The 72,089-nt window shown below is 39.8% G+C and overlaps 2 protein-coding genes across 8 annotated transcripts in view; one reads left to right on the top strand and one right to left on the bottom strand.

Annotated features, from left to right (window-relative positions):
* LOC146547195 (DNA repair protein RAD50-like) overlaps window positions 1–10,622 on the bottom strand; it is a 21,605-nt gene extending 10,983 nt beyond the window's left edge. The window contains exons 1-8 of one of the 6 annotated variants that reach the window (XM_085264518.1): window positions 7,976–8,714; window positions 7,355–7,439; window positions 6,293–6,430; window positions 6,056–6,139; window positions 5,225–5,376; window positions 4,548–4,733; window positions 4,211–4,415; window positions 281–409 (exon numbers count right to left, since the gene is read on the bottom strand). In XM_085264518.1, coding sequence (XP_085120644.1) covers window positions 281–409; window positions 4,211–4,415; window positions 4,548–4,733; window positions 5,225–5,376; window positions 6,056–6,139; window positions 6,293–6,421 — 885 coding nt within the window. In that variant the 5' untranslated portion in view covers window positions 6,422–6,430; window positions 7,355–7,439; window positions 7,976–8,714. Of the gene's footprint in view, window positions 1–280; window positions 410–4,210; window positions 4,416–4,547; window positions 4,734–5,224; window positions 5,377–6,055; window positions 6,140–6,292; window positions 6,431–7,354; window positions 7,440–7,975; window positions 8,723–10,492 lie in introns of those variants that run through there. The other 5 variants (XR_014890700.1, XR_014890699.1, XM_085264519.1 and 2 more) reach the window with 5 other exon arrangements.
* Window positions 10,623–15,498: 4,876 nt separating this feature from the next.
* LOC146547194 (uncharacterized) lies at window positions 15,499–69,994 on the top strand. Of its 2 annotated transcripts, XM_085264516.1 has the most exons (26): window positions 15,499–15,627; window positions 18,148–18,339; window positions 20,106–20,170; window positions 25,454–25,882; window positions 26,015–27,653; window positions 27,770–28,030; window positions 33,237–33,659; window positions 33,761–34,168; window positions 34,312–34,719; window positions 36,200–36,631; window positions 40,697–41,128; window positions 42,609–43,040; window positions 47,128–47,559; window positions 48,124–48,573; window positions 50,138–50,566; window positions 52,030–52,467; window positions 53,923–54,330; window positions 58,807–59,238; window positions 60,229–60,492; window positions 60,609–60,863; window positions 60,948–61,196; window positions 61,338–61,595; window positions 64,664–64,966; window positions 66,467–66,736; window positions 66,858–66,941; window positions 67,088–69,994. In XM_085264516.1, exons 4-26 carry the CDS (start codon window positions 25,492–25,494, stop codon window positions 67,149–67,151), a joined length of 9,162 nt encoding a protein of 3,053 aa, XP_085120642.1. In that variant the 5' UTR covers window positions 15,499–15,627; window positions 18,148–18,339; window positions 20,106–20,170; window positions 25,454–25,491; the 3' UTR covers window positions 67,152–69,994. The 2 variants fall into 2 exon arrangements, with proteins under 2 accessions (XP_085120642.1, XP_085120641.1); XM_085264515.1 differs by lacking the exon at window positions 20,106–20,170 and having other exon boundaries at window positions 67,088–69,993.
* Window positions 69,995–72,089: the final 2,095 nt, after the last annotated feature.

Genomic DNA, 72,089 nt, shown 5'->3' with positions numbered 1-72,089 from the left:
GGCTCTGTCATGTATTTTGGATCTCTTCCGTTGTGTCATCTTATTTTCCCTTTCAGGAGGTGGAGGAAGTCACAGGGAAGAAAAACCAACGAGTACATCAGGTACTGAGCAAAGATTTTGGACCTGACAGAAAATCACAAAGATCTAACACTCATGAATCTTTGATCGATTAGTTTCAAGATCATGAAACTTCATCCAAAGTGCAGTATCTTTCGAAGTTTTGTAACTAAAAAATAAAACATCTCATATTTGTTCAGACATTTTTCACACATTGTGTTACCTCTTCCATAGTTTCCTCCAGCTCCTTGTTGTGCTCCTCCATCTGTTTCCTCAAGCTGTCCAGAGCTTTGGTTTCATTTTCTAGCTTCGTCACATTTTCAAGTTTCATTTTTATGTCGCTCAGCAGTGTCTGCAAAAAATTATAAAACATTAAATAATAAAATACATTTCTTTAACCCCCATTGTTTTTATATTTGTGCTCTCCTGGTATCACTTGTTTACAACATACATATTAATAAGCTCTGCTGCAACTTTTAGATCAGCATGACCCTCAAACTTGTGCCAAGAACAAACATGAACGTTGCTCTGCTGTAATTATCTAAAGGCATTTGAATGAGAAAATTCAGCAGAAACCACCTAATCTGTGCCACTGTGCACTTTCAGCTCATTTAAGCTTCCTGTCACGTTCGGGTCAAATCTGACTGATTTACAACTTAAAACACTCATAAATATTGTGTTTTACATCTGATTGCCTCAAGGTCTTAGCATGTCCTCCACACTATGCACTTGAACATATAAAAGTGATGAATTTGTTGAATTGTGAGTGTTTTAATCAACCTTGTGACATGTGTTTGGTGTTCCTGTTCAAAAGTGTCCGCCATAGGAAATGAATGGGAACCCACTCACTCACTGAACAACCGACTGAACTGAATTTGGTGGTGAAAAATGTTTGTTATGCTAATTTAAGAGCTGTTAAAACAGACCCCAGGTACACTAAAGTAAGGGGGTGGGAGGTAAACGCAACAGGAGGGATAGGTTAAGAGTTATTGTTTGCTGTCAGCTCTGTTCTCCAGATTTGGTTCCCTGAAAATTCAACTTCTTCCCCAAAATAAAACCATTATTTTGATGGGAGTAATTTAAAGGTAGAACCAGTGTGGAAGTGTCCAGAAGTGCAGAAGGAGATGACCGTGAAATGCATAGTGGCCACATTAATCAGGTATTGTTTTTGCTTTCTGTGGGCAGAGTTGGCTAACCTTTCACGAATCAAGAGGAGCGTCAGTTTTCATCAGCATTTGTCCGGGAGGGAGACAGGCCGAGGACGAGCCCCTCAACCCCGGACCTGGGCCCGCTGAAGGTTGCCAGGGATTAGTAGATGCAAGTGGACTTGGATCAGAGGCTAATTTTTCCGACAGAGATTGTAACAACTACTCTGCGACCAGACCTCGTCCTTTGGTCTAACTCCACAAAACTTGCGTATGTCATTAAGTTGACGGTACCATGTGAGGAAGCGTTGAGGAGGGATTTGAGCGTAAGAAGCTGCGGTATGCCAACTTGGCAGCTGAGGCAGAGGACAGAGGCTGGAAGATCAAGGTACGCCCGGTGGAAGTGGGGTGCAGGGGCTTTGTTGTCCTGCTCTAAGTAGTTTTACAACAGCAAAACTGCTGAGAGAGATTGGGATCAGAGGACAGGCACAACGGCAGGCTATAAGAGAATTGGCTAACACTGCTGAGAGGACCAGTCACTGGCTATGGATAAAAAGGGCTGACATCACTTGGGCAGCTAAGGCAGTCAGCTAACCGCAATACACATGCCCAGGATTGATCAACCCGTGGTGGGCCTGCCTCAACAGGGGGCGCCAAAAGGGTAAAACATAACATTAGAAGTTTTGCTGGTTGACTGATACAGCTGTCTCAGGGCCTCCTGGGGACTGTGCAGTTAATCTCATGGTAGTGAAACTAAAAGGAGGAATGAAAGAATAGGAAAGAAAAATATTCCACTCTTCTCCCCTCTGCTCTTCTTCCCTTTTCTGGGAGGCAGTGGGGAGGTAGAGCGTACAGCCCGATCCGGCAGGGAGGTGTGGGAGCCAGATCGGGCGCCCCCCTTCCTGCTCTCTTCTCTGCTCTCTCCTATCTTATCTTACTTACTTGCCTTACTTCTCTCTATCACCTTTTCTGTTCCTTTGAAGAAATTAGGCTCCATAAATGTTAAAGAGGTAAGTATTTCTTAGTTGCAGTGAATAGATAGAATAAACTGTAGAAAACTAAAAGAAGAAGAGAAAAACTATTTTAACATAAACCAGTGACACACTCCGGGGCCTGATCAACCCTGGCAGGGCCTCCTTGGATGAGGGCGTCTAGTGATAATAGCCGAAACACCCGATGAATCCAAGGTCCACTACTGATGATCAATGTTCCCTCTAAGCTGCGCGCGTGCGCAATTGCGCACTGCTGGCACGGTCTCTGCACACAAAAAAATCTAACCTGAATTGAAATTAAAATTAAAACTTTAACAATTCTGTTTTGCAGTGTTAGTCAGTAAGTGACTGGCTGCTCCAGTATGGGATTAGAACGATGCCACCTTATCCCATAGTCCAGCCAATGATGCGATTGACATTCGTATACAGGCAGCTAATCAACGTCGTTGACAGGCTATGACAGCGTCCTTATGTGCCGACACCGGTGTTTTAGCTAGCAAAGCGGCATGGCTGATGTGGAGTGAAGCCACGTTAATGACAACGTGTAAACCATTGGAGATGTGAGCAGGACAGACGGAACAATTGACGGGAAAAGTGTTGACTTTATACCAGTTTTTAAATTGTGTTGATAGGCCACGTAAAACCAGAGTTATGATAAAAATATCTGCAATGTTTGGGTTTCTTCCTGAATACTATCATAGTTTATATCTTATATAAAAACAGTGTTTTGTAAGGAAAAACGCTCTCCGCCTGTGAGAAAAGCCAAAACCAAAAAAAAAAACCCAGCCTTTCCTATTGGTCGAAAAATGTACCATGTCGACCAATCAAAAAATGATATGGCAACATGGCATTTAGTTTCGTTTAGGAAGGGGGAAGTTTTAGGAGTGATGGCGGTGTTTTGAGATGTGAGAGATTTGCGACATTTAGTGCAAATCTTGTGTAGTCAGTGTGTAGTGTTGTCAATAGTTTTGTTGTGTGTGTCAGAGCAATGAGGCGACTGCTGAATGTTACAGGAGTGATACATCTCCTGTTGTCAGGCCTGCAGGTATCAGGCTGTTGTTCTCCTTTATCTCATAGTGGACGGAAATTATTTTTGGAGTGGCACAAATGATTTGTGTGGCATCAAATTTGATGCAGAACAGCTGATTGTTCTGTAAATATTGTGAAATGTTTGTTTAGAAAAAGTCTTGGCTGCATTTTAAGTAAACAGCTGCAAAAACCTTTGTTCACAAAACTCAGTAACTTTTTTGAAAAAGTAACTATAAAATGAATTGCCCAGCATTGGTCATTATATACTGTATTTTGCAGACAGAGAGTTAAAGGACTCTCTCCCAGACCACAGACTCAGACTCATAGTACAAGTCAGAGCTTTATATTTTTATATATATGTAAAAGAAAGTTGTGTTTTCAAAATTGGAGTTCAAGTTATTTTTACTTCCAATAGTGCTAACATACTACACAGGTCATGAACAAGACTTTTTAAAATTTTCACTGTAAGTGGGCTAAAGCACTTAATTAAAAGTAGTCTAACATAAATGTAAATGCTGTAATTTGATTATTTTAATTAACCATGTAACTTGGATGGATTCGATGCTGGCGTGACCACAGTGCACACGTCTGCTGTTGCTCACAGTGGTCCAAGGGACCGCTCAGGGGGTTTGTGCGTTCGCTCAGACACATGAAAAATTAGAGGGAACATTGCTGACGATGTGTCCCAAATTTTAATATGAGAATTTAGATCAGATCTCTAATCCCTAAACCTAACCAAGGAAAAATGGCAGATTAGCTTGGGTAAAACAACGAAAGTTGAGGCACACAACGATGTGTGCCGCTGGTAAAGTTTCTGGGGTACTTTTCCTCATAAGAGCCATCCCCCAAGATTTTCTCCATTTAAAGCAATGCATTGTCAGGAACTGTAACATCTAGTCCTTTACTGAATCAGAATTGATTACACTTCATGTGAACGGTTTACAGAAAAGTAGTACCAGAATTTTCTTGCCTGTTTCATGAACCCACCTCAAGTGGATCGATCTGGTTCTCTATGTGCAGGATCAGATTTTGTGAGGCCCTCAGATCAGCCTGTTTTTGGGCTACATTGTCTCTAAGATGCTGGGCCTTCTCCTTGTTTTTCTCCAGGTAAAACAGCTCTGCCTGACACTGTTCCACTCTCCGACTTTGCTTCAAACGCAGCTCATGCATCTTTGACCTCGCTTTGTTATACCTGTAAGAAAGACAGGACATTCTTTACTTTGTAATATCTGAAAGGAGCATACTGGTCAATATTTTTTTAAATCTTTAGTTGGGTTTGAAGTGATTTAATGTGAAAAAAGACACAAATAAGTGTTGGATTTACTTGGTTACATTGAAGATGGAGTCAAACTTTTCTTTGAGAACTCTGTCTTCACTAAGTGGCCAGTTAGACTCTTCCTGGTGACAGAAGATGACGTCGTTCAACACTGACTTTGATACACCCAGCGCAGAAGTTATCTCCTGGTGCAGGTCGCCACACTTAACAGACCTGCTCACCCTCCTTCCATCCCTACAAGAACATGAAGACAGGCACCATATCACCTCAATCCAAATTATACATTTTTAAACATCAGTTAAAACAACTCAAATTCAAATTTTATTTGTCACGTACACAGTCATACACAGTACGATATGTAGTGAAATGCTTAGACAACTGCTCGTGACCTAAAGAAAACAAAAAAGGAAAAGGCTATGAATAAGATAGGAAATAAATGTGAAAAATTAAAAAGGGTAAATTTAACTAAGAAGGAATAAAATATAAATTAAGGTTAAAAATGAAATAACTGTACAACACAAATTAGAATGAAGGGTAAATTTAACTGGGAAGGAATAAGATAAAATATATAAATTAAAGTTGAAAATAAAATAACTGTACAACAAAATACACAATATAGAACTATATAAGAATGTATGAAGAAATATAAATATAAATAAATATATACACAATAACAGCAGCTGTACAAGTATTAACCGGAAATGAAGAATATCTCAGGTTCTTACTTTGTTCTTTTAATGTTCTGCTCTTCACTTTTAAAGGAGTATTTATTTTCTATCAGAGAGCAGGACACGAAGCGTTGGATCTCGATTTCCTCTCCCTTGATGTCTGAGAGTGAGAGCTCAATCTGGGCTCGTACAACTGTCCTCTGGGCGTCCTGCAACATTTATAAAAATGATAAGATTTGTAACTACAGAGGTTGGAGTTTTACTGACATCAGTGACAATAGATGAAAAACAGAATCTAGGGTAGGGTGGGTTGCAAATCGGCTTGCAGACTCAGCAACTGTAGACAGGCTACAATAAGTCAAGTACAACACCAAATCTCAGATTTTCCGATATGATGTGCCCACACTACAAAATCTACATTCATTATATTGATAAAGATTTTGCCTACAGGTACAAAAGAGGCAGGAGTCTCATGTTCTCAGTCTAACATTTGATTATGGTTTTTTAGATGAACACATTTCTGACAAGACTTTTGTGCTCTTTGGATCTAGTATGAACAACTGAAGCCATAAGGCCGGTAGCTTTGGGAATACATTCAACTTAAGTCAGCATTTTAAAAATAAATATATCTTTTCTATGGTGTCAATATATATATAAACCACGTGTTAATTCTGTTGTATTCAAATAATAAAATGTGGTCAACACTTGGAGGTTTGCCTTTCAGTACACAATTTAGGAACCAATGCGTTAAAACAAATAAGTAAGTCATGATGTAAACTGGCCCATCCAACCTCATAATTGCTGTAAAAAAATTCTTTGTACTCTTTGTTTAAGGACATTTTTAAATTCAGAGTCTAATCAGCTAAAAGGAGAGAACTGAAGACAAACCTTTGGATCATGAACAAAAGCACTTCCTTTAGATCCAGGTGGAAGTTCTCCTGAAGTCGCAAACTTGAGACATTCAATAATCGTCTAAAAAAATGAAACAGGAAACACAAGTCCTGGTGCACATGGATAAAAACACAAACAACACTAATCATTTAAAAAAAATTAAATATTAAAATCTAAATGATGTATTGTTTGACTTCACAGTCAACTTTTGATCTCATCTGAATGTCCTCGTACCGTTTTTCCTGCTCCGTTGGGTCCAACCAGCACAGTCACAGGAGTGAAGAAAGAGATGACCTGTTTGTCTTTGTCTTCAATCCCGAAGCTCCTCACCCCCAGAATGCTCATCTCATTTATCTTTGACATTTTGGCTTTCTGAAAAGAGGAAAACAAACTAAAAGCTGAAGGATTTTGATCAGCAGTGAGACTTTAAATATCAGTGATTTATGAGCATGATTGCTCTTGCTGTATGTTGCCTCTGATGAGCAGCTATTATTGCAGTAAACAGCGTCAGATGCTCTGATGAATGTAGCATTTACTTTTCTTGATTTCCATACCAATCTATGTTACCAAATCTCTTAGTGTATAATAGCATGTATCAAACAGCTGTGTGCTAAAAAGTGAACAAAACTTTCAGCTGTAGTGGCATCAAAAGACTGCAGCAGGAACAGAAAACTCATTTTTGGGAACGCCCACTAAGTAACATAGAAAACAATCAGTTTGTACACAGAACAGCTCTTTTCCCCACTGTGTCAGAATTTTCTGTTGTCTCTGATGCTCGCTCTGTTCTGTCTCAAAATGGGGCTTTTGTTGTTTAACCCTGCCTTGGACTTGTCATGTCATGTGTAACGCGGTTAAAGGACCAGGGCGCCTGACTGCAGCCTCATAGACAATGAGCTATCAGATTAAGATTCGACTATGGAGCCTGAGGGTGTGAATAAAACACAGGAAACAAAAGTAGAGCTCATATATATATATATATATATATATATATATATATATATATATATATATATATATATATATATATATATATATATATATATATATATATATATATATATATATATATATTATGTTTGTTATGAGAAGTGTATAGACGGATGTACAAAAGAAATAAAAACATATGCATATATATCACAAACAAAAATAATGTTGACAATACAAAACAGCTTAGTAGGTTCCAAAAGGAGGTGGGATGAGGTGTAGTCCAGTATGTGATTTAGTTTAGTTCCATGGACCTGTGATAGGTCATGTGTCAACAATTTGTGATTCAGTCCATAGGTTCACAATTCCTACCGCAACGTAGCGGTGGTCGGGTGGCTCGCCATCTCGCGCTGATCAGGGCTGATCGCGGGAGAACAAAAAAAAAAAAAAACCTGACCTAAACAAGGTCAAAAAACAGAAATTATCATTCACAGAAGAAAATGAAACAGCATTCTACTGCTGTGACAAAATAAATACATAAATCCATAAATAACAAAGTCAAGTAATCAATGCCACGTTTCATACAACAATCAATAAACCATCATCTCTTATAATGAATGTCATTCTAAATACTATTATAGAAAGACATTCTCATGGGTCCCATCAAAGTATATCAGCGTTAAAGCTAATAAATATTATCCAAAGTTAATCAAATATATTTAAAAAACTCATTTAATCACAGGTGTTGCGCAACAGATTCAATAATGTAAATGGAATTTAACTCAATGCAAAATCTCATAGGCCGTTTCGGCATTTCATCAGAAAAGTAACAAAAAACATCCAAAACGGACAAAACTACAAAAATCAAATCACTCGTTCAACTCTAGATACATTAAGTCAACATTCGGCCATAATGGAATAAACAAAAACAACAATATTCAATAGATGACACTAGTAATTGCACTTACTGTCGCTAGCCTAGCATTAGCTTACCGGCATTGTAGGATGCGCGATCGCGGCTCCGCATGTACATTAATTGTGACAAAACAAAACAAACAAATAACTCATCGTTGAGTCGAGTGTGAGGTAGTGTAAAGATGAATGAATCGGCCGGGTTATTGCACGCTGTCAACTGGCCTGTAGTGCAAAATTTGTCGTGATCTGACAAGTACGCCAACCACAGGGACAACAGCAGCCAGAGGAGCAGGGACATGCAGCTGATTGACCCGGAACTTATACAGGATTCATTCCCGCCACAATAAAGGGACTGGCGGAAGTGGGGTCAGAAGTTACCGTGGTTACACATGTGATCACATAGAAATTCCAACACAGAGAACACAGGATAGAAATAGATATTTTTTAACCCTTTCATGCAGGAATTATGACAACCTCAATCAGGATTTTTTTTCTTAAGTATTTTTATTCATCTTTAGGCATGACAAAAAGATTTCTGAACTATGTGCATGCAACATGTGCATTTTGAACTTCATTTTTTTAAACATGTACTTTTTTTAAACGTGTTTTTTTTTTTGTTTGTTTTTTTTTTTTTTAAATGGCAGGGTATGGAGTGACACATCAGTGTCCAATGTAGTGGTTTAAGTGCAAGTATACCATCAACACTGACGCAAATACAAGAAAACAGCCTTTGAATAGCTGTCAACTGTAGTGACCACTATGCGTAACAGGGTTAATCTAGCTAAATGTTTCTTAGCTGAAAGTTGGACATCCTGTCATTTAAAGTTAACAAATTTAAGGAAAATCTGATGAGTGGTAATACAGACTATGCTGAAAATGGTGACACTTATTTACATGCAGTAGCATTGTGATTAAAATATGCAGTCAGCATTTTGTAGCCCTGATTTGCAGTTATTACACAGAAAATATCACAAATGTATCCAGTTACCTTTTTTTCTTTTAGTATTGCTGTAACTTTAAAAGAAATGCTGCGTTGTGCTTTTACTTTGGTAATCATGTGCTAATCAGTAATACCTCTTCTGCTGTTGTTAAACTGAGTGGAGCGGTAGTAAATCTAAAGGTCATAGGGGATGATTCATACACAGTGCTTAACAAATTTACCACTCAGTGTAAAGTTTATGCCTTGGTTGCCCTAAATTAACAGCTCTGGTAATTAATTACTTAAATATTTTCTTATGTTTCTTATGGTTAATCCACCAGCATGCATAAGCTCTTGATCTAAATGTTATTTTTAACTCTAACATATAATTATTGTAAGCCATGAATTTTCAAATATATTGTTTTGACAAAATTCTGAAATCATTAGTAAAACACATTATTATCATGATTTTTTTGATTAAGACGTCAGATCACAGATATGTACTTAGATTCCTGAACAGAAAAAATAGTTTTACTGGTTTAATTATATATTTGATTCATTTCTGACTTTACCTTCTCATCAAAACGTTAATATGCCACACACTGTCACATTTGTGGAGAACATATAGACTAACTTTTTTCCCTCACATCTGTAGTTCAGAGCTTATGTTTTTGTTTGTTTGCACCACTGATCTCAACCATTCATAAATTCATGAAATAAAAGCAAAGATGTTTTAGCAGCAAAGGGAAGTTAAAGTATAGACAGTAAAAGCACAGGTGAAACTTAAATATGCAACGGAATAGTTATTATTCTTGCATTCATGTATATTTTAATGTCCTTCTTCATCTTTAAGTGATTGAGTTGGAAACAGGATATCTTAAATTATTTGGGAAAATGTTTTTAGAAGTGCCTTCAGCTTTGAGATGAATAGGAACTCAGAGATGAGTGCCATGAATGCAAATACCAGACAGTGTCGGACATAACAGGAGAACTTAAACACTGAAATAAATAGATAAGTTTAGATTAGGCGTCGTTATTGTTTAGCAATAAATCAATAAACTGAAAAAGAAAACAAACAACAGCAAGTTTGATCCAAACACAGCAGAGCTCAGAGGATGGCAGATGTTCCAGTGGAAATAATGACACTGTGGGTTAGTTTGTGCAGCTCTTTCAGACTCTGGCAGCTTGCAGGCTGCAGGTTTTCTGGTGTCATGGTTGGGATTTGAAGTGTTGGTGAAGCAGGTTTGTGTGAGTTACAGCTGTATACAGTGCTGATAGTGATTCAAAGGTAATCATTTGACTTTAGGTCCCAGTCTTTGTGACTGAAGCCATCACTGATTCATAGAAACTGTGCACTATTATCAGCTCCCTTCTATTTGGTTTCACTTTTGGTTTGTAACACAGAGAAAAAAAAACCTCATGCTCCCTTAATGCAAAAGTAAACTGGAGAAAAATAATCACCTGGTGAGCAGTTATGGAAAAGTCTTCAACCCTCAGGATGATAACAAAAACACATATACCTTAACATATCGTATATATTATGGTGTACCTCCATAAAGCAATCAAGTTTACATAAGCAAATCTGAAATCTGAAACTTTGCCCTACAGTCACACAGGAAAAAACATTTTTCTGGTCCTTAGTTTCTGTGTAGTTAACAGTCTCATGCATCACTTACCGTCTATATAAACTGTCTACACAATCCTACTGGCTTCTTTAAAACAGTCAGTTGAAATAATCCGATTAATCAAAAAATCATGGTCCTCCAGTCTCCTAGCTCATATTCTCCTCTCTCACTCTTTCTCTCTCTGTGTTTCTCTACCCCTCTGTATCTGTTGTCACTAGCCACACCTTGCTTTGTAAAGGCGTGTCTCAGCCTATTTGCACCTGGGTCGATTACCACACCTATGAGAGATTTGGTCATCAGACTGTTGCTTTGCTGTGTGATCATGTGTCACTGTAAATAAACACACTGTACTGAAATCTGCATTTTGAGTACTTCCGACCACTAGCCATGACAAAAATCATCGGGATTTGACAAAAGAATAAAAGAAAGAATTCAAACTCGTACTTAGAGAAGTCATTCACATGAATATCACCTCTCTGTCCAGCAGCTCATGTGTATCTCATGTAACTCTATATGTTCTGTTTCTATATCCCTCCCAGTAAATTCATCAGTAGTTAATCGCTCTCCTGTCACAGTTCTATTTGTTTAAACACACCTCTCTGTAATTTGAAACGATGCCAGAAAGTGGTAAAAGTCAGAGGTCAAAGTTCAACCACTGCTAATGGATTTTATTTACCGCCACGGATCCTCCTTATGCTCTCAGGGGCTGACCCACCTTCTCTCTAATCCAGCCACAATTTGTGTCCAAATCATGGAAAAACATGTTTTTTTTAATGTTCAACTTTCTATGAATCAAGTTCACACAGACATGATTATCCTCTTTTTCAGCAAAACGTCCTCAGTTTGTTGAAATAGTCGACACCATGTGAGAACAATAAATGTATCACTTTATGTTGTAACCCACAAGTTGAACGGTAATGAAATGACTCTCAAAGTAAAACATCACTGCTTCCACGTCCAGTTGGTTGGACTGTGAAGGCGGAGTCAACTGGACCCAATCTCACTGCCCAGTGCGCGCTCCCGAGCAAAGGGGTCAGGTGCCGCTTCTTCTGCACTAAATGACAGCTGCACATCAGAATCAGAAACTTTAAACTGCATACATTTAAACATTTAAGGCCACTGTGCCAGTCTAATAAAAGATCTCTTAGCTTGTATGCAGATCAAACTAAATTAATTTGACTGATTGAAGAACTATTCTGCAGTTCCTGCAGCTACCAGAGTTTTCCTAGTTTTACAGCTTCCTGACTGTTTAAACAGGGGCGGATCTAGAGAAATTAGGGTGTCAACGGAATCAAATGGGGTGGAAAAATCAAAGGCTTTTTTTTTTCAAACACATATACAGGTGGTTACATATGGTTAAAATTATTCAAATTCAGTAAGTATACACGCTTTTCATATAAATATAATCTTAATTATTAATAAACTTAATTATTTTCTGTAGCCCACATAATTAAACATGCGAATTTTAATACTATGTACTGTAGCCTGTATAATAAATAAATATGTAGCCCACTAAGTATACAATCCAGAAAGCTACACAACGTGGGGCGGTTCATTTACAAACACAAGTCTAACTTAAGTGTCACACTTTTTTGTTAGAAAAAAAAAATCGAATTGTTACACGATTAAATTACACAAAATGTCAGAAATCTGCACTGTCATGAGCAAAAATTTAAACCAAATTTTTCATGATTTGTTGGATTAACCCACTGAGGTCTAAAATATAACCGTCCATGTTTGACTCCTTTTGATTTCACATTTGTATTTCACCATTTTTTTGTCTTGCCTTGCTTGGTATCATTCTTTTCAGCTCAACCTCACGAGTTTACAGTTGTTTTTTCATTGACATACTGTATTAACACAACTCATCTGAAATCACACAAAAAACATAAAATCCTAGTCATAGCTTTTTTTTACTGTACAAATCACAGACATGTTGAGTAAATTATTTTATAAGTTGAAATGTAAATATAAATGTACATTTTGAAAACGTATGCACACATTTTGTAAACATGTACAACTATTTATCTAAAAATGCAGCCAGTACACCTGCCGTTTTTTAATTTTGTGCAACCAATTAAAAAAACTACTATAACTAAAATGAGAGAACAATCAGGTGTTGCAATAAGATGCCCCACAAATTATTTGTTCCAGTAAAAAAAAAAAATGTTTGTCCGCCACAAGACAAAGGAGAACACCACAGGGATAAACCTGCAGGCCTAACAACAGGAGGTGTATCACTCCTCTTTTCCACCTAGAGACGGTGTTTACATTGTAATCTGCATTTGTGACAGTCATTAGTGCCCTCATTGACACAAAAACAACATAAAAGACTAACTACACAACGCACACTATGCACTCCAAGCTAAACGTCACAAATCTCGCCCATCTCAAAACTCGCTCTCTCTCTGTCACTCGCTTGCTCTGTCTCTCTGCCCCCTCTTCCTAAACAACCAAATCCCACATGTTGACTTTTAAAAAATTGGTCGACATGGTACATTTTACTTTACTGTTTTCACGCTGACCTTAGAAAATGCTTTTAAAACAAACAACAACAAAAAAACTGTGACAATAGTATTTAGAAAAAAGCATGGCTTATATATATTTTTATCATAACTCTGGATTTAGTGGCCTGTCATTAGCTCTGTTCTGGTGGCTAAGCTGTCATCCCTGTTGGACAACATCTCCCACCCCATGCATGACACTCTGACAGCACTGAGCAGCTCCTTCAGTGGGAGACTGCGGCACCCACGGTGTGGGACGGAGAGATTTCGCAGGTCTTTCCTCCCCACTGCTGTCAGACTCCACAATAAAGACTTTTGCAGCTGATCAAACACACAAACCCACACATGTGCAATAAGACTGCTATATGTGCAATTCTTGTACAATTCTTCTTCTGACGAAGTTGTATTTTTGTATTTTCCTACTCAGTTGTATATAGTATTTGTATTTTATTGCATTCCAGTGTTTTCTAATTTCTGCTATATAACTTTGCACTTTTGCTGTAACAAAACAAATTTCCCACCTGTGGGACTAATAAAGGTCATCTTATCTTATCTTATTAAAATGTAAAAACCAGTGCATACTTTGAAGTCCAAACCTTCAACACTGACTGAGACTGCAGCAGTTGCAGCTTAAATCAGTCATGTGATTTGGAGGTGGTGTCTGTGGACCCCAGAGGGTTAATAACACTCACCTTCATTCCATTTCCAGAGTGTAACAACCAGCCACCTGTGTGAACTCTGAAATTCCCATGGTGTTTTTCAAAATGTGCTCTGGCACAATCATAGGCATCGCTTGCTCCAAAGAAGCCGGTCTGCACTATGGTCTCAACCATTTGTTATTGGTGGACTGGGGGAACACTATGCAATATATTCAGTTTTAGCATTTATATTCACTGTTAACTGTAACTATGCTAAAAGTGTTAATGCTATCTTATTTTAATAAACAACACTGTCATATGCAAAATTAGGGTGGCACTTGGGGTGGCAAGAGATCATTTTAGGGTGGCACAAGCCCCTCTATGCCACCCTTTTAGATGTGCCCCTGTATTTAAAAAGCAATTTTTACATAATTTTTTAACCAGACGGGTTTGAAACGTGGTGATTTATGGCCAAGTTTTTCATACAATGGCGGCATCTAGTGAATCCTACAAGTACTTCCTACTTCCCAATCAAGCAAAGTGAAAGGAAAAACAGCAGCCGGCATTTTTTTTGTTTCTTTTTTAACTATCCACAGCTAATGGATGCAGACAAAGAGGAACGATCCTAAAAGATGTGGTCTCTGTGATGTTTGGACACACTGAACTAGTAACATACTGGTAAAATTCATGAGGAAGAGGCGGACAGTTTTTAAGCTTTACTTTTCGGCTGTTTCTCTGATTCATGAGTAAAGAAAGCACACAGCCCTACCCTCTGGTTCCCATAAACTGCCTCCCCTCTATGGACTAAAACTCTAATGTTATATAACTCAGTGAAGTATTCAGAATCTAGACTTTTAATCTCCAGTGTTTCACCTTCCTGTTATTTTTGCACTAGATATCTGAAGGAATGGAAATGAATTGTAGATAAATTGTGGCAAAGTGGGTCACTGGGTCCTAGTCCTATGTCCTTGTGTTTAGTATCTCTTTTCTGTCATGTGCCTCCATGTTTGTTCCTTTCCTTGTTTCAAGGGTGAAGTGTTTTCACTTCTCTCATCGCCCTTCTCTGTATATATTCTGTCTGGTTTCCCTTTGTCCCTTGTCAGACTTTCTGTTCTTCTCATGTCACGCTCCAGGTTGTTCAGGTTTTAAGATCTATGTCTCTACTGTTTAGTATTTTAGTTCTCCCAGTTTAGTTCTAGTTAGTTTCATCTGAGTTTCCTTCTACTAATTGTTTTGTATTCTTCACCAGCCTTAAATAAACAGCTGGCTCTTGGTTAAGATTTAGTTTTGCTTCCATGCAGAATCTGCAGACTATGTGTGTGTGTGTGTGTGTGTGTGGGGGGGGGGGGGGGGGGGGGGGGGGTGTCTTCGAGAGCTCTATAGATTCTGATTAAACTTCAGCACAGCAGAGCCAAATTAAATAATATTGTACAGCTTAATAACTTGTACATGTATAAACTTGAAAATGATCTAAATTATTTTATATCAATATGGCACCGCTGAAGATCATTCATGCGAGTCCAAGCTGGTGAAAAATAGAGAATACAATCTAGTTTCTCTCCCAAGGATTGGCTTCTTACCTCATCTTCTTCTGGTATCATTTTCAAAGCATATAAATAAATAAATAAATAAATACTTAAGCACAAACTATGACAAAAAGAAAGAAAAAAAATCTAAATTACATTGTTTAACTTGAAAGTTTTGAAAGTTTTTATTTACTGAAAATGTTTTCAGATATGTAAAACTATATGTCCAGCAATGTTATTTATTCCCTTCACTCTTCTTACAGTAGTGTTTATTTCCTCATCATTTCCAGTACTCCACACTGTGGCATATTTTTACAGGGCTGATTGTCAGCTGTATGTGTACTAATGGTGACATCTAGTGGATCCTAAAAGCTTTAACAGAAAGTGAAAGTAAAAGCAGCTCAGCCTGAACACACCCAGAGTGAACCGGTATCAGAGATTAAAAGAACAAGTTTTGAGAGACTGCCAAAGGAAAACAGTTTCTATGATATCTGGAGGCAGAGAGCAGCATCACACAGGTAAGATTATAAGGAAAAGATGAACAGTTTTCAAACTGCAGGAACTTCGTTTTAAGGTTGTTTCTAAATGTGACACGAAACAGACTTTTTACAGCCCTTTGGTTTCCACATCGCCTCCGCACAGAGGTGACCAGCTGTTGAGGTGAACTGGAAATTTGAGATAACATCATAAATATTTATAAATAACTCACTGCGTTATCTCTAACTCTTTAAACTTCAGGTTTAAACTTTCTGTCTGTCCGTTTGGAGATCCGCGTTTTATGTTCTTTATGGTAAATGACCCGCATGTGTAGGCTAACCCGAGGAGCTCAGTGTTAAAGGTCAAGGGTTTTTTTTTTTCCGTTTCGACGAAAAACAAACCGGATTTTTCGTACGTCATATAAACCCTTTGTTTACATTATTTTGAAACAAAGGGCTTCCTGTAACTTTGTGATGTTGTTGGTAAATAAGGAAGTTTTATTCGGATCAACAGCCTTGTACTTTGTCAAATTCCAAATGCTACAAATTAAAATCTCCGGGATCATAAACACAGACAGTGTTAGAGACGGTCAGAGAGAAAAACGGAGATCTGTGGTTAGACCGCGTAGACATGTTTTGGGATCAAGCCTATAAACGCAGCTTTCTGTAAAAGAGCCTCTCATGCTCAGTCATTTGGGAGCTAACCACGCTAACCGCTGCTAGCTCGGGAATGCCTCTGTGTCCACCCGGAAGAACTGGAGGCAGCCTCCACAACTGCCAGCTTATGGAAGTCGGTCACGTGGTGGTGACAGTTATCCTCGTTTGTGTACAGCTGAACTGTTATAATGAAGTTTAAATTCAGATTTATAAGTGCAAAGTTTATCATTATCATTACTATTATTAGTAGTATTAATTGGAGATGCAACAAGCATTTACAGATGAAACCTAACTAAAACGAAACTAAAACCTAACTAAACTTTTAGTTTGGGAGTAAAAATATAGCTCACACTTTTCAGTGCTGAAGACTTGCTGCTGATTCAGTGTCCTGATGCTGCAGACTTGCATTTTAATAGCAGCTTCATTTCTCTCATTTATTTTCTAACATGCAAGTTCTCTTTCTTTCAAACGTGAAAGTATAAATAAAAACTCAAAAACATCAATAAAGTTCTGTCTGTATTCCAAATGTTTTATAAATATGTGACATAAATGTTCTAATGCGGTCTAAATTAATGTTAAATTATATCACCATAAAAAGCTGATAAAAAGCTGATGATTTTTGACATATTTGAACAAGCAAACATGTGATCTTTTTCAAAACATTGTCTACCAGAGGTGTGGACTCGAGTCACATGACTTGGGCTCGAGTCAGACTCGAGTCATTAATTTTATGACTTTAGACTTGACTTGAAAAAGTGTTCTAAGACTTGTGACTTGACTTGGACTTTTACACCAATGACCTGGGACTTGAATTGGACTTGAACCGGTTTACTTGAAGAGACTTGATATTTCACCCCAAATATAAAATTTAACATGCATATTATGTAGAAAGTGTTATTCATTTGTTCAATTCATTCAATTCAAACCACACTCCGTATGTATGTCTGCGTGAGCACAGCCAATCAAATTAACTCAAAAATGCTGCAAGGAGTTATTTTTTTCTCATACATAAACTATGAAGTATTCAACAAAAAACCGAAATGCAATATGCAAAACATGCAAGAAGAGAATCACAGACAGAGATGGAACAACTTCCAACTTTGTCCGACAGTTGAAGTTCCATAAAGAACAGGAGGTGGTCCTTCTCTTTTGCTACGATGAGATAGCTGACTTCATCTAACTAGCAAATGTTGTCCAGGCTCCGTTGGTGATGCAGTTTTTTTTAATGTGTATGATATTTTTGTCATGCGATTTTAAAGCCGGTCCAACAAGCGCATCCAAGAATAACATGCAGCTTATCTCAGAACTGTCGGTGAAAATTATTCTTGGAGTTAAGTTTAATTGAGCTGCATTCTAAAGAGGTGCAATTTCACAATTTGTGTATATTTTCTAAGTTCACTATTTTGTCATGTGTTGAGAAAAACACAGATTTAAAAATCACATGGTCTAATATTTACATTTAGCATAACTGCAACATTCTTTTAATTTTTTTTTTTTTTTGTAAGACTCGAAAGGACTTGAAATTCAAAGTTTCAGACTTGTGACTTTACTTGGACTTTTACACCAGTGACTTGAGACTCGACTCTGACTTGCCTGACATTACTTGAGACTTTACTTGTGACTTGAGGATAAAGACTTGAGACTTACTTGAGACTTGCAAAACAATGACTTGGTCCCACCTCTGTTGTCTACAAATAAAGTTGCACATTACACAGAAACTACAGTTAACTAAATGCAACAAATAATTTGTTCAACATCAAGTATTACGTTATTATGTGGAAAACAAAACAAAACATCAAACCGTAGTATCTTCCCTTTTAGATGCTTTTTCACTCTTTATAATTGCTGGACAACATATGAGTATTTAAGAGTAATCCTGTTGTGGATTTTTCTCAATTTTTTCAGGTTATTAATTCTGCTGCTGCTGCTATCTGGACGAAGTTTAAACCATGACAACACCAAACCAATGAAGTCCACCTGGTCTGCAACTCGTCATACTTACCATAACACCAGCCAGGATGTGAACCCCCTAGCTTTGGTGTATTAAACATCCACTTACTGGCAAGGGGCATCTTGTCCAGGATCTCCTCTCTGACTGTAAGTTAGACTTCTTGACTGAAACATTGCAACAGACTGGAGACTTTTTCTCACTCAATGAAGCCACTCCATCTGAGTCTTTTTGAACCTGTCATACACTCAACAAAAATATAAACGCAACACCTTTGTTACTGCTCCCATTCCCCATGGGATGGACGTAGAGACCTAAAATTCATTCCAGATACACAATATAACCATCCCTCCCAAACAGTGGTCACAAATCAGTCCAAATGTGTGGTAGTGGGCACATCTGCTATATTGAGATAATCCATCCCACCTCACAGGTGTGCCACATCAGGATGCTGATCTGACATCATGAGTAGTGCACAGGTGTACCTCAGACTGCCCACAACAAAAGGCCACCCTGGAATGTGCAGTTTTTTGCGCTATTGGGGGTCTGGGGACCCAGAACCGGTCAGTATCTGGTGTGACCACCATTTGCCTCATGCAGTGCAACACATCGTCGCATGGAGTCTATCAGATTGTCAATTGTGGCCTGTGGAATGTTGGTCCACTCCACTTCAATGGCTGTGCGAGGTTGTTGGATATTCGTGGGAACTGGTACACACTGTCGTATACGCCGGTCAAGCACATCCCGAACATGCTCAATGGGTGACATGTCCGGTGAGCATGCTGGGCATGCAAGAACTGGGACATTCTCAGCTGCCATCTGCCCTGAACAATGTGAACCATGATCCATCCGTGAAGCGCACACCTCTCCAACGTGCCAGACGCCATCGAATGTGAGCATTTGCCCACACAAGTCTGTTACGGCGACGAGCTGGAGTCAGGTCAAGACCCCGATGAGGACGACGGGCATGCAGTTGAGCGTCCCTGAGACGGTTTCTGACAGTTTGTGCAGAAATTGTTTGGTTGTGCAAACCAATTGTTCCAGCAGCTGTCTGGGTGGCTGGTCTCAGACGATCTTGGAGGTGAACCTGCTGGATGTGGAGGTCCTGGGCTGGTGTGGTTACACGAGGTCTGCGGTTGTGAGGCCGGTTGGATGTGCTGCCATATTCTCTGAAACGCCTGTGGAGACGGCTTATGGTTGAGAAATGAACATTCAATGCACGGGCGACAGATCTGGTTGACATTCCTGCTGTCAGCATGCCAATTGCACGCTCCCTCATTGCTTGTGGCATCTGTGGCATTTTGCTGTGAGACAAAACTGCACATTCCAGGGTGGCCTTTTGTTGTGGGCAGTCTGAGGTACACCTGTGCACTACTCATGATGTCAGATCAGCATCCTGATGTGGCACACCTGTGAGGTGGGATGGATTATCTCAATATAGCAGATGTGCCCACTACCACACATTTGGACTGATTTGTGACCACTGTTTGGGAGGGATGGTTATATTGTGTATCTGGAATGAATTTTAGGTCTCTACGTCCATCCCATGGGGAATGGGAGAAGTAACAAAGGTGTTGCGTTTCTATTTTTGTTGAGTGTACTTGAGGCTTAGGGAAGAACAGGGGTCTTGCGATGATCCATTGCAAGCACTGGAAAGTTCTTCCTGTCTCTGTTCCCATCTTTCACTCATTGAAATTCACCACTTTAAAGGTCCCTCTACATACTCTTAAAATCATATAACCTGTTTACCGACCACCTAAGCCAAAGAAGTATTTTTTTTAATGACTTTGCTGCTCTTCTTACTCATTTCTCTGTACTTTCTTCTAACATGATGATCTTTGCTAACATTAATTTGGACAGTGATAATAACTCCCATTCCAGACAATTCACATTCTCCTCTCCCTTAATGCATTAGGTGGTATACAAGTGGATTGCTATGGGCCTTAACAAAGTAGACTGGGATTAACACTGGGGAAGCAGGTATGTAAGCAGGGTGCCAAGCTTGTTAGCATTGGAGCTGAACTGCATCTGTAAGACTGTATGCAGTCTCTGGGTGTCCTCCAAAATGACAGATGTTGCATCAGGTGTTAAATCACTGGGAAATGAGGAGTAATCTGGTACTGGGTCTGAGTGGCTCATCAGGCAAAAGCTGTAGTGTAAAAGAAAAAGCAGACAAACAGAGTAACACGCTCCAATGCATTTATTTACTTAAAAGAAGCCAATAGCATGCACAATAAATGTCTATGCAAGAGCTCACCAGGGCACTCCGGCGAGTTTCATTTATATACTCCCTCCAACGTTATCCTATAACAAAAACTCAAAAGTTATAACAGGGGTCGGCAACCCTGGGCACGTGAAGGGTTAACTAATGGCACAACACGCAGTGAATTAATGTGAGAAGGTGCATTAAAAAATGAATGCCTGGGCCAGCAGTGCACATCGCAAAATAGCCGCTTCTTAATGACAGTATCATAGCTAACAACCCCAACTACCAGATTCAACTTATAATTGGCTAAAATAAACTTAGCCTACCAGTGAGAGGGATGTTGCTAGCTGGCAGTTTTTTCAAGCGATGTTGAAATTTCCACATTCCGACCTTCAAATGCTTCAGGAGCTGTCCACTCAGCACAGCATCAGCACCGCAGAAATACACGGATACATCTGTAGACTCGAGACAGAATTCGCAATGTGTTTTCAGGACTTTCAGGTGTATGGACCAATGTTTTCTTTTCTGATCAAACCAGAAAGCTTTATATATATATATATATATATATATATATATATATATATATATATATATATAAAAATAAAAAAAACACCCAGCACGCCCCTGCGGGCGGTTTATCCTTCAAGCTCGGGTCCTCTACCAGAGGCCTGGGAGCTTGAGGGTCCTGCGCAGTATCTTAGCTGTTCCCAGGACTGCGCTCTTCTGGACAGAGATTTCCGATGTTGTTCCCGGGATCTGCTGGAGCCACTCGCCTAGCTTGGGAGTCACCGCACCTAGTGCTCCGATTACCACGGGGACCACCGTTACCTTCACCCTCCACATCCTCTCGAGCTCTTCTCTGAGCCCTTGGTATTTCTCCAGCTTCTCGTGTTCCTTCTTCCTGATATTGCTGTCATTCGGAACCGCTACATCGATCACTACGGCCGCCTTCTTCTGTTTGTCTACCACCACTATGTCCGGTTGGTTAGCCACCACCATTTTGTCCGTCTGTATCTGGAAGTCCCACAGGATCTTAGCTCGGTCATTCTCCACCACCCTTGGGGGCATCTCCCATTTTGACCTCGGGACTTCCAGGTTGTACTCAGCACAGATGTTCCTGTACACTATGCCGGCCACTTGGTTATGGCGTTCCATGTATGCCTTGCCTGCTAGCATCTTGCACCCTGCTGTTATGTGCTGGATTGTCTCTGGGGCATCTTTACACAGCCTGCACCTGGGGTCTTGCCTGGTGTGATAGACCCCAGCCTCTATGGATCTTGTGCTCAGAGCTTGTTCTTGTGCTGCCATGATTAGTGCCTCTGTGCTGTCTTTCAGTCCAGCTTTGTCCAGCCACTGGTAGGATTTCTGGATATCAGCCACCTCCTCTATCTGCCGGTGGTACATACCGTGCAGGGGCCTGTCCTTCCATGATGGTTCCTCGTCTCCCTCCTCTTTCTTGGGTTTCTGCTGCCTGAGGTATTCACTGAGCACTCGGTCAGTTGGGGCCATCTTCCCAATGTATTCTTGGATGTTCCTTGTCTCATCCTGGACTGTGGTGCTGACACTCACCAGTCCCCAGCCCCCTTCCTTCCGCTTATCGTACAGCCTCAGGGTGCTGGACTTGGGGTGAAACCCTCCATGCATGGTAAGGAGCTTTCTTGTCTTTATGTCAGTGGTTTCTATCTCCTCCTTTGGCCAGCTTATTACCCCAGCAGGGTATCTGATCACGGGCAGGGCGTATGTGTTGATGGCCCGGATCTTGTTCTTACCATTCAGCTGACTCCTCAGGACTTGCCTGACCCTCTGCAGGTACTTGGTGGTTGCAGCCTTTCTAGCGGCCTCTTCATGGTTCCCATTTGCCTGCGGGATCCCCAGGTACTTGTAACTGTCCTCTATGTCTGCAATGTTGCCTTCTGGTAGTTCAATCCCCTCAGTTCTGACTACCTTCCCTCTCTTTGTTACCATCCGACTACACTTCTCCAGTCCGAACGACATTCCAATGTCATTGCTGTATAGCCTGGTAGTGTGGATCAGTGAATCGATGTCTCGTTCACTCTTGGCATACAGCTTGATGTCATCCATGTACAGGAGGTGGCTGACAACTGCTCCGTTCCGTAGTCGGTATCCGTAGCCAGTCTTGTTAATGATCTCACTGAGGGGGTTCAGGCCTATGCAGAACAGCAGTGGGGACAGAGCATCTCCTTGGTAGATCCCGCACTTGATGGTAACTTGTGCTATGGGCTTGGAGTTGGCCTCTAGTGTTGTACGCCACATCCCCATTGAGTTCCTGATGAAGGCTCTTAGGGTCCCATTGATCTTGTACAATTCTAGGCATTCCAGTATCCAGCTGTGGGGCATTGAGTCATAGGCCTTCTTGTAATCAATCCAGGCAGTGCACAGGTTGGTCAGTCTGGTCTTGCAGTCTCGGCTGATTGTTCTGTCTACCAGTAGCTGGTGTTTTGCACCTCTGGTATTCTTGCCAATTCCTTTCTGTGTCCCGCTCATGTATTGACCCATGTGCCTGTTCATCTTAGCCGATATGATACCTGACAGGAGCTTCCATGTAGTACTGAGGCAGGTTATTGGTCGGTAGTTGGAGGGGACCGGTCCCTTCTTGGGGTCCTTGGGGATCAGGACCGTCCGGCCTTCAGTTAGCCATTCCGGGTGTCTTTCGTTAACTAGCAGCTGGTTCATTTGTGCTGCCAGACGCTCGTGGAGTGCAGTCAGCTTCTTCAGCCAGTAGGTGTGAACCATGTCGGGCCCTGGTGCTGTCCAACTCTTCATACTGGAGACCCTTTCTTGGATATCTGCCACTGTGATGGTTACTGGCCCCTGTTCAGGGAGGTCGCTGTGGTCTGCCCTCAGATCCTCTAGCCACTGAGCATTGCCGTTATGGGTTGCATCCTTCTCCCATATGCTCTTCCAGTATTGTTCTGTCTCCAGCCTTGGTGGTGCTGTTCTCTTATTGTTCCCTTGCCACTGAGAGTACACCTTTGCTGGTTCTGTGGAGAACAGCTGGTTTATTCTCCTGCCTTCTATCTCTCTGGTGTACCTCCTCAAGCGGCTGGCCAAGGCTGTGAGTCTTTGCTTGGCAGTTTCCAAGGCCTCAGGTATGGACAGCTTGCTGTATTTCTTAGGCACCTTATTTGTCGCACCTTTCTGCAACTCCGTTAGTTGGCTAACCTCCCTCCGTGCTACTTTGATCTTGCCCTCTAGCCTCCTTCTCCATGGAGGGTACTGCCCCTTGTGGCTGTTCAACTTGTAGCCAAGCATCTCACTGATCACTGCTGCCGTATTGTAGATCAGCTTGTTAGTGTCGGTAACCGTGGTTGTAGGTATTGTCCGTAGTGCTGCATTAACATCATCTAGCAGACCTTCTGAGGGTACTTCACGTAATCTTGGTAACCGGCTACGGGGGATCCAGGTTTCAAGCTTGGCCATGATCCTATTTTTCAGGTCAGTTCCTCTCGCACTCAACGATCCTTCTCCTATCGCACTTGGGGCTATGTACCCAATCTCGGGTGGGGGTGATGATATCTCCCCCCTGACCTGGCGTCCTGACTCCTCCTTGCCGTAGCATTTGTGTTGTACCTCGTCAATCTCTAGCTGTGAGAGCAGTCCCTTCTTTCGAATGTTGGAACACTGAGCTACTAGTTGTTTCGCCGTCATTGTGGATGTTGGGTATCGAAGAATCCATAGGTCCCTCATCCTATTCATGTAGCCCCTTCCGCCGGGGTTACTTGCGTAGTAGCATTCCAACAACGCCCTGTTTTCGTCCCTTGCCCACCGATGCCTTCTTGTTCCAGTAGCCCACTTTTCGTCAGGGTGCCCTGGTTCCTCAACACCTGACGCGGACCTTGTTGATCCGGGCGACGTCCGAGCCGGCATGCCTTCATATTTATCTGTCTCGCTCATGTCTGCGGTAGGCTTGCTTAGCATAGGGGGTCTAGCCTTAGGACCCTTACTGGATACAGACGCCCCAGGCAGGAATCGAACTTGCGATCCTCTGTTCCAAAGGCGTGTAGTTTAACCACTACGCTATCCAGCTGCTAAAGCTATATATATATAGCTTTCTGGTATATATATATATATATATATATATATATATATATATATATATATATATATATATATATATATATATATATATATATATATATATATATATATATATATATATATATATATATACACCAGAAAGCTATATATATAGCTTCATATATATATATATATATATATATATAAAGCTTTCTGGTTTGATCTATTATCACTGTATATTATTGCAGCATTATTCTCAGTATTATCGGATTGCTAATTTTATTGAATTGCAAGTCATTGTTAAGCTGTAAATATTAATTGGGTTTAAATTATATATTGTTAGATTATAATATTATTTTATGCCATGTTATACCCCTAATTAAAGATTGTGAATTAATATGTAGTTTTAGTTTGCATTATTCTCCTGAATTAGAAGAAGCTGATAACTATTGCATTAGTTAAACTGATTTGCATTACATTAAACTGCTGACTTGTTGTGAATGAATGATATTGTTTTATGATGCATTATACTGCTGAGTTATAAGAAATCTAATTTGTCTGAGTAGAAGAGAACAGAGTGTGCTGGAGTTTTCTGCCCCATTTCAGCAGGAGCAGATAAACAGGGAGCCAAGGTCGTAGCTTAGGCGCTGTGTGAGAGAAAGCATGTGAATGTCTAGGCTTTGTATGATAAGGTGGAGGCACCAGAGGCTATAAAAGTTTGAGCAATGCTCCACCATTTTGAGATTTTGAGGCTGTCTGCATCAGTGTCCATCTCCCACGTGTGTGATCATTAAATCATCGTTTGACTCAACCCGACCGGACCAGTGTTGTTATTGTGGTTTTTCTCTTGTCTCCATCCCCAATATTTTTGAACCATAACAATATATATATATATATATATATATATATATATATATATATATATAACCTAATACATCAATAATATAATAACTATAAACAGTTCAAATATAGTTAAACTGTTTAAATGAACATTTTTAAATTGGTATTTTGATCTGCAGGTCAGTGAAGTTGGGTCAGCATGTACACATAAGGAAACATGGCCTGCACATCACAGTCCGCATTAGACTATGTCAAGCATGCCAAACCCCATCTTATAAGCGGATTAAAGGATCTCTCTGTGATTTTGGAGAACTTGAATCAGAAAGGAGTTCTTGGTGATGAAGAAGTCAGCAATATAAAGGCAGAGAAAACTGATAAAGACAAAAGAAGAACAACACTGATCTCAGTCATAAAAAAAGGGGAAGCAGCCTGCTATGAGTTACTCAAGATTATCGACATGACAAGGAAGAGGACTTTAGAGAAACTGCTTCTTCCTCCTGAGAAAAACAGCGATGCTTCCACTGAGAAAAACAAGTTTGATCTGCATCATTGGATCAGCTGCTATTCCTTCAAGGAGGAGACACAAGTCGATACAAACTACTTACAAGGTATTTTGTAGTAAAATCTTGATAAAAATAAAATCTTTGATGTATTGACGAACTGCACTTTAATGCATTGGATAAATGTATCTGTTACAACTGCTTTAATTCATAGTGAATTTGTTTTCTCACTGCTTTTAGGGCCAAGGTCATGCCACAAATATCAGGAAATGTTAAAGTCAAATGCAAAAGAGAAGTCAAATGAGTTTTGGGCAGCAAGTAAAAATTGGTTTGAAGGAAACAAGACGCCTGATCTGTCATACTCATCACTTATATTAGACACAGAGCAAAGTGTTTGTCCATCTAAAATAAAAAAATTTAAAAAAAGGAAAAGCAAGCTGAGTCGCCCTAAAAAACTGAGGACATACATCCCCGAAGAGAAACCCACCATTTCTCCCAGTGAGCTGCTGAAAACGGATAAAAACATTCTCTTGGTTGGAAAACCTGGAATTGGAAAGACAGCACTGACTCGTGAAATGCTGAGACTCTGGGCAGAAAGAGAAAGCAAAGAGCTTGATTACATGTTTTACTTTGACATGAGGGAAACAGCACAGATCGTGAACGCCAAAAATTTGGAGGAACTTCTTTTCAGCTTTTTTTGTGATCTAGATGAAGACAAAGATGAAGTCTTACAGGACATACAGAGTCACTCTGACAATGTTACAATTATTTTTGATGGACTCACAGATCTCTCTTCACCAGTGGTTACAAAGATTTTAAAGAACAAATTACTACCTCTCGCAAAGATCATCATAACATGCAGACCAGATGATGAGGATACAAAGTTGTTTTCTGGAGACTTTATCAGAGTGGAGGTGAAAGGCTTTAGTGAGCAGACTATTAAAACATACTTATCTGCAACACTCGGTGAAGATCAGACGAAGGTTTTGAGTAGCGTGGAACTGATAACTCTTTGTCATGTCCCCATGTATGCACTGATGATGGCTGTTTGCTTTTCATCAAAAGATGCTCCACAGCCATGTACAATAACTGAGATCTACATCAATATTGTTCGATTCTGCCTTCAGATAAACAGCAAAACAAAGAACCAAAAGCTGAATTTCTTCATCAAAACCAAGAGAGAAGAAATTCTGTCTCTAGCTGAAGCTGCTTTTCTTGCAACCCAACAAAAATCTGTGAATCTGACAGACCTGACCTGTGAAGACATCTGTGTCCTGTCCTTCCTGAAACCACTTCTCATCAAGGTGGCCCCGACTGAAACAATAACCACATATGCATTCCTCCATTACACAGTGCAGGAGTTTTTTGCAGCACTGTGGCTCTTGAAGAATCCTGATAAAGTCAGAGATGTTTTTCAGCAGTGCCTCACAGAGGAGAAGAAACACATGAAACATCTGATCCCCTTCATGTGTCGACTGTTGAATGAGAAGAGCCCAAGTTTGATGAAGCATCTGATTCCAGATCAGGACCTGAAGAATACATCTAACTGGTTCTTCAAGGAGCTGATAAACACATTTCTTCCTCATCTGTGTGAGCAAGAAGAGGCTGATACTGAGGGCAGTGGGCTCCATGTCGACATACTGTTCGTATGCCAGTGCTTGTATGAGTCCCAGAGTCCTGAAGCATGCGTCTACCTTCTAGACAAACTGGACTACCATCTTGACCTCAGTGGAGACAGTCTGGATCCTTACCCTTGCTGTGCTGTGGCCTATGTGGTCACTCAGTCAAAAGAAAGGAAAATAAGGCTGAACCTCGAGGACGTGACGATATCAGAACAAGGAATGAGACAGCTGTTTGGATGCTTTGAAAATGTCCAATGGTAAGAATGAACATGTAGATTTAGGGTTATATTACTGCTTAGGTTACAACCTGTAATAAGACTCATATTCTTGGTTAGTTTTACAATGAGATAATGATCTCTTCTTTCAATTATAGGTCTGACTCTCTGGCTCGACAGCTGTGGGAGCTTTTTCTTATCAGTGAAGAGCAGATGGACTTTGAAACCTTACTCAGCCTAGATGGAAACCTTCACCTTCCAGTTGATAGTGAAAAGCAGCTTTATGAAAGAGCTGTGGAAGTCATGCAGAGGATGCCTACAAAGGTTAATGTCTGCCTCTACTGGGACAATGAAACTCCTCCCTGTCACAGTCAGTGTGAGTCTCTGCTAAAGACTTTCCCGTTCATCAGCTCAGTCAGGTATGTAGCTTTTCCTTTCAAATAATTATGTACCTGCTTATTTTTATAGTCTGTGACTGTTAAAAAAAGAGACTTATTTTGTGGTGGCATTTTAAAAAATAGAAAAGGAGCTTTAAATTTTGAACTGAAAGCTGGATAATGTGATTACCGTAAATCCCGGACTACAGAGCGCACCTGATTAAAAGCCGCATGCTCTAATTTTAGAAAGAAAATCAATTTTGTACTTGTACAGGCCGCACCGGATTTAAAGCCGTATGCGTTTCACTTGTAATATGAGATATTTACACAGAAATATTACACGTGAGGATTTTTAACGTTTAATTTAATCCGTAAGCTAACGTAAACGTTATGGTAACATACAAAAATACATACTGCAAATGCTTTTTTTCCTTGAACAGCGCCTGTAACACGGCTACCTTTAAGTATACGTACGTATCGGTAACACACAAATTACGATGCTTATGGTTTTTTTACGGAACAGTGCACAAACAACATTACAACGTCTCTTAACAACCGGTAAAAAATATATACCATATATATACTACTTATCAATTTATTAGTCTACTGTTACCAGGCAAAATATTTTTGGCCGTATGAAAAAAAATATGCATTAGCCGCACGTCAGTATAAGTTCACAGTGTGGGAAAAATGTAACGGCTTATGACCCGAAAACTACGGTAAATCTGAGGCCTTACATTTCATAGAATCCGAGAGGCCTCAGGCTGGTCTCATGGTGCTTGATGAATCTGAATGTCTAATTTGTTAGTTTTCATTTCATTCATGAAACCCCAATTCAGAAAAAGTTCAGAATTCGGGGATACTATTTAAAATTTACATAAAAAACAAATAGGAAATCTCATAAACCCATATTTTATTCACAATAGAACACAAAACCTATTAAATATCAAAACCTGTTGTGAACCAAAGAAAATTTAACATTTTAGGGAAAATATTAGGATACTTTGCATTTATTGGCTGCAACACATTTCAAAAATTTGGGATGAGGCCAACAAAAGGCTGGCACTAAAAAGAAAAAGCTGAAGGGACGTTTTGCAACTACTTAAGAGCATTTACCATTCAGAATAATGTAGTGTAAAAAAAAAGACTTTGAAGATCTAATTATCTACAGTACATAATATCATCATTAGATTCAGATAATCTGAAAAAAATCTCTGTGTGCAAAGGACAAGGATGAAAAACAATATTGAATACTTATGACCTTTGAGCCCTTGGGCAGCAAACCAGCATGATTATGTCATGAAAATAATAATAATAATAATAATAATAACAATAATGGATTGCATTTATATAGCGCTTTTCTAGACACTCAAAGCGCTTTACAATTCCACTATTCATTCACTCTCACATTCACACACTGGTGGAGGCAAACCACAGTTGTAGCCACAGCTGCCCTGGGGCAGACTGACAGAAGCGAGGCTGCCATATCGCGCCATCGGCCCCTCTGGCCAACACCAGTAGGCGGTAGGGTGAAGTGTCTTGCCCAGGGACACAACGACCAGGACAGACAGAGCATCACTGCATGAACTTGGGAATATTTCCAGAAATCACTGTCTGTTTACACAGTTCACTGTATTATACCAACCCAGTATCATGGCAAAGCCTGTTATAGACATGCTGGCCCACAATGTCCCTTCCATGCTTTCCCACACCAAAGCATGGACAGCATGCAAAGGTGAGGGTATGGACATACACCGACTGGTGAATTGAGAGCTTGACTTTTACACTCAGGTCTCTCTTCACCATGACAGACTGGGAGCGTTCGGATTACTGCAGCCACAGCACCACTCTCTCTGTTGATCTCCCGCTCCTCGCTCACGAACAAGACCCTGAGCTACTTACTTTTCTGACAGAGGATCATGAGCTCAGACTTGGATTTGCTAATTCTCATACCTGCCGCTACACACTCAGCTCCGAACCACTCCAGTTTGAGCTGGAGGCTACCACCTGATGAAGCCAACAGAACCATATCATCTGCAAAAAGCAGAGATGAGATTCTGAGACCATCCAAGTGGAAGTCTTCTGCCACTTGGCTACACCTAGAAATTCTGTCCATAAAAATTATGAACAGAATCAGTGACAAAGGACAGCCACTGCTTGCCAGAATCTCTTTGAGGCACTCCCAAAGTCTTTTTCCGTGGCCTCACTGAACTCCTCCCACATCCCAGTTTTTGCTTCAGGCACTGTTAAAGCCATGCTCAGCTTAGCCTGTCAATGCCTCTGAAGTTCTTCAGGCTACCCAAGTCAGATAGGACTCCTTCTTCAGCCTGATGGTTCCCTTCAGCACTGGTGTCCACTGTCTGGTTTGGTGGTTACCACAACAACAGGCATCAACATGCTAGCATAGATCTGATAACATGATTATCTAATTGATCATTGACCTGTGGCCTAGAGTATCCTGGTCCCACGTGCACTTATGGACACCCTTATGTTCGAACATGGTGTTTGTTATGGACAAACTGTGGTCTGCACAGAAGTCCACTAGGAGAACACCGCTTGTGTTCAGAACTGGCAGGTCATTTCCCCCAGTCACACACCTTCATGTCTCACTGTTGTTGCCTGCATGAATGTTGAAGTATCACACTAGGACGACAGAGTCCCCAGGTGGAGCACCCTCAAAGACCCCACATAGGGACTCCAAGAAGGCTGGGTACTCTGAACTGTACGTGCAGACCATAATCGGGACCTGTTTCCCGAGCAAAGGTGTAGGGAACCAGACCCTCTCATCCATTAGGAAAAACTCCAATGTACAGGCAGCACGCAGAGAACATACTAACCCACCCCAGTCTGCCACCTCTCATTAAAGGCAACTCCAGATTGAGACAGTCCAGCCCCTCTCCAGATGACTGGCTCTGGAGCCCAAGGCATGTGTTGAGGTGAACCCAACTATATCTGGCCGGTAGCTCTCAGCCTCATGCACTTATTCAGCATCCTTACGCCACCAGAGACGTGACTTTTCATGTCCCACTGGCTAGCCTTGGTAGCTGGGGATCGGTTTGCCAATGTCTCCACGCCTTCAGTGATGTAGATGGTGGCCCTACAGAAGGGTGTTCTTTTTGTGAGCTTTGTATGGCCAGACCCCATGGATTCAACTTTCGCCCTTATGCATATTCCCTGTGCCTTGCAGCAGGGTGGGGCCCCTTTGACCCTATCCCAGGCAGGGTCAGCTGTTGCCTAGGTCTTTCACTCATAGGGGTTTTGCATCTGGGTCCTTTTCTCCCCATCACTAATTGTTTCCATCCGCCCGCTCAATCACATGACTGCCTGTGTTCTACTTTTCTTTTCTTTTCAACAGGTGCAGATTATCAGTGTTTTCTCTCTCTCTTTCTCTCTCTATCCATCTTTTTCTCCTCTATTTTTCTCTCCCTCTCTTTCTATTAATTTTCTCCCCAGTGTTTCTTTCTTGTTTTTCTTTTCCATCCCCCTGTCTTGTCCATTATGGTTGTAATAACTCAAAATAAAAAAATCCTAGTAAAGTTCTAATAAAATATGACTACCAAGTGGACCATTATAGCAAATGTTGAAATGCTTCAGTAGTGAAAATAAATCTGCTTGACATTTTTTAGGCTTCAGACAACAATTGTGATTGCTACACTGTCAGAGAGTATAGGGGGGAAAAGTTTCAGCCTTGGCCGATAAGGACCTGTGTGTGTGTGAAACTGGTTGCAGAAATTCAAAATGAAAAGAAATGTGTCACCAGCCCATCATTATACATGATTCTGAATGAGAGAAATTGTATAAAGTATTTTGTAATTGTTAAACACAAAATCATAATTTATACATGGTTTTACTGATATTTAACCACACTTAATTAAAATACATTAAAATAAAAATATAATCAGGTCTAAATTTAACCAATATAATGAAAAAGAAAATATCATCTACGAAATGATTCTAATAACAGGCATCTCACTGACATTTCATATGGAGCGGCTTGTTTAAGCTACAAGATGGCCTCAGAGGCTGTGTGTTGATGTGAGAGAGAAGGATGGGAGGGGGAGTGAGTGAGTCAGACACTAAGGAGCTGTAATCTAAAGGAATGTCTGACTTTAACATGTATGATTTAAAAATAAGTTATATTTAATATATTGTGACCGACAAAATAAGATTATATATAAGGTATAAATAGAAAAATGTTTTTTTTATATATATACATATGTATTATTTCCCCCTGCTGGTACTGGAACTTCTGCATGTGTGCCCACTTCACACTTTGGAGAGGGAAAATGTGAAATGGCCACAGTGTCTATTACACACTTTACCATGATATCAGGTTGAACTCCACATGTTAAAGCTCATATAAGATCGTGTAAAGAAGACATATGAGAACTCCAGAAACATTGCTGTCTTCTCTAGAAAATTTGGACCCTCATCCTCAGGACTAAAGTACTAAGTCCTCTGTTCAAAAGCCTGCATCTCTGACAGTATAGAGCTTCATGGAATCTGCAGCTTGCTCAAACAGAAAGGCATCATCACTGCTAAAACTTATAAACAGGTTTTAGAGCAATATATATATATTATATATATTAAGTATTAAGTTTAAAGGCATATTATATATGCCTTTAAACTAAAGACAATGACCTTTTTTAGGGAAGGCCCTACATATTTCAGTCAGATAATGCTAAACCAGATACTGCATCATAGTAGAATAGTTCAGGTGGTGAACTGGCCTGCTGGCTGTACAGACCTTTCACCAGTTGACACATGACAAAATGAAAAGAACCATTGAGTAGCTTGAATCCTCTATCAGGCAGGACTGGGACCACACTCCTCAGATCCCAGGTGTTTAGTGATTGTTGATAAAAGAAGAGAGGGTGCTACAGAGTGGTAAACATGGCCTCATCCCAACTTTTTGGAGACATTTTGCTCCCATCAAATTCATTTTCAACATTTGATATGTTTTTTTTTAATGTTCTATGATGACCAAAATACTGCTTCATGAGATTCACAAATCATTTTATTCTGTTTGTATTTATATGTCACACAGCATCATAGCTTTATTAGAATTCGGTTTGTACAAGCACTGACATTCTGCACAAAATATCCATCATAAATGTTGTGGTTACCTATTTGTACTACAGCATGGCACGGACCCTGTGTCTCTTCCCTGCTGTAAATTGTATTTTTTTTTTTTTTAAGATTAAGATTAACACAAATGTGTTTGTACATGTGAAATTCTCTTGTTCAGCTTCAGAGGTCCAGTTTCATGGAGCCAGGAGAAGTACCATGGGACACTGGAGAGGGAGCAGAAGAGGCTGTTCATGGATTTATGCCTGAAAGCAGCACTTCATGATGAACCAAACTTCTACAATGTAGTGAAGATGCTCCTCCCATTGTTTCCTGTTAAAACTGACTTAGACAACATCTTTCTTGATTTGTTTCAATATGTGAATAGCAAAGAGGTTTTAGGTGACTTTCAGGGTTTGAGGCCATTTTTCCAGTCAGCTCCTGCAGTCTGGTCCATAAACCTCTCAGAGAGAAAGACCTCCATCCTCCTGGAAGTGCTGAAACTCCAACCAGAGAAGAAACAAGTGGAGCTGACAGGCTGCTCACATGAAGAGAGTGAAGTGAGGAGTTTCCTGCAGTGTCTGCCTTATATCTCACAGCTCAGGTAAATATGTTGGATATCTATTTAAGATAGCAGCTGCTCAATCAAATTATTGTATGCCTTCAAAATATTATGTATTATATTTAGAATCTGTATGATTTCAGATTCATTTCTCAGTTATCAGAACCTTCAGAGGAAATCAGATTCTTGGGAAATTTGATCTGTGCAGCAGCAGAAAGAGATCAGCAGGCAGGAGAGAAAATACTGGAGCTGTTATCATCAGTGTGCAGATACAAAGGATTCCCTCTTAAAGACATATGGTGTGATTTACTGCTTGATCTGTACTGTTATAAGACTAAAACAGGCTTGAGTGTCCTTCCATCATTACAGTCAGTTTTCCAGTCAGCTCCTGCAGTCTGGTTCATAAACCTCTCAGAGAGAAAGACCTCCATCCTCCTGGAAGTGCTGAAACTCCAACCAGAGAAGAAACACGTGGAGCTGACAGGCTGCTCACATGAAGAGAGTGAAGTGAGGAGTTTCCTGCAGTGTCTGCCTTATATCTCACAGCTCAGGTAAATTTTCAGCATTTTTTTTATTTGTGTTTCTCTTTGATGTTTTTTTCCTTATGCAGATTTAAATATTCCAAGAACATTAACATCATCTAAAGAAGCTATCAGATTGTCATTGAAAACATATATATATTGCTTAATTTCAGTTTCAAGCCTCAGGCTTCACAACCTTCAGAAGAAACCAGGTTCTTTGTGAATCTGTTCTGTGAAGCAGCAGAGAGAGAACAGCAGACAGGAGAGAAGATACTGGAGCTGTTATCATCAATGTGCAGTTATCAAACATTCACTCTTAAACAGAAGTGGTGTGATCTTCTACTTGACCTCTACCCCAGTGCGCTTGAAAGGGGCTTGAGTGTCCTTCCACCCTTGTGGTCAGTTTTCAAATCAACTCCTGCAGTCTGGTCCATAAACCTCTCAGAGAGAAAGACCTCCATCCTCCTGGAAGTGCTGAAACTCCAACCAGAGAAGAAACAAGTGAAGCTGACAGGCTGCTCACATGAAGAGAGTGACGTGAGGAGTTTCCTTCAGTGTCTGCCTTATATCTCACAGCTCAGGTAAATGAATTCTACTTCATACAATTCACACTGCGTCAGAACAGATAACATCTTAAACAAAGAAAGTTACAACAGTTTTTTTCATCATTTTCATTGTTTCGCTGCTGCGGTAAATCAACTCAAACAGTACAAAAAAAAATTTAATTCCAGAAGGTTTACTGTTATTGTATGATTTAAAATTAATATTCTTGTCTTTGAGTTTGTTTAGTTTTTAGATATTGTGATTTTTGTTTTTTTCACACATCAGGTAATTTTTCAGTTATATTTGTACTCTGTCTAATTTCAGAAGGAAACATTGTTCTCTGTACACTACTGTGTTTGTTTTATTATTTTTAGTTCTGTGCTCCCCTGAAGGCTGATATCTTAAACATGTGTGATCACTTCATAAAAATTAAGGCTTGTTATCAATTCATCATGTTCATATAAAAAAGTAATTTGTTAGTTTCCAGATGCTCACATTGATTAATATATTTTCAAAGTTTAAAATCAGTTGTGTTTCAGTGAGTCGTTAGCAGCTGATCCAAGTTAATGAAAGTCACTGTGTGACTGAACAAATGAATCACAGAAGAGTGTGGAGAACACAGATGTTATTATTTGGCTATTTGTCCGAAAGAGCCTGAAAATATGTCATAATCTTCTCCCTGTATGAAAATGATGACATCATGTGATTACTAGAAAAACTGTAGCTTAGTAACAACAACACAGTCATGTTGAAACATCTTCATGAAAGATCAAATTAATACTAAATACTAGTTTTGAAAAACTGTAAATCAACACTGCTGTTGGGTTTTTGAATAGCATGTCAGATTTAAGTTCATAAAAAAGAAAACAGCTGTTACTATATGTGAACTATTTATATCTTTAAATTTTTTCAGTGACATATTTCTATGTTATAAAAATATATTTCACAGTTTATTTGATCAGAAATTGTAAATTAAATTGGTGTGTCACAGTGCAATGTATCAAATCATGTTACTATAATCATTGTATCATGTTTGTATGGGTCCTGTTTGCTAGCAAATATTAATACTTCTTAGAAGTACTGACAAACTGAAGGACAAAACTGGTATTGCTTTGTAGAATATCTCACCAGCTTCAAGTAAAAAAATTAAACAAATTGTTACTATACAGATGAACTAGCATCCGTTTCAGTTTACTCTAATAACACATGAACATGTGTAGAATAATTATGATTTCCAGGTGTGTGATCTGAGCAGCAGGTGAAGCTGCTGTTGTACAAGATATGAAGTGTAGATGTTGTTGTTCCACTCTGTGTTTCTATATTGTTGATATTTAGTGTTTTACTCTCTAAAGTCAGACAGTAAATAAATGACAGTTACAGTTCAGCACGCAGTGATTTCACACACAGGATTAATGTTTGTGTTGTGAGTCAGTAAGATGGAGTCCATCAATTGTGTGTGGTTGTTTTTATGCAGCTCACATCAAATCATCACTAAATGTTTCCTTCTTATTGTTCCAGTGTTGATTTTGAGGATCGTGATGAAGAAATCAGGTTCTTTGGGAATCTGTTCTGTGCAGCAGCAGAGAGAGAACAGCAGACAGGAGAGAAGATACTGGAGCTGTTATCATCAGTGTGCAGCTATCAAACATTCCCTTTTAATGACACATACATGGATGATTCTTATGTGTCTGATTTCCTGCTGGATCTGTACTCTCATGTGAAGGACTATGAGACTAAAACAGGCTTGAGTGTCCTTCCATCATTACAGTCAGTTTTCCAGTCAGCTCCTGCAGTCTGGTCCATAAACCTCTCAGAGAGAAAGACCTCCATCCTCCTGGAAGTGCTGAAACTCCAACCAGAGAAGAAACAAGTGGAGCTGACAGGCTGCTCACATGAAGAGAGTGAAGTGAGGAGTTTCCTTCAGTGTCTGCCTTACATCTCACAGCTCAGGTAAATATGTTTTCCTTTAAAAACATATCTGCATTTGTAACACAGTATACTTCACTACTACAGAATGTAGAGTAAGTTAGGATCTTTGGGGTTATGTTCTCTAGGTACCAACTAAGGAGCGATTGATACACAGCTAAAAGAAAAGTTATAACAATAATTAAAACAACCCCATAAAGTGTTGGGTCGCAAATTTTGAAGCCAATATGATAACCTTATCCCACCAACGCTGTGGAGGACCAGCTTTTCAGATCTAAACAAAATCAAGTCACTCAAAAAGATCCTCTGGAAAAGAGTATAATTCTTAGAAGACAGAGTTTTATTAAACAGTGTCATTTGGGGTGGCTGTAGCTCAGGTGGTAGAGTAGGTCATCTACTGATTGGAGGGTTGGTGGTTCAATTTCTGGCTTCCCCTTGTCTGCATGCCAAATATCCTTGGGCAGGATACTAACCTCAAATTGCTCTCCGATGCATCCATCGGAGTATGAATGTGTGTGAATGTTAGCAAGGAAAGCACTTAGAAAAATGGGTGTGAATGGGTGTATAATAGTATATATGGGTGTTGTATAAAGCGCTTTGAGTGCTCAGAAGAGTAGAAAAGCGCTATATAAGAACCAGTCCATTTACCATATGAACAGCAAAAATGGTACAAATACAGCAAGGAAGCATAGTGAACGCCGCGGTGTAGAGCACAAACAGCAGAGACACACAAAATGACAGACAGGAAAAAAGCAGCCCCGGGCGTATCTGACCCTCCTTTATATAGGAGCAGTAACCCCTACTCCTGCTGTTGGGTAACTTTCCATTTCTTGTTTTTTTTAATCGGAACAAATTAACTTTAACCTAATAAGTATTTTCTCAACTCTACAAGCGTCAATATTATCTCAATTGTCAATGTAATATGTTTGCCAATACTCCCCAATCAGTTGTCAATTTGCACTTTTTTCTTCTTTAATCTCTGACACTTGTGTTACATAACTTTCTGACACTACTCCGTAACTTTTGGAGCGCTGTTCCCAGCATCCATCATTTTTAATTGGGTCCATTTGACAGTTTTATGGGCAGGCAACAGAAGGACCCAAACGCAAAAAGTAAACTCCAAAAAACACAGCTTTATTGCTGGTGTGGTGAGACACAAATAACAATTCAAAACTAAACTGGGGAAACTAAATCATAAGGAGACACAGGGAAAATCACACACAGCTATGAGGGAGGACGCGACACTGAACACAGGAAGACTGAGGACTTAAATACACACATGAGGTGATCAGGAGAAGTGGCAACACACGGGGGGAACAGCTGAAACAAATGAACATAACGACATCACAGGGGAAGTGTAAAACTAAACAAAATAACACAGGAACACAGGACCCCTTTCAAAATAAAATAGGAACCATAATGAAACTCAGACATGACTACATGAACTTGACCACAAAAGACATGCAGACATGAAACACATAAAGGACAAGGGAGACTTAACAGGGGGCTGAAAACACAAGGGGAATCTAATAAACAAATGAATTTAGATAACTTTATGAACTTAAACAAACCATAAACATCAAAATAAACTAAAACTCAAAACGCTGGGTCAAAAGACCCATGATCGTGACACTATATGGGTTAAGGATGGGTGGTTCACCACGTTCTGGCAGCACAGACAGGCGGAGAGGCTCTCAGGTGCATCTTAGCAGGGCCAAGTTTATTTAACCCTATGTTTGGACTTGTTGGCCATAACACAGTCAAAGGTTACCTGTTGATCCTAATGACTACGTTTAAGACAGTATTGATCACATATGCTCATACAACAAGTGGCACAAACTTCATTAATATAATTAAAGTTAATATTTGATATTAGGAACCTCCAGAAAAAACATTTGGAATAACAAACCTTATGAAAGACTTAAAATACCTTCACTCGGCTGAACATGCTCAGTTTAAAGAAACTAAAAACTAATACAGGGATGGCCAACTCCAGGCCTCGAGAGCCGGCGTCCTGCAGGTTTTGTCCTTGTCTTTGATCCAACACAGCTGATTCAAATGGCTAAATTAACTCCTCAACATGTCTTGAATTTCTCCAGAGGCTGGTAATGAACTAATTATTTGATTCGGGTCTGTTGACCCAGGGTGATATCTAAAACCTGTAGGATACTGGCTCTCAAAGCCTGGAGTTGGACACCCATGAACTAATATGCTGAAACTAAAGCTGGCCAGAGCTGGCTACAAGCCAGTGGCCCTTCTATCTTTCCTTGGTTTGAGCAGTGAACAGACCAAAGCAACTAAAAGCAAAATTATAGAATTATCATCGGTAATTTGTGATCAGCCGTTCTCCATAGATGAGGACCGAGGCTTCAGAAAACTGATAATGTAACTCAACCCAAAATACACTTTACTGAGTAGGTGTTACTTTTTATGTAACACCTACTCATGTTACCAAAGTTGTTAAATCTCATTTCATGACACACTCAACTGCCACAAGCTGATCACAAAGCAGCAATTGCTACATTAATGTTAAGTTATCAACAAAGTGAAAATGCGTATCTGATCTTTTTTTCTTATATAAATCTGCTGCAGCTGCTTTTGTTTGTTCAGGTAAAATATGTCCAGGAAAGCTGAGAGTAATCCTACAGCAACTCATTTTCAGTGAATTATTATTTGGACTTGTTTCCAGCAGCAGAGCAATTTCTCATGAGGATGAGAGAAGATCCTGTAACTCAGTGCATTTGGGAAACATTGTAAAGTTCAATAATTAATTTTTATTATGAAACCAAAATTCTTCATCAATGAAAAGTAGAAATGTGTTTGTACTTGCTCTCAGTGACTGTTCTTAAAAAGAAAATAAATCAGAATCAGCAAAACATCAAATTGTCAAGTCAAACTTAAACATCTTGATGCATGCTCAGTCATCCAGATAAGTAAAGAAAAGTTGTTTCTGTTCATCTCGACGTAGCGTTTTCAGTGGGAGAAGTGTTTTGTCACTCATCAAAGTGACTTCTTCAATTTCAGCTGACTGCAGTTTTCCCCAGTCTTATAAACAGTACATTTACATAATGACTGAAAGTAGTTGCACTGAAGGAACAATGGGCTGGGAGGTCAGTTCCTTGATCATTAATAGAAATGTTATTTGTCATATACGCAGTACAAGATATAATGAACACGTAGTTAAATGCTTGTGTCCGATCTGCAGACGTAGTCGCGCCATTCAAGGGCTTGGGTTTAGCATGGGGGGGTGTAAAGGTGTGTAGCCTTACCGCTACACTATCCAGCTGCCTAATATGCAAATTCTCATGACCATTGATAACAAACCACTGATCAAAGCCCACTGATCAATGGCCATGAGTACCATTCACAGAGAGTTGGGGAATGGCTGCAATAACACCATTGAAAGATTGTGAAACATGTACCCTTAGGCCCCCTCCTCGATTCAAAGTAATATAGTGTACGCTGTTAAGTGCCAGGATTGCCAGGATTTATACATCAGGAAAACCAAACAACCTTTGGCAAAGCGGATGGTACAACACAGAAGAGCTACCTCGTCAGGCCAGGACTCTGCAGTCTATTTACACCTACAGGCCGGTGGACACTCTTTCAATGATGAGGATGTTCACATGTGTACACATGTGAAAAGGTACATCTTTCACCATCTTACAATGCTGTGTTTGCAACCATTCCCACATAGCCATTGATCAGTGGTTGTTGATGAATGGTCATGCAGTCCCTGCAGTCAGCTGAGACTGAAGAAGTCACTTGGATGAGTGAGGAAACGTTTCTTCCACTGAAAACACTACGTCCAGATGAACAGAATCAACTTTTGGGGGTCAGACTTAAACAATTAGAAATCTAAGACTGTCCATTAAAAAGTTAAATCAGCACATCTCTAGTTCTCACTAGAACCAGTAATGTGATGGTGTTGTGGTCCTTTTTTTCTCTACCACTTTTTACTCTGTCTTCAAAGATCAAACATAATTCCTTGCATGATATAATAACAGTTACTTATAACAGAGTGGTTGTAAATGATAATAGTCATCTATGTTTCTGATGTTATGGCAAAATGTTCAATTCTTGTTTTAGTTTCTCCTCTTCATTTTTACGCTCCACTGAAACCAATTTAATGCTGGGAAAAGCAGAGAGAGAACAGCAGCCAGGAGAGAAGATACTGGAGCTGTTATCATCAGAGTGCAGATATGGAATATTCCCTTTTAATCACACAGATGATGACTACGAAGAGATGGAGTATCAGATTCATTTCCTGCTGGATCTGTACTCTCATGTGAAGGACTGTGAGACTAAAACAGGCTTGAGTGTCCTTCCATCATTACAGTCAGTTTTCCAGTCAGCTCCTGCAGTCTGGTCCATAAACCTCTCAGAGAGAAAGACCTCCATCCTCCTGGAAGTGCTGAAACTCCAACCAGAGAAGAAACAAGTGGAGCTGACAGGCTGCTCACATGAAGAGAGTGACGTGAGGAGTTTCCTTCAGTGTCTGCCTTATATCTCACAGCTCAGGTAAATGAATTCTACTTCATACAATTCACACTGCGTCAGAACAGATAACATCTTAAACAAAGAAAGTTACAACAGTTTTTTTCATCATTTTCATTGTTTCGCTGCTGCGGTAAATCAACTCAAACAGTACAAAAAAAAATTTAATTCCAGAAGGTTTACTGTTATTGTATGATTTAAAATTAATATTCTTGTCTTTGAGTTTGTTTAGTTTTTAGATATTGTGATTTTTGTTTTTTTCACACATCAGGTAATTTTTCAGTTATATTTGTACTCTGTCTAATTTCAGAAGGAAACATTGTTCTCTGTACACTACTGTGTTTGTTTTATTATTTTTAGTTCTGTGCTCCCCTGAAGGCTGATATCTTAAACATGTGTGATCACTTCATAAAAATTAAGGCTTGTTATCAATTCATCATGTTCATATAAAAAAGTAATTTGTTAGTTTCCAGATGCTCACATTGATTAATATATTTTCAAAGTTTAAAATCAGTTGTGTTTCAGTGAGTCGTTAGCAGCTGATCCAAGTTAATGAAAGTCACTGTGTGACTGAACAAATGAATCACAGAAGAGTGTGGAGAACACAGATGTTATTATTTGGCTATTTGTCCGAAAGAGCCTGAAAATATGTCATAATCTTCTCCCTGTATGAAAATGATGACATCATGTGATTACTAGAAAAACTGTAGCTTAGTAACAACAACACAGTCATGTTGAAACATCTTCATGAAAGATCAAATTAATACTAAATACTAGTTTTGAAAAACTGTAAATCAACACTGCTGTTGGGTTTTTGAATAGCATGTCAGATTTAAGTTCATAAAAAAGAAAACAGCTGTTACTATATGTGAACTATTTATATCTTTAAATTTTTTCAGTGACATATTTCTATGTTATAAAAATATATTTCACAGTTTATTTGATCAGAAATTGTAAATTAAATTGGTGTGTCACAGTGCAATGTATCAAATCATGTTACTATAATCATTGTATCATGTTTGTATGGGTCCTGTTTGCTAGCAAATATTAATACTTCTTAGAAGTACTGACAAACTGAAGGACAAAACTGGTATTGCTTTGTAGAATATCTCACCAGCTTCAAGTAAAAAAATTAAACAAATTGTTACTATACAGATGAACTAGCATCCGTTTCAGTTTACTCTAATAACACATGAACATGTGTAGAATAATTATGATTTCCAGGTGTGTGATCTGAGCAGCAGGTGAAGCTGCTGTTGTACAAGATATGAAGTGTAGATGTTGTTGTTCCACTCTGTGTTTCTATATTGTTGATATTTAGTGTTTTACTCTCTAAAGTCAGACAGTAAATAAATGACAGTTACAGTTCAGCACGCAGTGATTTCACACACAGGATTAATGTTTGTGTTGTGAGTCAGTAAGATGGAGTCCATCAATTGTGTGTGGTTGTTTTTATGCAGCTCACATCAAATCATCACTAAATGTTTCCTTCTTATTGTTCCAGTGTTGATTTTGAGGATCGTGATGAAGAAATCAGGTTCTTTGGGAATCTGTTCTGTGCAGCAGCAGAGAGAGAACAGCAGACAGGAGAGAAGATACTGGAGCTGTTATCATCAGTGTGCAGCTATCAAACATTCCCTTTTAATGACACATACATGGATGATTCTTATGTGTCTGATTTCCTGCTGGATCTGTACTCTCATGTGAAGGACTATGAGACTAAAACAGGCTTGAGTGTCCTTCCATCATTACAGTCAGTTTTCCAGTCAGCTCCTGCAGTCTGGTCCATAAACCTCTCAGAGAGAAAGACCTCCATCCTCCTGGAAGTGCTGAAACTCCAACCAGAGAAGAAACAAGTGGAGCTGAGAGGCTGCTCACATGAAGAGAGTGAAGTACTGAGTTTCCTTCAGTGTCTGCCTTACATCTCACAGCTCAGGTAAATATGTTTTCCTTTAAAAACATATCTGCATTTGTAACACAGTATACTTCACTACTACAGAATGTAGAGTAAGTTAGGATCTTTGGGGTTATGTTCTCTAGGTACCAACTAAGGAGCGATTGATACACAGCTAAAAGAAAAGTTATAACAATAATTAAAACAACCCCATAAAGTGTTGGGTCGCAAATTTTGAAGCCAATATGATAACCTTATCCCACCAACGCTGTGGAGGACCAGCTTTTCAGATCTAAACAAAATCAAGTCACTCAAAAAGATCCTCTGGAAAAGAGTATAATTCTTAGAAGACAGAGTTTTATTAAACAGTGTCATTTGGGGTGGCTGTAGCTCAGGTGGTAGAGTAGGTCATCTACTGATTGGAGGGTTGGTGGTTCAATTTCTGGCTTCCCCTTGTCTGCATGCCAAATATCCTTGGGCAGGATACTAACCTCAAATTGCTCTCCGATGCATCCATCGGAGTATGAATGTGTGTGAATGTTAGCAAGGAAAGCACTTAGAAAAATGGGTGTGAATGGGTGTATAATAGTATATATGGGTGTTGTATAAAGCGCTTTGAGTGCTCAGAAGAGTAGAAAAGCGCTATATAAGAACCAGTCCATTTACCATATGAACAGCAAAAATGGTACAAATACAGCAAGGAAGCATAGTGAACGCCGCGGTGTAGAGCACAAACAGCAGAGACACACAAAATGACAGACAGGAAAAAAGCAGCCCCGGGCGTATCTGACCCTCCTTTATATAGGAGCAGTAACCCCTACTCCTGCTGTTGGGTAACTTTCCATTTCTTGTTTTTTTTAATCGGAACAAATTAACTTTAACCTAATAAGTATTTTCTCAACTCTACAAGCGTCAATATTATCTCAATTGTCAATGTAATATGTTTGCCAATACTCCCCAATCAGTTGTCAATTTGCACTTTTTTCTTCTTTAATCTCTGACACTTGTGTTACATAACTTTCTGACACTACTCCGTAACTTTTGGAGCGCTGTTCCCAGCATCTATCATTTTTAATTGGGTCCATTTGACAGTTTTATGGGCAGGCAACAGAAGGACCCAAACGCAAAAAGTAAACTCCAAAAAACACAGCTTTATTGCTGGTGTGGTGAGACACAAATAACAATTCAAAACTAAACTGGGGAAACTAAATCATAAGGAGACACAGGGAAAATCACACACAGCTATGAGGGAGGACGCAACACTGAACACAGGAAGACTGAGGACTTAAATACACACATGAGGTGATCAGGAGAAGTGGCAACACACGGGGGGAACAGCTGAAACAAATGAACATAACGACATCACAGGGGAAGTGTAAAACTAAACAAAATAACACAGGAACACAGGACCCCTTTCAAAATAAAATAGGAACCATAATGAAACTCAGACATGACTACATGAACTTGACCACAAAAGACATGCAGACATGAAACACATAAAGGACAAGGGAGACTTAACAGGGGGGCTGAAAACACAAGGTGAATCTAATAAACAAATGAATTTAGATAACTTTATGAACAAACCATAAACATCAAAATAAACTAAAACTCAAAACGCTGGGTCAAAAGACCCATGATCGTGACACTATATGGGTTAAGGATGGGTGGTTCACCACGTTCTGGCAGCACAGACAGGCGGAGAGGCTCTCAGGTGCATCTTAGCAGGGCCAAATTTATTTAACCCTATGTTTGGACTTGTTGGCCATAACACAGTCAAAGGTTACCTGTTGATCCTAATGACTACGTTTAAGACAGTATTGATCACATATGCTCATACAACAAGTGGCACAAACTTCATTAATATAATTAAAGTTAATATTTGATATTAGGAACCTCCAGAAAAAACATTTGGAATAACAAACCTTATGAAAGACTTAAAATACCTTCACTCGGCTGAACATGCTCAGTTTAAAGAAACTAAAAACTAATACAGGGATGGCCAACTCCAGGCCTCGAGAGCCGGCGTCCTGCAGGTTTTGTCCTTGTCTTTGATCCAACACAGCTGATTCAAATGGCTAAATTAACTCCTCAACATGTCTTGAATTTCTCCAGAGGCTGGTAATGAACTAATTATTTGATTCGGGTCTGTTGACCCAGGGTGATATCTAAAACCTGTAGGATACTGGCTCTCAAAGCCTGGAGTTGGACACCCATGAACTAATATGCTGAAACTAAAGCTGGCCAGAGCTGGCTACAAGCCAGTGGCCCTTCTATCTTTCCTTGGTTTGAGCAGTGAACAGACCAAAGCAACTAAAAGCAAAATTATAGAATTATCATCGGTAATTTGTGATCAGCCGTTCTCCATAGATGAGGACCGAGGCTTCAGAAAACTGATAATGTAACTCAACCCAAAATACACTTTACTGAGTAGGTGTTACTTTTTATGTAACACCTACTCATGTTACCAAAGTTGTTAAATCTCATTTCATGACACACTCAACTGCCACAAGCTGATCACAAAGCAGCAATTGCTACATTAATGTTAAGTTATCAACAAAGTGAAAATGCGTATCTGATCTTTTTTTCTTATATAAATCTGCTGCAGCTGCTTTTGTTTGTTCAGGTAAAATATGTCCAGGAAAGCTGAGAGTAATCCTACAGCAACTCATTTTCAGTGAATTATTATTTGGACTTGTTTCCAGCAGCAGAGCAATTTCTCATGAGGATGAGAGAAGATCCTGTAACTCAGTGCATTTGGGAAACATTGTAAAGTTCAATAATTAATTTTATTATGAAACCAAAATTCTTCATCAATGAAAAGTAGAAATGTGTTTGTACTTGCTCTCAGTGACTGTTCTTAAAAAGAAAATAAATCAGAATCAGCAAAACATCAAATTGGCAAGTCAAACTTAAACATCTTGATGCATGCTCAGTCATCCAGATAAGTAAAGAAAAGTTGTTTCTGTTCATCTCGACGTAGCGTTTTCAGTGGGAGAAGTGTTTTGTCACTCATCAAAGTGACTTCTTCAATTTCAGCTGACTGCAGTTTTCCCCAGTCTTATAAACAGTACATTTACATAATGACTGAAAGTAGTTGCACTGAAGGAACAATGGGCTGGGAGGTCAGTTCCTTGATCATTAATAGAAATGTTATTTGTCATATACGCAGTACAAGATATAATGAACACGTAGTTAAATGCTTGTGTCCGATCTGCAGACGTAGTCGCGCCATTCAAGGGCTTGGGTTTAGCATGGGGGGGTGTAAAGGTGTGTAGCCTTACCGCTACACTATCCAGCTGCCTAATATGCAAATTCTCATGACCATTGATAACAAACCACTGATCAAAGACCACTGATCAATGGCCATGAGTACCATTCACAGAGAGTTGGGGAATGGCTGCAATAACACCACTGAAAGATTGTGAAACATGTACCCTTAGGCCCCCTCCTCGATTCAAAGTAATATAGTGTACGCTGTTAAGTGCCAGGATTTATACATCAGGAAAACCAAACAACCTTTGGCAAAGCGGATGGTACAACACAGAAGAGCTACCTCGTCAGGCCAGGACTCTGCAGTCTATTTACACCTACAGGCCGGTGGACACTCTTTCAATGATGAGGATGTTCACATGTGTACACATGTGAAAAGGTAAAGACCATCTGTGAATCGAGGAGGGGGCCTAAGGGTACATCTTTCACCATCTTACAATGCTGTGTTTGCAACCATTCCCACATATCCATTGATCAGTGGTTGTTGATGAATGGTCATGCAGTCCCTGCAGTCAGCTGAGACTGAAGAAGTCACTTGGATGAGTGAGGAAACGTTTCTTCCACTGAAAACACTACGTCCAGATGAACAGAATCAACTTTTGGGGGTCAGACTTAAACAATTAGAAATCTAAGACTGTCCATTAAAAAGTTAAATCAGCACATCTCTAGTTCTCACTAGAACCAGTAATGTGATGGTTTTGTGGTCCTTTTTTTCTCTACCACTTTTTACTCTGTCTTCAAAGATCAAACATAATTCCTTGCATGATATAATAACAGTTACTTATAACAGAGTGGTTGTAAATGATAATAGTCATCTATGTTTCTGATGTTATGGCAAAATGTTCAATTCTTGTTTTAGTTTCTCCTCTTCATTTTTACGCTCCACTGAAACCAATTTAATGCTGGGAAAAGCAGAGAGAGAACAGCAGCCAGGAGAGAAGATACTGGAGCTGTTATCATCAGTGTGCAGATATGGAATATTCCCTTTTAATCACACAGATGATGACTACGAAGAGATGGAGTATCAGATTCATTTCCTGCTGGATCTGTACTCTCATGTGAAGGACTGTGAGACTAAAACAGGCTTGAGTGTCCTTCCATCATTACAGTCAGTTTTCCAGTCAGCTCCTGCAGTCTGGTCCATAAACCTCTCAGAGAGAAAGACCTCCATCCTCCTGGAAGTGCTGAAACTCCAACCAGAGAAGAAACACGTGGAGCTGACAGGCTGCTCACATGAAGAGAGTGACGTGAGGAGTTTCCTGCTGTGTCTGCCTTATATCTCACAGCTCAGGTAAATGAAATGTTCTTTACTTGATTAAAATGTTTTTTTTTCTTTAAACAATGCACATCATAAACCAAACACGATATAGTTTTTAAAAATATATTAACTTAAATTTTTATTTCTCTTCCAGCAGCACTTAGAACAAAAATAAAAAATAAAGCAAACACAATTAATTACACAATAAATATTTTTAAATATGCATTTTACACTTGTGTGTGATCTGAGCAGCAGGAGAAGCTGCTGTTGTACAAGATATGAAGTGTAGATGTTGTTGTTCCACTCTGTGTTTCTATGTTGTTGATATTTAGTGTTTTACTCTCTAAAGTCAGACAGTAAATAAAATGACAGTTACAGTTCAGCACAGTGATTTCACACACAGGATTAGTGTTTGTGTTGTGAGTCAGTAACAGTCTAACAACAATGTTCAGCTGCTCTGATGGAAGACGGCTTGAAAATGGACTTTCATTATATACAGGACACACATGGACAAGATGGAGTCCATCAGTAGTGTGTGGTTGTATTTATGCAGCTCAGATCAAATCATCACTAAATGTTTCCTTCTTATTGTTCCAGTGTTGTGCCTCTGAGGTCACGTCTTCATGAAGCAGTCAGGTTTTTTGTAAATCTGTTTTGTGCTGCAGCAGAGAGAGAACAGCAGACAGGAGAGAAGATACTGGAGCTGTTATCATCAGTGTGCAGATACAAAACATTCCCTGTTCATGACAGATACATGGATGAGTTTGAAGCTGAAGAAGTTCAGATTGATTTCCTGCTGGATCTGTACTCCCATGTGAAGGACTATGAGACTAAAACAGGCTTCAGTGTCCTTCCATCATTACAGTCAGTTTTCCAGTCAGCTCCTGCAGTCTGGTCCATAAACCTCTCAGAGAGAAAGACCTCCATCCTCCTGGAAGTGCTGAAACTCCAACCAGAGAAGAAACAAGTGGAGCTGACAGGCTGCTCACATGAAGAGAGTGACGTGAGGAGTTTCCTTCAGTGTCTGCCTTATATCTCACAGCTCAGGTAAATGAATTCTACTTCATACAATTCACACTGCGTCAGAACAGATAACATCTTAAACAAAGAAAGTTACAACAGTTTTTTTCATCATTTTCATTGTTTCGCTGCTGCGGTAAATCAACTCAAACAGTACAAAAAAAAATTTAATTCCAGAAGGTTTACTGTTATTGTATGATTTAAAATTAATATTCTTGTCTTTGAGTTTGTTTAGTTTTTAGATATTGTGATTTTTGTTTTTTTCACACATCAGGTAATTTTTCAGTTATATTTTTACTCTGTCTAATTTCAGAAGGAAACATTGTTCTCTGTACACTACTGTGTTTGTTTTATTATTTTTAGTTCTGTGCTCCCCTGAAGGCTGATATCTTAAACATGTGTGATCACTTCATAAAAATTAAGGCTTGTTATCAATTCATCATGTTCATATAAAAAAGTAATTTGTTAGTTTCCAGATGCTCACATTGATTAATATATTTTCAAAGTTTAAAATCAGTTGTGTTTCAGTGAGTTGTTAGCAGCTGATCCAAGTTAATGAAAGTCACTGTGTGACTGAACAAATGAATCACAGAAGAGTGTGGAGAACACAGATGTTATTATTTGGCTATTTGTCCGAAAGAGCCTGAAAATATGTCATAATCTTCTCCCTGTATGAAAATGATGACATCATGTGATTACTAGAAAAACTGTAGCTTAGTAACAACAACACAGTCATGTTGAAACATCTTCATGAAAGATCAAATTAATACTAAATACTAGTTTTGAAAAACTGTAAATCAACACTGCTGTTGGGTTTTTGAATAGCATGTCAGATTTAAGTTCATAAAAAAGAAAACAGCTGTTACTATATGTGAACTATTTATATCTTTAAATTTTTTCAGTGACATATTTCTATGTTATAAAAATATATTTCACAGTTTATTTGATCAGAAATTGTAAATTAAATTGGTGTGTCACAGTGCAATGTATCAAATCATGTTACTATAATCATTGTATCATGTTTGTATGGGTCCTGTTTGCTAGCAAATATTAATACTTCTTAGAAGTACTGACAAACTGAAGGACAAAACTGGTATTGCTTTGTAGAATATCTCACCAGCTTCAAGTAAAAAAATTAAACAAATTGTTACTATACAGATGAACTAGCATCCGTTTCAGTTTACTCTAATAACACATGAACATGTGTAGAATAATTATGATTTCCAGGTGTGTGATCTGAGCAGCAGGTGAAGCTGCTGTTGTACAAGATATGAAGTGTAGATGTTGTTGTTCCACTCTGTGTTTCTATATTGTTGATATTTAGTGTTTTACTCTCTAAAGTCAGACAGTAAATAAAATGACAGTTACAGTTCAGCACGCAGTGATTTCACACACAGGATTAGTGTTTGTGTTGTGAGTCAGTAACAGTCTAACAACAATGTTCAGCTGCTCTGATGGAAGACGGCTTGAAAATGGACTTTCATTATATACAGGACACACATGGACAAGATGGAGTCCATCAGTAGTGTGTGGTTGTATTTATGCAGCTCAGATCAAATCATCACTAAATGTTTCCTTCTTATTGTTCCAGTGTTGTGCCTCTGGAGTCAGGGGAAATCACTTTTTTGGGGAATCTGTTCTGTGCAGCAGCAGAGAGAGAACAGCAGACAGGAGAGAAGATACTGGAGCTGTTATCATCAGTGTGCAGCTATCAAACATTCCCTGTTCATGACAGATACATGGATGATTCTTATGTGTCTGATTTCCTGCTGGATCTGTACTCTCATGTGAAGGACTGTGAGACTAAAACAGGCTTGAGTGTCCTTCCATCATTACAGTCAGTTTTCCAGTCAGCTCCTGCAGTCTGGTCCATAAACCTCTCAGAGAGAAAGACCTCCATCCTCCTGGAAGTGCTGAAACTCCAACCAGAGAAGAAACAAGTGAAGCTGAGAGGCTGCTCACATGAAGAGAGTGAAGTGAGGAGTTTCCTGCTGTGTCTGCCTTATATCTCACAGCTCAGGTAAATGAACTCACTCAGTGGAAAAAAATGTTTTAATTTCCAACAATTTACTGTAATGATACAATTTAATATTTCAATATTATATTTTTGTCACCAATATTTCTGTTTACACATTCTGATTTCATCCACTTGGAGTCCATATTTCAGTTATATTTCTACTGTACCTAATATCAGAGGGAAACATTGTTTTCTGCACAGCACTGTGCTTATTTAATTATTGTCAGTACCTTGTTGCCTTGAACCTGATATTATAGATGTATGTGTGATCAGTTCAAAACAACTGAATCCTTATGACATGTTCTTCAACCATACATAAAAAAGTAATCTTGTATTTTCAAAACATTGTTTTATTTAATTTTATCGTTGTAATCAGTAATATACTTTGAATGTTTAAAATCAGTTGTGTTTCAGTGAGTTGTTAGCAGCTAATCTAAGTTAATGAAGGTCCCTGTGTGACTGAACAAATGAATCACAGAAGAGTGTGGAGTACACAGATGTTATTATTTGAACTATTTGACTGAAAGAGTCTGAAACGCAATAATCTTCTCGCTGTATGAAAATATTTGAAATAATGTGATTAATGATAAAATTGCAGCTCAGTAACAACAACACAGTTATGTTGAAACATCATCATGAAAGATACAAATAATTCTTGGATGTTCAGAAACACTGTAAATCACTATTGCTGATGGATTTTGGAATATCGTGTCAGATTCAAGTTCATAAGAAAGAAAAGAGCAGTTACTATGTGTGAACTAGTTATATCTTGGTAAATGGACTCATTCTTAAATAGCGCTTTTCTACTCTCCCGGAGTACTCAGAGCGTTCTATACAACATGTCACATTCAGCCAATCTCACAATCTCTGACTGTAAACTGAGTGCTGTCTAACTACATTCACACACATTCACACTCCGATGGATGCATTGAAGAGCAACTTGGGGTTAGTAACTTGCCCAAGGATACTTGGCATGCAGACTGAAGGATCGAACCCCCAACCTTCCAATTAGCAGATGACCAGCTCTACCTCCTGAGCTACAGCCACCCCCTTAAATTTAATCCTGTAACACATGAAGATGTGCAGAATAAGTGTGATTTCCACATGTGTGATCTGAGCAGCAGGTGAAGCTGCTGTTGTACAAGATATGAAGTGTAGATGTTGTTGTTCCACTCTGTGTTTCTATGTTGTTGATATTTAGTGTTTTACTCTCTAAAGTCAGACAGTAAATAAAATGACAGTTACAGTTCAGCACAGTGATTTCACACACAGGATTAGTGTTTGTGTTGTGAGTCAGTAACAGTCTAACAACAATGTTCAGCTGCTCTGATGGAAGACGGCTTTAAAATGGACTTTCATTATATACAGGACACACATGGACAAGATGGAGTCCATCAGTAGTGTGTGGTTGTGTTTATGCAGCTCAGATCAAATCATCACTAAATGTTTCCTTCTTATTGTTCCAGTGTTGTGCCTCTGAGGTCAGATCTTCATGAAGAAATCAGGTTCTTTGGGAATCTGTTCTGTGCAGCAGCAGAGAGAGAACAGCAGACAGGAGAGAAGATACTGGAGCTGTTATCATCAGTGTGCACATATCAAACATTCCCTGTTCAGGAGAGATACATGGATGATTCTTATGTGTCTGATTTCCTGCTGGATCTGTACTCTCATGTGAAGGACTGTGAGCCTGAAACAGGCTTCAGTGTCCTTCCATCATTACAGTCAGTTTTCCAGTCAGCTCCTGCAGTCTGGTTCATAAACCTCTCAGAGAGAAAGACCTCCATCCTCCTGGAAGTGCTGAAACTCCAACCAGAGAAGAAACAAGTGAAGCTGAGAGGCTGCTCACATGAAGAGAGTGAAGTGAGGAGTTTCCTGCTGTGTCTGCCTTATATCTCACAGCTCAGGTAAATGAACTCACTCAGTGGGAAAAAAAATGTTTTAATTTCCAACAATTTACTGTAATGATACAATTTAATATTTCAATATTATATTTTTGTCACCAATATTTCTGTTTACACATTCTGATTTCATCCACTTGGAGTCCATATTTCAGTTATATTTCTACTGTACCTAATATCAGAGGGAAACATTGTTTTCTGCACAGCACTGTGCTTATTTAATTATTGTCAGTACCTTGTTGCCTTGAACCTGATATTATAGATGTATGTGTGATCAGTTCAAAACAACTGAATCCTTATGACATGTTCTTCAACCATACATAAAAAAGTAATCTTGTATTTTCAAAACATTGTTTTATTTAATTTTATCGTTGTAATCAGTAATATACTTTGAATGTTTAAAATCAGTTGTGTTTCAGTGAGTTGTTAGCAGCTAATCTAAGTTAATGAAAGTCCCTGTGTGACTGAACAAATGAATCACAGAAGAGTGTGGAGTACACAGATGTTATTATTTGAACTATTTGACTGAAAGAGTCTGAAACGCGATAATCTTCTCGCTGTATGAAAATATTTGAAATAATGTGATTAATGATAAAATTGCAGCTCAGTAACAACAACACAGTCATGTTGAAACATCATCATGAAAGATACAAATAATTCTTGGATGTTCAGAAACACTGTAAATCACTATTGCTGATGGATTTTGGAATATCATGTCAGATTCAAGTTCATAAGAAAGAAAAGAGCAGTTACTATGTGTGAACTAGTTATATCTTGGTAAATGGACTCATTCTTAAATAGCGCTTTTCTACTCTCCCGGAGTACTCAGAGCGTTCTATACAACATGTCACATTCAGCCAATCTCACAATCTCTGACTGTAAACTGAGTGCTGTCTAACTACATTCACACACAGATGGATGCATTGAAGAGCAACTTGGGGTTAGTAACTTGCCCAAGGATACTTGGCAGGTAGACTGGAGGATCGAACCCCCAACCTTCCAATTAATAGATGACCAGCTCTACCTCCTGAGCTACAGCCACCCCCTTAAATTTAATCCTGTAACACATGAAGATGTGCAGAATAAGTGTGATTTCCACATGTGTGATCTGAGCAGCAGGAGAAGCTGCTGTTGTACAAGATATGAAGTGTAGATGTTGTTGTTTCACTCTGTGTTTCTATGTTGTTGATATTTAGTGTTTTACTCTCTAAAGTCAGACAGTAAATAAAATGACAGTTACAGTTCAGCACAGTGATTTCACACACAGGATTAGTGTTTGTGTTGTGAGTCAGTAACAGTCTAACAACAATGTTCAGCTGCTCTGATGGAAGACGGCTTTAAAATGGACTTTCATTATATACAGGACACACATGGACAAGATGGAGTCCATCAGTAGTGTGTGGTTGTGTTTATGCAGCTCAGATCAAATCATCACTAAATGTTTCCTTCTTATTGTTCCAGTGTTGTGCCTCTGAGGTCACGTCTTCATGAAGAAATCAGGTTCTTTGTGAATCTGTTCTGTGCCGCAACAGAAAGAGAACAGCAGACAGGAGAGAAGATACTGGAGCTGTTATCATCAGTGTGCAGATACAAAAACAGTCCTCTTAAAGAGAATTGGTGTGACTTCCTCATGGACCTGTACTCTTATGAGATTAAAACAGGCTTGAGTGTCCTTCCATCATTACAGTCAGTTTTCCAGTCAGCTCCTGCAGTCTGGTCCATAAACCTCTCAGAGAGAAAGACCTCCATCCTCCTGGAAGTGCTGAAACTCCAACCAGAGAAAAAAGAAGTGGAGCTGACAGGCTGCTCACATGAAGAGAGTGAAGTGAGGAGTTTCCTGCAGTGTCTGCCTTACATCTCACAGCTCAGGTAAATGAAATGTTCTTCATACAATTCACACTGCGTCAGAACAGATACCCTTTTAAACAATAAAAAGTTATGACAGTTTTTCTTTTACGTCACTTTCATCCATTCTTTTGCTTCAAATTTTCCCTAAAATGAGTCATGCTACACTTTCATACTACAACCGTTTCTTGAATCACCACTCTTGGAAGCTTTTTATTCAACTCTTTTCATTTGTAGCAAACATACAAATCACATGTGTGACATAACACTGTATAAAACTGTATTCAAAGAATCATTCAGTTATTCTTATTTATAGCAGACTTTCTTCCATATAAAGTAGAGGAGTGTTTTATGGAATCACTCAGTGTTGAAGACAAACAAAACGTGTAATCACATTATAATTTGGATTACTAAAACAAATCTCCACACATCTAAATATGCAAAATAGTGTGTTATTAAAGAGAGTTTTGCAGACCTTATGAAGCTCTACTGCCTGGCTGATGGAAAGCAAGAATGGACCTAACAAGAGAGCAGTCAGGTGAAACAATAGAAAGGTTCATACAGCGCCTTCAAGGACGAACACCACCATTGAGTTTGGCAAAATGTTGGTTGTTCCCAATCAGCTGTGATTAAAATTTAGAGCACATAAAGCCAATAATATCATAAAAGGAAAACGTAAGGGCAGATCACAGAGGTGGATGGTCGAAGCAACAGAACAGGAAAAAATATTTTGTCTTGAAAAAATAAATTTCACAGCAAAATAATTTACAGTATCCATTTTTATCTCATGTTAATCATTACCCAAACAGTTTATGCACAGGTGTACACTGCATATTAGAATATTTTTCTCATTGCCTGGTTAGAAATTAGGTTTGCAATAGCAAAATAATTTTACAGGATTTTGTCACAGAGCAATCATTGTTAAAAAATTTCCTTCAGGAAAAGCGCATCAACTCAGGAAAGGTATATAAAACTTATATCAACTTCAGAAATTTTACCAGGGGCTATAAACGTATTTGAAGTCCGCCCCTCCCTGAGCCTGGTTCTGCTGGAGGTTTCTTCCTGTTAAAAGGGAGTTTTTCCTTCCCACTGTCGCCAAAGTGCTGCTCATAGGGGGTCATATGATTGTTGGGTTTTTCTCTGTATCTATGAAGCGCCTTGAGGCGACTTTTGTTGTGATTTGGCGCTATATAAATAAAATTGAATTGAATTGAATTAAATTCACCAAGTGTTGAATTCATGAGTTGACAGATTATTAAATTATACTTTGTCATCAGTATTACAGTTGTGGTCAGAAGTTTACAGACACTCAACATGTGTATCATCCATCCATCCATCTTCATCCGCTTTGTCCGGGGCCGGGTCGCGGGGGCAGCAGCCTAAGCAAAGAGGCCCAGACCTCCCTCTCCCCAGCCACCTCCTCCAGCTTGTCCGGGGGAATACCAAGGCGTTCCCAGGCCAGCCGAGAGATATAATCTCTCCAGCGTGTCCTGGGTCTGCCCCGGGGCCTCCTCCCGGTGGGACATGCCTGGAACACCTCACCCAGGAGGCGCCCAGGGGGCATCCTTGTCAGATGCCCGAACCACCTCAGCTGGCTCCTTTCGATGTGGAGCAGCAGCTGCTCTACTCTGAGCCCCTCCCGGATGGCCGAACTTCTCACCCTATCTCTAAGGGAGAGGCCAGCCACCCTTCGGAGGAAGCTCATTTCTGCCGCTTGTATCCGCGATCTCGTTCTTTCAGTCACTACCCACAGCTCGTGGCCATAGGTGAGGGTAGGGACGTAGATCGACCGGTAAATTGAGAGCTTCGCTTTTATTCTCAGCTCCCTCTTCACCACGACGGACCGGTGCAGCATCCGCATTACTGCAGCTGCAGCCCCAATCCGTCTGTCGATCTCCGGCTCCCTTCTCCCATCACTCGCGAACAAGACCCCGAGATACTTGAACTCCTCCACTTGTGGCAGGAACTCATCCCCGACCCAGAGTGGGCACTCCACCCTTTTCCGGCTGAGAACCATGGCCTCAGATTTGGAGGTGCTGATCGTCATTCCCGCTGCTTCACACTCGGCTGCGAACCGTTCCAGTGCGAGCTGGAGGCCTTCACCCGATGAAGCCAACAGAACCACATCATCTGCAAAAATCAGAGATGAGATTCTGAGGCCACCAAAGCGAAAGCCCTCCGCCACTTGGCTGCGCCTAGAAATCCTGTCCATAAAAATTATGAACAGAACCGGAGACAAAGGGAAGCCCTGGCGAAGCCCATCACCCACCGGGAACGAGTCCGACTTATTGCCGGCAATGCGAACCAAGCTCTTGCAACGGTTGTATAGGGACCGAATGGCCCGTAGCAATGGGCCAGACACCCCATATTCCCGCAGCACCTCCCACAGGACACCCCGAGGGACACGGTCGAATGCCTTCTCCAAGTCCACAAAACACATGTAGACTGGTTGGGCAAACTCCCATGCACCCTCAAGTATCCTGGAGAGGATAAAGAGCTGGTCCAGTGTTCCGCGACCAGGACGAAAACCGCATTGTTCCTCCTGTATCCGAGGTTCGACTAACGGACGAACTCTCCTTTCCAGCACCCTGGCATAGACTTTCCCAGGGAGGCTGAGGAGTGTGATCCCCCTGTAGTTGGAACACACCCTCCGGTCCCCCTTCTTAAAGATGGGGACCACCACCCCGGTCTGCCAGTCCACAGGTACTGCCCCTGATCTCCACGCAACATTGCAGAGGCGTGTCAACCAGGACAGCCCTACAACGTCCAGAGCCTTCAGGAACTCGGGGCGGACCTCATCAACACCAGGGGCTCTGCCACCAAGGAGTTGTTTAACTGCCTCAGTGACCTCGCCCCCGGAAATTGGCGGGTCATTCCCCTCATCCCCAGACTCTGCTTCCTCCTCGGAAGACGTGTCAGTGGGATTAAGGAGGTCCTCGAAGTATTCCTTCCACCGCCTGACAATTTTCTCAGTCGACGTCAGCAGCGCTCCGCCAGCACTATACACAGTGCAGGTAGAGCACCGCTTTCCCCTCCTGAGACGTCTGACGGTTTGCCAGAATCTCTTGTATCAATGAACCCTAATGCTGTCCACTTTCAAACTGTTTTTGTCGGAGCTTTTTCTGCAGTTTAATATTTTAAATAGGTGGATGAATGCAGAAAGATGAAAGCAAATAAGTACAAAGAAATAACAGACATCTGGAGACTCAAAATGAAGACTCAGAGATTGTAATCAGTGCAGAAAAGCAACTTTTTATTTTACTAGTATCTCTCCGATGGGTGAGTTCACCATTGTAGACCACGGGATCTTTTCAGAGATGGGTGCTGTATCACATTACCTAATCATAGAGTATGATATAGTTGTGTGACTCGCCCATTTGGATTTTGTCAAGACTTAAAATTAGGGATGTGGCCTCTCTCATCTTTATTATTATTATTTATTATTTTCATCTTTATTAGATTAGTAACTGCTCTTGTGATTTGGTGCTATATAAATAAAATTGAATTGAATATTATTATTATATTATTTATTATCAATCCCCTTTGTTCAATGTACCAGTACTATTGGCAGCAAAACAGACCTAATTGCATTATGCTACCACCATTATGCTTGACAGTTAGTACAGTGTTCTCAGGTATTAAAGCTTCACCTTTACTCTTCCAAAAATATCTCTTTCCATTGTGGCCAAGTAGCTCAGTCTTAGTCTCATCTGACAATAAAAACCTTTCTCCATAAAATGTGGGCAGCAGCAACATTCAGTTGATCAGTCAAAATTGAAGGTGTCAGTTTTGGAGCTGTGACTTGGGGGTTCCTGGATTGTTCCTGAACATCTTAGCCAATTTCCACCCATATGGCAGTGACAGTTAATGCAATGATGTGAATAACAAGATTTTAACAAACAAATAGCATCAACTTTTTACATAACTTTGGTGCTTTGAAATTGAAATATATATAAATCATACTCAACATGTTGTTGCACTAACAAACTCTGTTTTAATAGATGAGCAACTAAAAACTGTTAAACAGAAGATTTTGTATTTAGCTTTTTGAGTTTACCATGATGTGTGAATACATCAAATAACAGGGTGTTTATTACTTTTTGTCTCCACCTGCAGATGTAGTGTCGTCATATTATTATTTTTTTTTTTACATTTTGAAAACTATAAGTGCTTTTTGGAATAATTCATCTGCTCAAAGTTTTAAAAAAATTCTATACAGAAAGGTTGATTCTGAATCAGAATGAACCTTTTGGGATCTCCTTACCTGGATGATTGAGCATGCATTGAGACAACACAAGGTGGATGTTGTATGGTTACACATGTGTCATCTAAACAGCAAAGTGAAGATGTTGTTGTTCAAGATATAAAGTGTAGATGTTGTTGTTCCACTAATAGGTTTCGAATTAAGTTTAATTATATGCAGAACACACATGGACCATCAATGTGTGGTTGGCAGCTGTAATCAAATCATCACTAAATGTTTCCTTCTTTTTGTTCCAGTTTCTTCACTCTGTTGGCAGATGAAGCAGCCAAATTCTTTGGGAATCTGTTTTGTGCCGCAACAGAAAGAGAACAGCAGACAGGAGAGAAGATACTGGAGTTGTTATCATCAGTGTGCACATATCAAACATTCCCTTTTATTGACAGAGACATAGATGCTCAATATAAATGCAATTTCCTGCTGGATCTGTGCTCCCATGTGAAGGACTATGAGTCTAAAACAGGCTTGAGTGTCCTTCCATCCTTACAGTCAGTTTTCCAGTCAGCGCCTGCAGTCTGGTTCATAAACCTCTCAGAGAGAAAGACCTCCATCCTCCTGGAAATTCTTAAAGTCCAATCAGGGAAAAAACAGTTGAAGCTGAGAGGCTGCCCACATGAAGAGAGTGAAGTGAGGAATTTTCTTCAGTGTCTGCCTTATATCTCACAGCTCAGGTAAATAGAAACAATACAGTACTTAGTCAGTAGTGTCTTGGAAATAATCAACTTTTCATTAACAGTGTAAAAATGTAGACAAATGACATGTATTGGTCAAGTAATTATTTCAACTTATCTATTGCTATGTGAAAACAGCCTGGTTTGATAGAACTTATTTTTACTCTAATCTAAAAAAAGTTTTCACCTGGACCCCAAATCAGCTGTTTTGTATTTCTTTTTTTAAAGTTCAGGGAAATTAGTTAATAATTTATTTAAAAAAAAACCTCAGATAATACAATATAGGGGAGGGGGAGTAGGTGTTTGCATGAACATTTAGCTAGTAAAACATGGGTGATTTGGCTAGTGTTGCAGCAGGTGAGTAATTGATGAATGAACAACAGGGAAAAGTACAGGAACAAAGCTCAGCCTCTGAAAACACGCAGACAGATGCACACAGGAGGAGACATTGGGGCAAATGGGAAATTCACATTTCTACTGAAGCCATCCAGAATTTTGATTAAACGTTAATATGAAACATGGACAAGTCAAAGTTAGTTACAAACTACACCTTTGTACATGCTGTATACATGTTTAGTCTTCACCCGTTCACTGAATGATCATGGCTGTATTTCCCTGAGTAAGCAGAACTTCAAATTTAACATTTAGTAAGTGAGGAACTGTACATTTCCATGTGAATATCTACTGTGCTTCTTAAGTCATGAGGATCAACATGCTGGAAAAAATAACATGGATCCATGCATGTTTACTTTGATGGCCTATAACTCTAAAAAATACTAATGAAGAGGAAGTTGGGCATTTCTTCATTAAATTTACTAAAGTGTTTAAATTCCCCTGATTAATAGAGACCCTGATTTTTCATGGAATGACAACAAAACTAATTGCTAGTTTTATCAGCTTGTTCATCGATGAATGAAACACAAAATGTGGTTTGTGGTAATGTGAGTAGGTCTGCCTGTGTTTTCTGATTTCATCTCCACTGTGATCCAGCTGTGATCCAGACTTCTTCCAGAGTGTGTGTACATCCATGTCTGTAAGATCCAGAGAGGAGGCCCAGCAGCTGGAGTCTCTGCTGCAGCTCCTGGGGTTCCAGCTGCTGTTAACAGGAGAGTTACACAGGAAAAGCTGCTGGTCTGTGGGGAGAGTTCTCAGACTGTGTGGCTCTAAAGTGGATCTCATCCTCACACCCAGCAAGATGTCTGCCAGAGGAGCCGCTCTCCTCTTTAGACACACAACACAACTACACAGTCTGAGGCAGGAAGTGAAATCATGACTCTCTTGTTCTTCTAACACCATTTATCTGCTGTCCACTTTGAATCTTTGGTTCTTGGTGTTCATCATTTCTGCTCTTTTGTCTCTTTGATCTTCAGGCTTTCCATCGACATGTCCTTGCTCCTGTTTCAGTGGGTAAGAAGAGGCAGAGTGGTCTGTCCACTGGCTGTGGAAGAGCTTTCTCTTGTGCCTAAGAAAGCCCGACCATCACAGAGAGTATTGTTGAGGGCTGTCAGTAGTTTGGCTTCCCTGCTGAGACACTGGACAGTCGGACGGTTGGACCTGACTGAGAGCTGCATCCCTGCTCAGGGTCTGATTACTCTGCTGCTCCATGATGGTCCTCTAACAGTCAAGTAAATGTCTTTCCTGGACATCACAGGCCAAATAAAATGTACATTTTTACTTTAAATCTTATTTTATATTTATGATCTCTGCAGACTGAGTGAAGAGAGCTTCCAGCAGCTTCTGTGTCTCCTCCATGAAATCCAGGACAAGGACTTGACGTTGTCCTTCTTCAGTAAGGTTGGTGGAGACCTGACCTCCTGCTGTCTGAACTGGGAGCTTCTTCACTATCTGCTGCAGCAGGCGTCAGCTCAGACCATCACTGTGAACCTGAGGAAGAACCTCTTCTTACAGGAGGAAACCACACGTCTGCTTCCCTTTCTGGACAGGATTGTGTTTAAAAGGTGCTGAATGTAGTTTGATCTTTTACCAAACACAGTTTCTGCTGTTTAATCAGGAGGATTTGAAATGCTGTCTCATCTTTAATCAGCAGTTTATGGATCCTTTAAACAAAGTGTCCTTAGAAATAAACTGTTTGTTTTCAGGCCCAGTCCCAGCTTTGTGATGAGCTCCATCAGAGAGCTCTACAGAGCTCATGACAGTCACGCTGTACCCAGTTTACTGAGGTCACTTGGTCATGTGATCAACCTGAGCAGCAGAGAGCTGGACTCAGTGGACTGTGCTGCTCTGATCTTCATCCTCAAACACGGAGACAGAGTCAAACTGAACCTCCTGTGGACCTCCATACCAGCAGAGGGAGCAGAGTCCATCCTCTTCATGCTGGACAACGTTTCTCATCTCAGGTCAGATATTAGTGCTTGTTCCCAAACTTTTTTTGCTAGGCCCCCCTGTTTTACAAGAAAAATGCCCCCCCACCCGCGCGCGCACAAACCCCAACCACACACACCCATGTTTTGCTCCATTGCGGTTTATTTCACACCTCAAACATTTAGTAAACAATTAAGCAAATACAAGTAATCTGCAATAAATTACAGGTAGTAATAAAATAAACTACTAACTCTTTTACGCTACGTCCACACCTACACGGGTATTTTTGAAAACGCAGCTGTTTCGTCCACGCGTAAACGGCGTTTCGAATCACCGAAAACTGAGATTTTATAAAACTCCTTTTTTGCGTTTACGTGTGGACGAGGAATACAGAGCTCGTCACGTAATGTCAAAGGTATGTGCCTTTTTTTCACGTTATTGTTTACATGAGATGAATTGCAGATAGAGACAAAATACCGTTAATCTTACCATCTGCAGGTTTTACACGCTTACATATACACATGCAGTTACTGTCCCTCCATTTAGAAAGGCAGAGGCGTCACGGTGTGATTATTTTATGTGTAGTTGTTTTTTTCCTGTGTAATAATATTCAACATTGCTATCAATACATTTTTCAAAAAATGTCTCTCTGTGCAAAATGGGTTTAAAAACATAAACAGCTGTGGGATACTGTTTGTCCGTGATTTGAACCGAGGGAACAAATCATGGCAGGATCAGTCTGATATTATTTGTATCCCACGGTAACTTTACTGTATAAAGAGCTAACATCTCCAAAATGTCAGGAGTAGTTAGTCATTGCAACAAGTGTTTGTGAACTAAAAATCAAGAATGTAGGATACTGTTTGTCCGTGATTTGAAGAGCCCAGCGCTGCTCCCGACGAAGGGAAAACCAGTTCTGCAGGGAGACCTACCTTGGCACTTGTGCAGGTGAAGCCAAAGGGAAGATTTGCTTCACCATATTTTCTAGTCTTTGGCTTAGAATGAAGTTGGTTTGGAAACATATTAGCTATGCTTCATCTCCTGCTTTGCGTTTGTGTGGGTGCCCTCTGCTAGCAGTGTCCAAGCGTTTTGGGTTTTTTTTTTCCTTTTCATACCGCGCCCCCCCTGCAATGGGGGGCGGGCCCCACACTTTGGAAAGCTCTGCTGTAAACTATCCCAGCCACTTGTGCCTCTCAGTGTATGCTGTCCCTGCTTGCATCTTAAATCCTGCTACTATGTGCACGATAGTCCCTGGGTCACCTTTACAAAGCTTGGGACCTGTTGACTGTGAAAGACTTGGGATGGATGGATGGATGGATGGATGGATGGATGGATGGATGGATGGACCTTTGTATATTGTGATGAGTTTTCATGTCCTGACATCAGTGGCATTTATCTTTTGCTGTGACCACCTTATTATTCCAGCTAGGTGTCTGACAGCCAGCAGGTGATATGTATTGATAGCTTGGATTTTATTCCTATCATTCAATTGGCTTTTCCACCTCTGTCTTACCTTCTGGGAGTATTTGGCGATGGATACATCTTTAGCATGGTTCATGTTGGCACTTGAAATACTCAGATACTTGTAGCTTTCCTGTATATTTGCTATTCTGCCTTCTGGTAGCACCACCCGATCAGTCTGGATCACCTTCCCTCTCTTTGCAAGCATTTGGCCACACTTACAGTCAGAATGACGTCCCGATTTCCTCACTATAGTGATAGTTGATTTCTGGCATACATCTTCATGTCATCCATGTATAGGTTGTGGCTCCAACGCCACCTAAGGGAATTTCACCCCTAGAAAATATAAAGAGAGCATGTCTTTATACCTACTAAGAAAAAATGCACAGGTTTGAAATTATAATACTGAGGCTACTTTCAGACTACTTTATTAAATACATTGGTTAAAAGACAAAAGAAAGAAGAATTAAGCAATTGTAGCCCAGAGCACAATGAAAGTTGACATGGTCTACACTGTAGTTCTGCTTCCAGCCTTCTTCTCCAACTGCTCCAACCTGAGTGATACTGGGTTTACTGTGGCAGTGGCATATATCAGCTCACTGGTTTAAGTTATGATGGTTGGGGATCGTGCTTAGGGCAGTGTTCACATCTGCAAGCACGTCCTTTCAGATGTTTCTGTATACTATGCCAGCCACTTGGTTATGGCGCTCCATTTTGCATCCTGCTGTTAAGTGCTGGGTTTTCTCAGGGGCATATTTCTACAGCCTGCAGCTGGGGTCTTGCCTGGTGTGGTAGACCATGTCCTTGTGCTGCCATGGTTAGTGCCTCTGTGCTGTCTTTCAGTCCAGATTTGTTCAGCCATTTGCCGGATTTCTCGATATCAGCCACTTCCTCTTTGAATCTTTGTTTTTTTTACCCTGGACTGTTGTTCTGACACTCACTAGTCCTTGGCATTGTTCCTTTTGCTTAGCATACAGTCTCAGGGTACTGGATTTTGGGGTGAAACATTTCACACATAGCAAGGGGATTTCTTTTCTTAATGACAGTGTTTTCTATCTCCTCCTTTGGCCAGCTAATATCACAGCAGGATACATATAGGTGGTGATTGCCCCAATTCTGTTGTTCCAATTCAGCTGACTCTTCACGACTTGCCTTACTTTCTGAGGTTATGTTGCAGACGCATCTTTCCCAATGGCCTCTTCATGGTTCCCATTTGTTCAAAGGTACTTGTACCTGTCCTCAATGCTATTCTTCACTCATGGCAAACAGCTTGATGTCCCTGATGTAGAGCAGGTGGCAATGGTTTATACAGTAGTGGGGACTCTCTCCTTGGTAAATCCTGTACTTTATGGTGACTTGTGCAATTAGCTTAAGGTTGGGCTCTAAGAGTTTCCATATCCCCATTATCTTCCCAGTGAAAGAGAGTTTAACATTCTTATAGTATTACCAAGTTTGACAAATAAGCGCACATTATCATGAAGGCAAAAATGGAAATGGACAATAAATTCCCTTTAAATTAATTTCCTGTGTTTTATTTTTAGTTTGCGATATTTGGATTTGAAGCTGATGTTAGTAACTGAACAGCTGAGGTAAACTGAGTAGTCATGAATTGGTTTATGTTTGCCTGTATTTTTCCTTGCAGTGTTGACAGGAATCAGCTGCTGAGGTTCATCCACTGCTGTGCTGCCTGTGACGTCCAGCAGGAGGCAGCGTCAGGCCTGCTGAGGACTCTGCAGCACAGCTTGGATCTGTCCTGCTCCTCCTGTGTGGAGCTACCAGAGGAGGATCAGCCTGAGCCTCTGAGTCTGACTGCTGATGACTGCAGGGCCGTCTCCACCATCCTGACACACAGCAGCCGGGACACACAGCTCGACCTGCGAGACTGTGAGGTGGAGGACAGCGTGCTGGACCTGCTGTTTCCTGTCCTCCACAGGGTCCGCCTCAGGTGGGAAACACCACAGAAGAGTCTAAACTAGAGATGGCACGATACCACTTTTTTATGTCCGATACCGATACCGATATCATAAATTTGGATATCTGCCGATACCGATATGAATCCGATATAGTGTTTTTTAATCAACAAAACTGTTTTTTAAATATCTTGCTGCATTTTGTATAAGTTCATACTCAAGTTTAAAACAACAACTACACTAAAGCTATTCTGTTATACCTGTATGCAAAAAAAATGTTTCATAGTTCAGCAATACTGATCAATCTAATAAACTTAAACCTACACCATCCTCCCTATTCTGGTATTTTAAAGAGTACTTAGCGTAAATATTAAGCAACCTAACTAATAGGGTTCCAACTCCCAGCAACAACAAAAATAAATAAATAAAAAATAGGGAACCACCCCTCACGCTCCACCTCATGATGCTTAATCGACGTAATCAACCTTAATTTGATGCAGTGTGAAAAAAATGCACAGAAATCAATTATTTTTCAAGAAATATTAAATAGATTCAACATCTTTCTTCAACAGAATTGCAGACTGCACAGATGGTACCTTCCCAAAGGAAAAAGTACTATAGCTTACTAGGGTATATATATTAGACTTAATAGTTACTATATACAGTAATTGACTTCTATTCATTTTACATCAAATTAAAACTTTGGGTGTCAGATAATTATTTATTAAAAGCTCGACATTTTAAATGAGAATAAGAAAGAAAAGTATGTCTTTGTGCCCCCTTTTCCCTGTTAATGCCCTATCGGCCCCCCTGGCTAAACTTTGCTAGATCCGCCCCTGCACAGTTACCAGCCGTCAGCTACGTAGAAAAAGATCCTCGAGTAGAAAGTAATATTAAATACATTCTAACAACAGCTTATCAAGCTTAAACGTGCTGCTGTTGTTCAGCCGCTGGTTTCCTCTTTCTGGTGCAAAGTGGGCCAAAAGCAAACTAGAGACACGGACTCGCAACAGAAAAGCCGATCAGCTGATCATTTAAGCAGTTTCATGATTGAAGTAGCAGCCGGAGAGAGAGAGGCAGTCGCTCCATATATCGCTCGTTAAGCTTAACGCAGGAATGCTTTACAAACATTCAGAGATGGACTTACACACTTGCTTTACTTCTCTCGGGGATAACTTTGTCGGAGATGAAATGCCGGGTTGCTAGCGAAGCTCCACATGCTATCCAGACCACCGACAGGTCCCGCATGCCACAGCTGCTCTATCACGTCATGCATACTGCTCCGACGTGCTAACGTTCTGAGGTGAGTTACGGCGTGTTGCAAGTTTTGTGAGGTGCTTTCGTGATATTTAATGGATCGGATTACATTTTTTATTTTTCTCCGATATCCGATCCAGTAATTTAGGTCAGTATCGGACCGATACCGATACGTAATATCGGATCGGTCCATCTCTAGTCTAAACCAGAGAGAAGCTCGTTCACACTGGTGTTGATGCATCCTGACATTTTCTCTTTGCTCTGTTTGTCCTGTTTAGAGTCAGTAAAACTGTCCTCGTCCAGCTGCTGTCTCTGGTTCCTGTGAACAGTGAGAGGGACACAGTGAGGCGGGCGGTGTCCCTGTGTGCAGCCCTGGGTGGAGAGCTGGATCTCAGTCACAGCACGCTGGATCAGAGGGCCTGTGGGTCTTTGGTCCAGATGCTGGACTCGTGTGAAGGGCTGACAGAGCTGGACCTCAGTCACTGTCAGCTCACTGACCAGCTGCTGCTCCCTCTCATCACACATCTGCACAAAGTCCAAGTCCTGGAGTGAGTGTCACACACTGATCCTTCTCTGGGAGACACCAATAACCATCAGCCTGTTCACACACACTACAATAATATGATGTGCAGTGATCACTTAGAGCCACTTGTTGTGTTTGTGTTACAGTCTGAGTCACAATCAGATCACTGATGCTTCGACTGATGTGTTACTGCAGCTGCTCTCCATCAACCCCTCCATCGACTGTGTGCGGTGAGCCAACATGAATCAGTCTCCATCAGTGAAGGAGTTTCTCCTCAGACTCTCAGAGGAATCATTCACAGTCTGAGCTCACATGGATTCATGTTGTTCTGAGTGAATGAGTGACGTCTGCTCTCTCTGCTTTGGTCTCTTTCTAGACTCTACAGCAACAACATCGTGCACAGAGCAGCCTTCAAGGAACACAAGCAGTGTGAGATATGAAGGAATCATCGTCAAGTAGTTGTTGGTTTTTTCTCTTCTCGTCATCATTAAATGAAAACATTGGAGGAAGTATGAACACTGGTGCTGTGTTCATGGAGTCAGCAATGTACGACACAGTAACATTAGAGTGCTATGTTAATTTTTTTTCTTTTTTCTATGATCATTAAGAAGACAGTTTATATGGAGGCTCAGGATATATCTCATCCTGATGTATCTTTTGTTTCTCAGCTGCTACAGATTTTTCTTTGATGGAGCTCAGTTGTCTAATCGAGCTCCATTATAGTAAGTAAGTAAAGTAAAGTTACTAAGTGCTTTTCACAGACAAGCGGTCACAAAGCACTGTTGACAAAAGGCTAAAATAAACAAGAACGTCAGGTGCCAAAATAGACGATACAAAACATAATAATAAAATACAGTAAAGTTAACAGGTACTTTTAAAATAAAATAAATAAATCAATGAAAAAAATCTCAGCAGAAAGCCTGATTAAACAGAAAAGTTTTTAACTGCGTTTTAAAACAATCCAGAGTCAACAAAATGTAGTTGTGGTGGTAGACTGTTCCACAGCCTTGGTGCCACAGACTGAAGCCTCCGTCCCTTTTCGTCTTTAGATGTGTTTGTGGAACAACCAACAAATTCTGAGTCTTTGAATGGAGACAACGAGCAGCAGTGTATTTAGTAAGAAGTAGACATAATCTGGGGCCAGGCCATTTAGTGCTCTGTATGTTAAAACAAGAATTTTGAAACAAATTCTAAAATCTATTGGGAGCCAATGTAAAGAGTACAAAATAGGAGTAATGTGAACATGCTTACTAGAATGTGTTAGTAGCCTGGCCACAGAACTTTGTGTAGCTTGGGAGTCGAGAAATAGATGATTTGTTCAAGTTGGTAAAAAGGACATAACAATAATATAAACACGATGACACAAATGCATGAACAAATTTTTCCAGTTCAGCTGTGGAGACCTTATGTCGCAATTTAGAAATGTTCCTAAAATAAAAGAAAAATTCATGATTTTACATTCGAGCCAAGGCCCAGAGGAGAATCAAATATTTCTCCAAGATTCTGAATGTCAGATTAAAAGAAGATTAGATTACCAGTAGAGCTGTTTCTTCAACAGAGGAGTTACCTCAGCAAAATAGGATGGAACACAAACTTGCCTCAGCGACACGTTGATGATAGATTGCAGTGTGGGACCAACACTGGTTAGAGTCCCAGATGGGACAGAGGGAGGTAGTATATCTGGGCAACATTTACTTTGGGTTCTGTTTACATTTTGAGTATTGGTTATATTTACTTCTTTGTGTTTCAGTTAAGTACAGCGTCACCTGTGTCCATTTGTATCATGTTGTCAAGTTTTTATCTTTGGCATCTGATCCTTCATGTAGTTACTTCCTGTTTTATTTTGATATTGATTTGTCTCTGGTATATTGTATTTATATTTGCTTATGCATCTCATTATCCTGATTGGTTTCAGCTGTGTTTTGTTCCAACGCTGTTTTACGCTCCTTTAATTTGCCTATTTTTATATTTACCTGTTAAACCTGAGAGTCCTGCAGGCAGCTACCTGGGACCTGTTTTCAGCTGAACCTTGACAGATGACCATCCTGATGTTTACACATCTGAAACTTCTGTAATAATGGTGATTCAGTTATTTTATTTTTTGTTAGACTATTGAGACAAAACAAAGAGGCCAACTTGTTTTTGTTTTTTTAATCAATGCAGTGAGTCGGCCATATTTATTCATTGTACTTTTGTGATAACTGTACTTATTCTACTCAGCATTTTTCAGTCAGGACAGAGTAGAGAGACTCTATAATCACTTCTCAGAGGAACGATGCAATAAGTGAGCAATCAGGAGAAAACTATGTTTGGTACTTTGACATAACTGGAACAAATGGGCATAAACATGTTAACATATATCGGTTTTCATATTTTATATTACATGACATGGGTGAAAGTGGTTATTTTTTCTGTGACAGTTTTCCTCATTAATGGAACATGTTAACAAAACCTTCTACCATATTAGTTTACAGCTGCAAATGGACTCAGGGAATAAATTATAAAAGGCCAAATGTCTGTAACTGATGATTCCGTCTCAGTGATTTATAGTTGTAGTAAATCATGTTCATGTTGCAGGATCACAGTCCGCTTCAGGTGCTGACAAAAGTTTCTGCAGATAAATTAAGATTTAAGACCAGGTTGACTTTAAAAATTAAGATTGGAGCATTAAGATTTAAAATTGTTTGGCCTCACATACTAAAGAGCACCAACAGGACGGACCCTAATTTACCTCACCAGTATCCAGATGAACAAGTAATAAAGCAAATTCAGCTCCCTTGTACAGTTATGTTTTTTCACTCTATTACTTCAGCCTGATTTAAGTGTGACTGATCTTCCTCCTATACATCAAAATATGTTTTTTGTTCTATATTTTATAAATTTTATAGAATATTTGTTTACAATGATTTATTTCCGTCACACTGATGGCATGTATCCAACACAGCATGTTTCATGGAAGAATTAAAAGCTCAAACATTCTGGAAAATTATTCAAAGTACTGAAGAGAAACAAACCTGATTTCATAGCAGAAATGCAAATTGGATTGCATCATGTGAGAACAAACAACTCAAAAAAGAAAAAGAAAATTCAAAAGACAAGTCATTTCAATGAGCTCCGCAAAACACATGTACTTTTGTGAGTTGATTTCAGCCCCTAAACAGTGACCAGAGGAAAGAATTGTCAGAATAATGTGCACACATTTTAGAGAGGTTTTCCTGTAGGTACTCTGTACAAACACTAACACCAGACACCGACAGCAAAGCGTGCAGCTAGAAACAAAGCTATGACATGGCTATCCGAGGCTTATGAATTTGTGATCGCACAGCATCTCACATTCTCTCTCACACACACACACACAAGCAGAAAGTGCCGAAATAATATATATTAATAAAATCAATAGCATTATTCCAGCTTTTAATCAAGACCATGGGCAGCAGTGGTCAGGGGAATGGACACGTTTAAGCTAATGCTGTCCACTCAAACCAAGTAACACAAAGATGCTGTAACATCTATAAGTTGCGAACAAAAGAGAGAAACCCAGTAACCATAGGCCCTCACAGATTGGATGTACCAAACAGACACTCTCATTCAATAAAGGGTTGAATGAGAAACAACAGTTCCCAATGAATCAGCTTCTAGATATACATTTCCATATATAGTGCACGCACATACAATGAGTGCATATTTTCAAGATTCAAATGTGTCAATATGTTAATATGAAAACATTTTAACTGCTGGGCTGCCAGCAAAATAACCCTTTAATATGTTGCCTGTATATGTTGATAAAGCGTTGTCCTTCCTGACATCTACTAAAAATGTAAAAAACAAAATTTGGCTTTTATTGAGCTGCAGCTACAGTTCATATTGTTCAGTTCTGATGAATTTCTATTGGAGAGTGTCATAGTTTGCAGTGAAAGCTTAAATATCCAATAAGGCTCTTGGTATTATCCAACCATCAGAGCAACCCTCTTCTGATCTGCAGTCAGCTGTCTGGTTGGAGAAACTAAGTCATACTTATGCGTATCTCAGCCTTTGGGATTATCATTAAATCAATTCTTACTCTGGATCAGCTGGGATGAGTGATGGATGGAGGGGATTTTATTACAATAACATCAAAGAGATAATGTGAGTTTGAGGATTGATGGCACTGCAGACCAAATCCACCAAATCTACCTTTGAGTACACCGTAAAATTAGTTCCCAGAACTAAAAAACAAAACAAAAACACTATGCAAACTCAGTGCCTCAAAAAAAATGAGTAAAGCTTACTTAAGATGACTATGTTAGGACAACTTATTCATTGCAACTATACAGTACAAAGAATAACTTGATGTTTCTGACTGCAATACTAATTGTTTACAAACTGAAAAACATTTCAAGTTCTACTAAATTAAAAAGCAATTTGAGGTAACTTACTATTTTTTAATCATATTATATTTTGTCATCCTTGAAATTTCTAATACAGCACTTATATTAACATAACACTGTTTGCATGATTCATAAAGAACAGTTAACAACACTTCTTGTAATAACTTTGAGTGGAAAAGGACAGAAAAAGAACATGTGGATCCTGGAATAATTGCAGCTTCCATCATTAATGGACTGAAGAGGAAGAAGTTCCCAAGGAGTCATTTAGAAGAGTTTAGAACATCAACTGATTGAATCCATGAATCTGGACACATGTTTCTGAGTGAAAGAGACAGACATGTACAGATTGAACTACCTGTTCAACCGTCAGAGAGTTTCTCTAACAGGAGGACATTCTTTACACTCAACTCAGCACAGACACACTGAAGAACCAGGATGGACTCTAAATCCAGGATAAAGAGGTTCAGTGAATGTGGTGTTGAAGGTGTGGAGGTAGATCAGAGTGTCAGAAGAGACTCTGTAGAAGGACAGAGTGCCACATACACTGCTACTCTGTTAGAGACAGAGAAGGAGATTGATGATACTTTCTTACAGTGCCAGACACGAGAAGGACCATCATCAGAGCAGTACAGACTCCAGGACTGATCATTCCCTCCAAAACAGCAGTCATTACTGTCTCCTTTCCTTGTGATTCTTCTGCATCTCACAGATATATAATGTCCCCTCTTCATTCAATCTCCCAGTAACAGCGACCAGTCAGACCATTTGTACACAGCAGCTGAGGCCAATAATGAAATCTGTCTGTATGATCAAGATATGACTTATCCTCCTCCACACGTGTCACCTTCCTGTTGTTATCAGACAGTTTGAGGTTTGTGTTCACTGTGTTTGTGTCGATTGTGAGTTGACAGGAATCTGATGGAGAAACAAACACAATCCAGTTGCAGTTATTGATCCATCATCTGTTCATTGATTGACACTTTGATGATGACTCCTGACATCAGAGATGTG

Source organism: Mchenga conophoros, linkage group LG23, assembly GCF_057382185.1.
Source record: "Mchenga conophoros isolate Kocher_MC1m ecotype Shallow Benthic linkage group LG23, M_conophoros_male_GT1.1, whole genome shotgun sequence".
Taxonomy (NCBI): Eukaryota; Metazoa; Chordata; class Actinopteri; order Cichliformes; family Cichlidae; genus Mchenga; species Mchenga conophoros.
The sequence above is the reverse complement of the archived record's forward strand: the minus strand, read 5'-3'. Positions and strand labels throughout refer to the sequence as shown.

Coding starts and splice junctions, on each gene's coding strand:
- LOC146547194 (XM_085264516.1), top strand. CDS start 25,492: ATGGCCTGCACATCACAGTCCGCATTAGACTATGTCAAGCATGCCAAA. Junction 36,632..40,696: donor CCTTACATCTCACAGCTCAG/GTAAATATGTTT, acceptor TTCTTGTTTTAG/TTTCTCCTCTTCATTTTTAC. Junction 50,567..52,029: donor CCTTATATCTCACAGCTCAG/GTAAATGAACTC, acceptor TTATTGTTCCAG/TGTTGTGCCTCTGAGGTCAG.